General features: G+C 27.6%; 1 protein-coding gene across 2 annotated transcripts; it reads right to left on the reverse strand.

Moving 5' to 3' along the window:
- Positions 1-26,891: 26,891 nt before the first annotated feature.
- Positions 26,892-39,696, reverse strand: LOC100164783 (pollen-specific leucine-rich repeat extensin-like protein 1). 2 transcript variants are annotated; one of them, XM_001947360.3, is made up of 2 exons: positions 39,460-39,696; positions 26,892-28,566 (listed from the first exon to the last, which is right to left on the reverse strand). In XM_001947360.3, the coding sequence occupies exon 2, from the start codon at positions 28,554-28,556 to the stop codon at positions 27,414-27,416; it is 1,143 nt and encodes a 380-aa protein (XP_001947395.2). In that variant the 5' UTR covers positions 28,557-28,566; positions 39,460-39,696; the 3' UTR covers positions 26,892-27,413. The 2 variants fall into 2 exon arrangements, with proteins under 2 accessions (XP_001947395.2, XP_029346978.1); XM_029491118.1 differs by lacking the exon at positions 39,460-39,696 and adding an exon at positions 29,500-29,520.
- Positions 39,697-72,089: the final 32,393 nt, after the last annotated feature.

Below are 72,089 nucleotides of genomic sequence, written 5' to 3' on the forward strand. Positions count from 1 at the left end.
TTAAAGAAACAATATAAGAACTGATTTATGTAATACAATAATAATTGTTTGATTTGTGGTGGGTATATTATATAATATTAATTATTATGATATTGTTCTATTATAGTATTGACTATTACGGTTATTTAATATAGATTCGTCTAAGTATTATAATAATTAAATTAAATAATTAATTAAGTGTTGCACGATAACAGGTAGTAATTTCATGTGCTTCAAACTAAGTTAGTAAGTTATAAAACTATGAATTTTTTCAACGATACACGTTGTGTTAGACCGATAAAAATGAATAGAAAATATCGTTATATACAACGGATGGATCGAATGGAAATAAAATATATCTAACAACTCGGTTCAGGGTCAGTTACCTGGTTATTTGTATACGGTTAAAATGATGCACGACGATGTACCACCGCAACTATGTAATTAACGCTAACTGTAGTACCTAACTATATAAGTGTGAAACAGACGAGGGAGGAACGTGAGTTACCGTACTGGAATAATGATTTACACAATATTCCGCAGCAAATGTTCACGTTGATTGACATGACATTTTGAAACATATCACGTCATGACCCGTGCACTCAAGGAAGCCCACTATTATATAACTTGGTGGTTAAATTGATTTTCAGACGTTTCGTATTTTTTGCATAAGTTATCTTAAAATACACAAAATATAATAATAATAATATATTGAATTATAGCTACTACTCAGTATGCTTGTCATTATTGTACGTTGGATAACTACACGATATATTATTATAATCACTTCTACGAATATTTCGGTACACACAAGCTTTTTTTATAAATTATCATAATATATAAGCAATTATTATACAAACATGATAATAAATTATATTTTGAACGCCATGTATTCAAATGAGCATGTCCTGGACATCATGATGGTTATTTCATCAAGTATTATTATTATTAAAATTGTTGTAGGTACGTTGTGTTATTCGATTTATACATACGCAATTAACTTGCAGCGGGGTTATAAAAATAAAATCATAAATATTTTTTTCCCTATATATTTTCATTTTTCTCTCGCCGTGAGTGTGAATTATATCATTGCGGTGGAATGAATTGTGTGAAAATGTACAGAAAATCCCAGATGACTGTCTATATCCAGTAACTATTGGAATGACTTGAATATTTACGACGAGACATCTGTAAAATACTCCGAATTCTTACTGATGAGCCACGTGCAGCGTTGGCCTCCTGCAAACGTTTATGTCTGTTTGTTTATCGTAGTTAGTGGAGAACATTTGAACAAATCGCTAAACAATGGATAAATAACATTTTTGGCGGTAAATTAAATTATTTTAGAAATAGTTACAAAACAATCATGATATAATATAGTACCTACACAACATTTATAAAAATAAGCCACTTAAATATGTTTACAAAATTAAAATAAGGTATAATGAGTAAAATGTTTTAGGAACATATTTATTGTTTTTGTAAAATATTTATACTACCACTATAGGTTATAGGCTTATAGCCTATACTCTATAGCAGAGATGGGCTCGAGGGATTTTTGCTTTCTATGTTCTCTGGCCCGCTAGATTTTTGCACATTCGAAATTGGCCGTCTAGTAGCATCGAGTTGCCCATCCCCGCTCTATAGGTTTGACATAGTAACTCGATTATAAGGAATTAAAAAAAATCGTGTTTGAAATATAAAATATTTTATTTTACAATAAACGCAAGGTATTATCAAATAAAAAATAAAAATGTGATGTATTAATCATTAATATATTTAAATTTCAAATTATTTTTTATGTTTTAATTTTCGTCTCATTCTTCTTTTAATTGAATTCACAACAAACTATAAACGTTCCAATTTCAAGGGTAGGTGCTGCAGTCTGCATCCCATGGTAGGTAGTTAAGTAATGACGAACAGCTTTGATCTTTAAAATACTATTATAGACCTTTATTGTTTCTCAATAACTAAATTAATTATATAATCTATTGTTGTCAAAAAATAAAATAAATTTGGTTAGTAATATTATGTAATATTATATTAATTATAATACCTATATTAAAATAGGTATATATAATTCATCAATTCCACATCGAACGTTCAGATTTCCATTTAAACGTATACATATCATGTAATAAGCAATACAAATTGTTAAGGGAAGTCCGATAATTATTAAAGTTAAAATACAACTTGACAAGGATCTTTATGTGACGTATATAATGACGATAGTTCTGGGTATTTTATATATATATTTATTTTTTTTTTTTGAAAAAAAGGATACACAACATCAAATTTTAAATTTATTTTATTGATACAGTGTCTTGTTAAATAAAGTCGTGTACCTATAGACTATAATTTTATAGGTGAATTGGAATTTGGAAGTTCATTTCGAACTTTACCTTTTATATAGGTAATAGGTACTTGCCATAGAATATGACATTTTGTAACTTATTAAATCACTTTATCATTGTGTACCTATCCACCTAACCGTTACTTATAGTCTGAGATCTCTATATATTAATTAAAGCATTTTTATACTCTTATAAGTTATAGATCTGCTAGTATTGCCTTTATTAACTATAATTTTATACAATTACTACATTTAGATTATTATAAAATATCAAGTTATGCTAATGCATAGTGTTGCGATACCACACATTTTATATGACGTATATAGTGTTGGGAACTCATCATAGTTCACTTACTCAAACACTATATTATAGTATAAGCAATAAAAATTGTTTATTTAAAAAAAAAATCAAAATGGTATATTTGGCCCAAAAGTTAGAATACTTACATTTAAGCATATAGGGCATGGCTGACATTTAATTCAATGATGTTGAAGCAATAATATGGATGCCTATAATATAATAATACCCCTAATTATATTATATTATTTAATATTTACAATAAAAAATAGTATTAGCAATTTCCCTTTCTTAAAAAAATTATATAACATAATTTATTTTTAATTTAAACAGACGGCTCAAAACACATTATCGCCTACATAATTTTTTTTTTCTAAGTAAATCCTTCTAAAGATCACCGTCTTCATAATTAGTTTAATTTTCAAATTATTTAATTAACTTTAAATTTGTACAATACCAAATATATTGATACGATATTATAAATGTCGTTAAATTATATTGTATAGCCTTATATAAATTATAATACATGCTATACCTAGGTGGTACGAGCTAAAATTTGTTTTTGCTTGTACCTAACAGTTTACTTAGTTATATTTTAGTTAAAATAAAACCCGATACGATGGTAAAATATTTAAATGTTACGTATATTTATACAATTAATTTAATGCATTGTATTTTATAGCTCTTATAATTTATGATTATTTAAATTTTCTAACTATTATACTTATAGCTGATCATGTAGTACCAACATTACGGTGCTTGTAGCCTGTAGGGTCAGATAAATGTGGACAATGTGGTAAATTCAGAATTTAGAACACAGAACTAACTGATATGGCCGCATCATGTAGTGGTTGTGTATATACCTACCTATCAACATTCAACTGTCCTCAACCACTCACGACGTCACCCCCATATAACTTAATGTAGGTATACTGTACCAGTTGACAGTTTGTCTGCTACAGTTGATAAGCATAATAAAACGGAACTGAGCTGGGTTCAGCCTAGTTACGGTCACGTCCGCCATCGTGTGTTGGGCACATAACGCAATTCACACACGCCACAGTGCAGGGTTATCCTGCTTGGTCATCAACCAACTATATATCTTTTCCTTTGTTGTACAAATTACCAAAAGCTAATGTCTAATAACTATACAAAGAAATTTCCTAAACGAGCGCAATATTTTACGACGATGCAGAAACCAATAAAAACTGCACAGCCCTACCCGAATAATAAGTATTTAGCTTTATATACTTAATAAACCTTAATATATAGATTAGGTAGGCATATAAAATAATTAAGTAATATACACGCTATAGTATCATAATAATATGATATAAGCCATACGTTTGTTGCATTAGCACAATATCCCCGTAGACGAATGTATTGTTTATATGCATTTCTTCATAATTCTCAATGATTAACAGCTTGTGATAAATGCTATAATTAATAGTGTGAGTGATATGGGATGGTGTCAGCTTCAAAATTTCAAAACATTTTATATTTTATCAATATTAATAATTTTGGATTCTGAGCGGAACGATAAAGCATATTTATTTTACAATGATATGTTTTTTTTTTTTTTTTGTATACACGTTAAGTATTCAATATAACGTTTCCATTTTAAACTTTAGTAACTTTTATTTTCAAAAACATCAGAAAAAAAACAAAAAAAAAAATAAATGAAAAACGGAAACTTTTACGAAAAATTAGTTTTAAACAAAATCTTTTTAGTGGATTTTTGGTGTGGCTAAAAAATAAAAAATAACCATAGATACCTACATGAATTAATATTATATTATTATAAGTTGTTATTAAATTATTTATAAGTCAATACTATGTACAATGGAACCACTATAATACTGAAATAGGTACAAGGTATAAATAGTTTAAAATAATTATAAATTTATAAATATTTTTAAAATCTCATTGTGCGAGGAAAATAATAATAAATGGATAGAGCAAAGGTTGAAGTCTTTAAGTTTAATATTTTTCTAATGACAACATAACAACATATTTTTTTTTTGTATAAAATATAATATATAGTTTTAGACATTTGTCATAATTAAAACTCCTAATTTCTATAAAGTTATTTATTTTATAAGTATTTTTTGTTTGTGACTGAGCCACTGAGGCACTTTTTAATTAGGAAAATGCTTTGATTTTAAAATACAGATTTTTTTTTTCTATTAGGAAAACGAACCTAGTTAATACTTTGGGGAAAAATCGATCTTCATATATTGTTTGGTATATAAACGCCAGTCTATATAGAAAAGTACGTATAGAAATATAGATACTATAAAAAAATATTAAAAAAATTATCTTATATAAAAAAAAAACATTATATAAACTATACTACATTCACCCAAACTTGTAAAAATGGTAGTTGTAGTTTTAGACAGACAATAAATAATAAAATAAATATTAATAGCTAAATATGTTTGGGGTGCAAGCCAGTTCACCCTCCTCGTACTGCACACTGGGTAATTCTAAATTAACTGGGACGCATTCGGGTCATGTAAAAAATATGACATTTTTTTCTTGGGACGTTTCGGGTGATACCCTATCTCGAACGCAGTCAGGAAATTAAATAAGGGTATTTTTGGAACGCACTTGGGAAAATTCCCAAAAATTTAATACAAGGTTCCTGATAAGTTGTTGTCATCACCATTGAAAAACATAAGATACATTGGAACGTTTTTTTGGTATACACAATTTAAGTTTAAAGTTTGATAAAATTAAATACTTAAACGATGAATAATGATTATAGTTTTTTTTATAATTGAAAATATTATTTGTGGGAACTTAAATAACTTTCAACATAAGTCTTATATTTTATACAAACAATAATGACATTTTTAATTGCAATAATTTTGACAAAAATGAATTCAACTTACTATGTGACTAATAGTAAAATAAATTACTTTAATAGCAATATAAAATATATATCATAATTCATAAATAATGCTAACTCATATAGGCTGAGTCTTTTCTCATGTGCACACTCAACAACTATTTACTACTAGCTGTATATGAAATATATGTAAAGCAGAATAACTATACTTCCCCCTTTTTTTCCTAATCGTTTTAAAATATACTGAGATTTTTCTGTTTTTAAAATTATAAATTTACCAAGTAGATGGATAAAATTCGCTACTGAAAACATTCTTTAAGTTAATGATCGGAACATTTTTTCTATTAGAAAAAGTATCATTGTTCATCACACAAAAAAAAAATTCGGGAAATTGTTCAGACAACTTTACATGCATATAAGTAAGTTTAATTGAAGCGTACAAGTGTTGAACAGTTGAACATTATAATGTTATAATAATATTATATCCTACTAATTTTATAAATACTTTCTATTTGTTAAAACAAACGTGTCACACAATAAATTATTGTTATAAAAATTAACATTTATTACCTTCATAACAAGGCAATTTAATTAAGGAGACACTAGTGAACAAGAAGTTATATCACATGAACGTCGCAAGATCTGAAATGGGTGTAATCTAAAAATTTCCAGTAATGCAGTGTATATTCTTTTCACCAAATACAATCTAAACTTAGTGAGAGTAACTTTAAGTCACAAAATAAAAATAAGCATAATAATGCAACTAAAAGACTCTAAAACTGAAATGCGTAGACAGAAAAAAATGCCATTAAAAGGACAATAATAATTCTTTTGAGTTAAACAATTTTTTTTCTTGTTATACTGTTTTCATGGACAAATATTTTTTTTCTGTCCAAGATACTCAAGATCATTCAAATTTCACTTTAAACAGTTTCTGATTTTATTATTTATTAATAACAGTTAAACAGCAACACACACACACACACACACACACACACTCTCACATACACATATATTTATAAATAATTATAATTTATAATCTTTTTAATGTATTTTTCTTTTCAAATAAAAATTTGTATCATATAATTTTTTTATAGATGGATGATATATTATTTTCATCCAAAAAATTATCAAATAATAGACATGCATATAATGGCTAAATCATCTTAAAATGATATTAATAAGATATAAATCTGTAGTACCTATTATATTGTAACATTGTATTCTGATAATCTACTAAATATTAATGATATTATATTACTGGGTAAGTGAAATATGCTAAAATTGAATTAAGTATACTATCAATCCATTTCAAAAGAAAAATTAATATTATATCACTTCATATTATTTTTGATATTACAACTGAGAAACAAAGTAAACATTCTTTAAATTAAAAATCTTAACGATACGAAACAAGTTTGTACTAAATTATTAAATCAAATTTAGACCATTCAAAAAAATACAAAGGTACGTGAAATGTACATAAAAAACTTTAATTTTAAATGTCTAAGGAATATTTAATAGGGCTAATTGATTTTTACGTCATGGAAATTTTTAAAATTGAAAAGTATTGTAAATATTGTAAATATATTAATCTATACACGACTGTTGTTACAATATGTCATCATTATCTTGTATATTATGATTAACCTGGTAAGAATAAACCATTCCGTAAGTTCTGTGAGCTATATCACCTTCTTGATAATAATAGGTACTTAGAATGCGCATTATCTATTTATCTACATAATAGAAGTATAGAACTTGATGCTAGCGTATGGGCATTGGCCATAGGAGAACATTGAGAAATACAACTGTACAAAACTATTTGTGTACGAGAGTCGATACGTTATTGATAACTGACTAGTCTGTGTACTTGGTCTCTTTCTAAAGAGGATCGTTTGTTTCTAAAATAAAATGGGAAAGATTGATTATTTTATCTCAATGGTGTGTAATGTGATATCTTAATTAGATTCTTATTCATTTATTAGAAATAATTGAGTATTAGAAACTGATTGCCGATATCACACAATTTTAAATTAAACGTAATATTTTCCTTAATTTATTATTTATTTATAATAGGATTATAATAAATTTGGTTAAAAAAAAATATATTTGCATTACTGTAAAAAAATATTTTTTACCATCATACAATTATAATTGTCACATAGATATTCGTTAGATATACGTTAATTTTGATTTGTATTATGACTTATGAGAGTAAAATAATGTACATAGTTTAAGATCAAAAATTAGGATCGTTTTATTTGAATAAACGCAGATTGAAGTTGTCATAATATGTATAGATAAATGCAATAGAATATCTATCAGTATTATTATTTAATAAAAAACAAATAAAAATAACGATGATCATAAATTATAATAAAAAATATTATAAAACATTAATGACCGCGCATTAAGTGGATTCATGAAACTTAATAAACACAAACAATATGATTTAGTTATAATATTATACAGTATGATAACAGTAAAATATTTTCACTCATAATGGGACATTGGGACATCAAATTAAAAAATTGAAAGAAACAGGAACTTCCTTTTCCAAAACTTTTTTTCTGAGTAAAATACCTAATAATTATACAAACAAGGTGTAATGGTTACGATGTAAATTAGCTAAATTGTCTGCCACAATGAATATAATTTACCCGGGTACGACGTACCCATCCTTCAGCGCAGCGTATACAATTTCAACTACCACGCCTGCACTCGAGTGATAAACATTACTTATTCGTTTTTTGTTTTTTAATTGTAGCTCGGTTCTGATAAAGTAAACAAAACGTAGTAAATGTATATTCACCGTGATTAATTGTTAGGCAAAAACATAAGCGGCGTAGTGCTAAAATAAGTAGTTTCCCTCCCATTTAATGTATTGTAAATAATATTCTATGTATAAAGTAGTTATGTATATAATATGGTACATATTAATAATATTTATTATTAGGATATGCATTTTACTTTTATTCCGCCGAATAGCTGTGTTGCGAATTCCAAAATATTTCCGACCTTTGATAGTGAAGACAAGCAGTGCAGATTCAAATATAATCATATACGTGGTCATCGTGAAAGCAACACTAATAATAATTTATATCGTGGGTAGTTCATTCAGGTCATCATACCGATGTATATATATTTTACCTGAATCGCACATAGATCGCGTATTGAATTACAATATTAATTAAAATTATTACGTCCTGTATTATAATATTATACAGAGTTGCACAGGAATTGTTTTCGTACGAAATCTCATGAGAAATTAAGACCAAGATTATATTATGTATATTGTAATATACAGTGAAGTAGATTGACCTTAATTCTAGAAGAAGAAGAACATAGAAACATTTTGATCCCACACCTCTCCAAGCCCCCTTTTCTACTTTAGTTCTTAATAATCAGTTCCTACCATTTCTGTTCAAAATTCTACTTACTTTGAAAAATAACCGATCGATAAATTTGAATTTTCATTATTTTAAAACGAATCTCAACCTACGTTATAATTCAACAAGACAATCCCGCTGAACTTGGGCTTACAAAATTATGTTTCTTAGAGTTGACCATTAATACTTGAATTTTAAAATTGTATGTGAAAATATATTTTACAAAATTGTAAATTATCAAACCATATTGCTGTGAAGTGTATACGCAAGTAAACTTGGCAAAATACAAAATACTACTGTACCAAATATAAATAATTTTTTTTTTTTTTTGCGTGAATGGCAATGTCTTTACAAATTATCAACAAATTTACATGTAGTTTGAAAAATGATTGTTTTAATTTTTAAACGGTAAGTTAGCCCCGTAACCGTACGTAATATACCACACATCATTCGCAAGACATACAACAGTGACGAACAAAATGAAATGATGTACTTCGATTTTACACTATTTCTATTACGTATAAGAAATTAAATTAAATTATGCCCGAAGTTCAGATCATAATATCCAATGGAACAATAAAATAAGGGTTTCAAAAACGTTTTTATGAAGAGACATTATCTTTAATAATCAAATACATTTTGTATTTATAATATTTTGATATTTGGTTTTTACTCAACTGGTAAATGCTAGTGTCCCGTGTTTGAGAGACCGTTTATTATTTTTTATGACACATAAATTCTGAGTAGGTATATAATTTAATGTTGTAAATGGACCGTCATCAGAATGAAAAGGACAAGAATAAATTATATTTTGTACTGTGTTCAATATAATTTATGACAGTTGTAAAACCATTACTACAAAATAAGCGGAAAATTACAAACAATGGGGTTTTATTTTATAATGTGTATTGTACCTATATTATATTAATTCATAATTAATAATTTAAATTAATCTAATTATATATTTTTTTTATAAATGTGAAAATTAAATAATACATAGGTAACTATTGAAGAATAATCTGTACTGTTACAAATGGACAAAAAAATATAATACGTTTGTTTTTAATCCTGTGCTTAGGTTTAAAACACAAAAGTCCAACAACAAAATAATACCAATGAATAATGTTAATGATGGTTAAAATCCTTTTATTTCATTTTTTGTTACATATTATGTTATTCTTACAGTCTTAAGAAAACATGGCCGTTAACAATGCTATCGTTCAACTACAAATAGTTTTAAAATCACATATTATAGACTCACAATTAAAATAAAAATTTCCTATACTAATTTATTCTGAAGATATTTTTTAACAATGGAATACTTGCAAAGTAGCAATGACTGAAAATTATTTACTACACATTTTGAGTTGAATATTAATTTATAGTCGAATATAATTAGTATCAATTGGTATTATTATAGTTTTGTAATTAATGAACAATTTATAATATGAAATTATATTTCTAACAAATCTGAAATCATATATTTTATTTATGTTGAGGTAATATCAAATATCAATGAGTAAATTAGATATACGAAAGATAATAACTTGTATAAAAATATGTTAAATAATGTTTAATTTATGTATCTACCAAAAACGGTTACGACGTTATGTCCTAGCATTTATGAATTATGATCATAAGTAATAACATTTAAATCACATTAGTTTTCAAGAAATATTAAATTTATTTTAATATAATAACAAAATTGATACATGCAGACTTGTAGCAAGGATTTTTGAAGCCATGAGGGGGGTGGTTTAATTTTATATTTAAATATAATAGGTATGTAGGGAGGGGGCATTACACACTCTCATTGCAGTCATCAACCTTTATATTAATAATATCAAATATGAAATAGAATTATTATTATACAACGACAACACATATTTTTTAGAAATCTTAATTACGTATTCGCCAATCGCCATAACGTAGGTATTTATATTTTTTGCATAAATGCGGCCGATCGCCGATGGAAGATGTTCAGCGTCTAAAAAACTCCCCTTCCTCCCGGAAATACCTCTGGGTACCTGTTAAGTCTAATATCATTCACTGATAAATATGATAAACATTTGACTAGAACTTATTATAATAATATTATAAATATTACTTTTTGTGCTAAAAAAAATTGGATGAATAATTTTCAGATACCTACTGTTGATTTCAAATATTTTGTAATATAATTGTAAATTATAAGTTGGGTATTGTTATGTTTTTTTGTACTTCATTTTTATTTATTTGGTACATTATATTATAAACAGATAACAGTTACTAAAGTATTTCGTATTTTATACTTAATGCATAGTTACTTCATTTTTATTTATTTGGTATAGATTATATTATTTAAAAAAAATATGCAATTAGAACACTTCGCACATGATGAATAGCATAATTTGTGCACTTTCCAAGGCACTTATAAATTTCCACTAAATAATACAAAATTACGAACAGTGGTCGAATAATAAATTGTACCCCGAAATGTGTTTTAGACTAAGTTTTGAAAATTATTACGATTGTCTATAATAAATTGCTTAGGAGTCCACCGCTCCAATGCCACTTTGTTCGGATAAATTTTATAATATAATATGACGTATTAAATCATACCTATTAATGAAAATGAAAATTAAATTATAGACTATAGTATTTATATGTTAGGTATAAATATTATGAATTTAACTTTAAATGTAATAATGTAATTTATCATTTATAGGTAAAGTATTTTTTTAATGAAACTATTATTTTAGAGATTCAATAATTCTTATAATAGGTGTTTATTTTGAAAATATTTATAAATTCTGTCTTAATAATAAAAATTATTTTAATCAATGTTAATTATGTTTATTAGAATACAATTATACATATAGTTAATATATTATATTCTATCAGCTAAATAATGTATTATTTATTTTTATTGTAACATGTTATATCTGGCGTCATTGCGTCAATAACATAATAATACATTATATGTAGAATATACGTCGTAGCCACTTCACGAAATCTATAATTTCATAAAATCGTGTTCATTATTCATGAAGTAAAAACATCATTTTCGCACTTCATTTCACGGAACGGTCACTCCAATTTGACATCGTGCAATTTTTCACAATATTGTTTTTCACTTACTAAAATAAAACTTTTACCATAAAAAATTAATCGTATTACTTAGGTATTTATTTAGGCATGTCATATACTCATATTAAATACCATACAAGAATTTTTGCATAATATTATATACATTTAAGTGGTATTTATATAAAGATACGTTAAAACTTACACTGTAATATTTATAAATATTTATAAATAATGAAGTCAAATTAATTAATATAAAAAATGTATATACTTATTTTAAAAAAGTGAAAAATAAATACCTAGGCGTAGATAGTAAATATTTTTAAAGTTATATTGATTAATATCTAAGTAGATACTTCTTAATTCGACATTACACGTCGTAGGTACTAGGAAACGGAATTAAAATCTCCACAATACACTGATACGTACTGATTTTTATTTCTTCATACAATATAGACATATAGATTCTAGATATCATTAAGTTATTTTAAGTTTCGGACAGGCGTACAATTATCGTAGCAATAAGTTTTAAGAGTTAAAGATACTTCTTATGTAAATATAATTAATTTCGGGAAATATTTTTCCTCAAACGTTAGGCATCCGAACATGATATTGACCGAATTTATTCGATATAAATTTGCAACGTTATATAAATGGCATTTTGAAATTATTTATATAGGAGCAATTGTTACTTTATATATAAATCAAATAGTTGCATTATTAGAACGCTTAACGAGCACACAGAAGTTATCAATATAATTTATATAGTAAATAAGAATTCTGATTTCATGTATGTAATAATAATAGGAAAAATTAGCACAGAAAATTTCTGTTAGAAATAATATTAGGAACATAATATAGAGTATGACTATTTTAAATTAAATTATTACCTGTGTAAAATTACTTACAAACAAGACTTAAAAACGAGTTTGGTAAAAAAAAAAAATGCAAAAAAACGAATACACGTGGTTTAAAAACAATACATTGTATAGCTAATACATAAAAGTTATAACATTTAGTTATTGATTAGTGATTACCTACTTACTCTCAGATCAACGATCTATCTATATCGAATTCATAATTTGTTAGACATTTTGAACCTACAGCTGTGTACCTATAATAAACCTAATATACCTAGTATTATTAATTATTGTTAGGGTTAGATGTATTAAATAATAATAAATGTCTTACTAATAATTTATCATACACATACATTTCTATTAAAATTAAATCTGTGTATAAAAACAATTGTCGAACACGTGTTGTAACATGTTGTTGTATATTTTTAAACTAGATTGATATGTAGTATTGTTTTATTATTTCAGAAATATTTTAAAATATGTTTACCATAAGATTAATACTGCATAAAAAGAATTATTGATTACCTAGTCTGCATCCTTGGTCAAGGGAAAATGTCTGCTGCTCACCTTGTAATACGAAATTAATTAAATTATTTTTATTTGAAATTATATGAATATTTTTACTCACAAAATATATTTTCTTTTAGTCACATTTAAATAAACAGTGATTACACTGAGTGATTATTTGTATTTAACTGGTCACACTAAAATTAGATTTTTGTACTTGAAAAAATATGTTATATGTATTCACATATATGAAGAAAGGTTTTAATACAGTATTCGTTATTACAGAATGTATAGCAAAAAATGAGATCGCTTAGTCGAATATCAATTATATTTATATATAAGGCGATAAAATACATATAGGTACAAGGAATATTTGTAGAGCGATAAATGTAACTGTTAGAAAATGATAATATCACTGTCTAATTATTTTTATAATCATTATCTACTAACATATTATGTATGTGGTGTGTGTGTTTTGTTTTATGTACCTGTCATAAAACTATATAAACTTTTTTTTAGTTAAAGTTTTTAAATTTTAGATTCTGAGTGAAACGATGAATGTATTGATTTTACAATGATGTGTGTTTTTTTTTTTTAAATTTTTTTTTTGTGTCTGTGTACACGATGAGTAGTCGAAATAATGCTTCGATTTTCAACTTCAATATCTTGTTCGATGGAAAAGTGAATATTGTTGGTGCATTGGGGAGGTCAAAATTTAAAATTCCCAGTAATTTTCAAAAACGCCGTGAAAAACATAAGAAAAATTAAGGAAAAACGGGAGTTTTTACGCAAAATCGACTTTGGTTTTTGTGTAACTTTAAAACAAATGACCGTAGATACATGAAATTTTCACTGGTTGTTTATATTTTCATTTTCTATACATGATAAAATTTTCAAAATATTTCGATTTGTTTTGAACTGTTTAGGGACATTTTCAGTTTCCAATTTTATTAGTTTTTTTTTCTATGAATGTCAATAAAACTTTATTTGTTGAGTAAAAGTACTTGAACATTTAATACAAGGCTCCTAGCTACTATATTGTTACAATGACATTTGAAAAATATTAAAAATCCATAGTCACAGTTTTATTTTATTAGCATTTAAAGTTCAAAAATTGACAAAATATGGAAAAATCACGAAAATTAGCAAATTATTTTGAGTTAAGAATTCGTAAAATACAAGATTCCTTATAAGATTATCTACCTTTATCAACAAAAAAAAATGTATATAAGAAAGCCAAATTAAATTTTCATGAGCCTTTGAAATTCTTTTTTTTACAACATTTGATATTCGCTCGCTTTCTCATGTGACGATTTTCTTATTTTATTGTAATTAAAAAACGAATAACTGTAGATATTTGAAAATTTTACTGAATGTTTATTTTATCGATTCTTATACTTGATCAAATTTTCAAAATATTTTGACTCGTTTTGAGCTGTTTACGGACAATTTCATACTTCAATTTTTTTATTTTTTTTTCTATGAATATCAATAAAGTTTTATCTGTTGGGCCAAAAAGTGTAAACATTTAATACAAGGTTCCTGATATATTGTTACAATAGCAGTTGAAAAATATTAAAAATACATAGGGACAGTTTATTTTTATAGTCATTTTAAGTTCAAATTTGGACGAAATTACATATATTAAAAACCTAGAGTAACTATTTTAGTTATTTTGTTGTGACTGTATAATATTATTCGTGGGAACTTGGAACTTCTAAAGTATACTATTATATATCCATGATATTATCATGGTTTGTTCTTGATGTATAACGCGTTATAAGTACCTAATGGATATTGTAATATGATTAATTTGGAATTTATTATAGGTACCTATTATAGGTCAATTTTTTTTTAATACCATAGATAAGTATATAATATGTCTTATACCTAGACTGACATACCGTCTTCACTCAGAATCGTTTTACTTATACAATGATATTATATCATTGAATTCAAATTTAATACCATCCATTATACAGTGACCCACTTGTAACCTACTGTACAGCAGAGCGACATCTACTTGCCCACGATCCGCAACCAAAATTGTATTTTAATATTAATGACTAAACAAATTTTAGTATTTGATATTTTCTTTCACTATAGAAACTAGCTGAATTACACTCATTCCTAAAGCAGGGAAATTCAAAAACTTACTTACAGACTTATTAGTTTATTGCTGACCTTAAACAAACTTTTCAAGAACTTTTTTTAAACGAATTCTACCGATTCTACAAGATAAACAAATCACCTCAAACTCATGTTGGCGTTGAAAAATCATCAAATATATTCATATAAACCATCATATAATATTGCAATAATATATTAACGGATGTTGCACTATCTTTTAATTAGATATTACACGAATGATTGCTTTTCGAACTAAAAAAACTAATACCTGCTTCTATGTATCTAATTCTCAAATCATATATAGAAAATAGAACATTTATAGTAAGAAGGGAAAACGCAATCTCATCATATCATACTATTCAAGCAGAAGTATGTATCTACCCCTAAGTGGCTAAGTATAGTAGTATAGTGTACCTAGTAGGTACCTATCACCAGAACTTTATAAAATGTTAAGTACTGATATTCTTACAACTGACAACACCATCTTATAGTTACCTCTCGAGAGACAATGCTGTTAATACAGCAGCCAATTTCGGAAACTTATCCTAACCGAAACCTAGTCTAGAATATGATGATTGAAAATCAACAAAAATAAATCAGTTCAATTAATTACCTCCATTGTTTACTTAGCTCCGTTCAGTAAAACGCCTTGAAATCAAACTTAATAGTTAATATCATAAATAATCAAGTTTGAAAGGCAAAAAGAAACCAAATGTCTTGAAATAACACCAGCCAGTTTTTAAGCTGGAAACCTCATCTTAAAAACAAAAGAAAAATAGCCAACTCCACTAATCAAAACTGCATATTATTTTTTGTCCCATTCTAAAGTCTAAATTAAATTTCAGACCTAAACTATTCTGTAAAAATCTGTTACTAAACCAGTTTGGTCATACAGTATACGACTCTGGAGAACCTTATGTTATTTAAGTATTTAACAAACATAACAACAACAAAATTTAAATATCTATAAATTATGACTATTTTACTATTTTAAAATTTCACAATCCTGAATTTTAAATATAATATATGATGATTGTTTAGATACCTATTAAAACAAAACTCAATACAATAATATTATGGTGGTTTTATGATAGTTTTTAAATTATTACAATACGCCATAATATGTTTTTTTTTCGATTTCAATGGAGAAATGATTCTCCTTGTTATACAAATTTCACTATACACTATATCACATTTTTAAGTTATATACTTATATATATATTATAGATATTTTATCTTTGGTCAATACTTTTTATACTATTAATATTTGCACTGGTCGCAGTTTTAGAGTAACATAAAAGTTTGTAAAATGAACTGCCTTGATTAAATTGTTTTTCGAATTTCAACACTCACGACTGATATTATTTTTTATATAAATACTTCAAATGAATAGGATTCGTTGAAATTTTGTTTTGAATGACTGGCCATATTCCGTTTATGTTTATAGATTGATTTTGATTATAGTTTCATCAAAGACGAGTTCATTTCAATATGCTATCTGAACTTTTATTTTATTTTATAACTTGATACTAAAAATGTCCGTATCAAAGGATGAGCAAATACACTAAGTTCTATTAGCTATAGAGAGAATTAAATTAATGTATTGACGTACAATTTACGATTACATAGAAAAACTGTTTTTCGTTTCAGTCGATAAATATACGAGTTACAAAAAAAGTAAAAAGCCGAATTACTGCAATTAAAGTTGTAAGCTTTAAACCGATTATAATTTATTGAATTGGTTACGTTATAATTATCACAAAATAAGAATCCAATAACTTAATATTATTACTTTCATCAGCGTTTAAAATAAATACGATAGTGGGAAATACTCCTTTAAGAAAAATAGTACTTTATTTATTATAATAAATTAATATATAGGGTTTATATTATATATAGTTTTTAATACCTAGTACCTACCTATTTTCTATCACACACTATAACATTTAACTGCTGCTCTATATAAACTATAAAGTAACTAACTTCATGTTTGAGGCAATAATGATTATTTACAACCCAGTTACAAATAAGCATAACTCAAAGCTATACTAGATACAAAGTATCTATTTTATATTATACCTACTATTAAAATGTAAACAATATGAATTGGCAGAAAATAATATTTTAACGTTCTTGTTCTAATTTTAAAACTTCAGTAGATAAATTACCAGTAATTCAGACAATGGACTGACAGCTCAGTTATTAATTATTATATTCAGAAACATAACTGTTTATGTAGCTTTGGTTTGCAAAAAAAATTTTCAGAATAAATTATTTCTATATTTATAATTATCTCTGAGAAGATTTGTTTATATATTTTATGGTTTCTTAAATTAAAACGCATAGCCCAATAACGGTGAGGTTTTTAGAATTTAGTTGAAATTGCACAATTTTTCCACTTAAGAGTATTTTATTTGAGACATCGAATACCAAGAATTCTAAAAATAATGCCACACGTATATACACGAGGCCGTTATGACGTATTTAATATGGTCGCTCGGAACAGTAGACAACCCACTGTGATGACCCATCGTAATTAACTCATTTTTCAACGTCGAAATTTAATCTTCTTGACTTAGATCAGAACAGTGTACCTATCATTTAGCCAGCTAGTGTTTGTTTGTATAATATTATACGTAAACATAATAATGACCTTTTTTTTTTTCATTTTTTAACTAAACGGTTATATGTGCAATATGTCCGCAGATGTCACACTCATAAATAGTGTTTGAGCTTTTTCGATTAGCGAGGACAGCATAACTCAGCGAGTAGGTTTTTTTTTATATACAACATAAACGAAAAAAAATAACAAAGTGGAACACATTATGTTTACAGATCTACGTAGGTATATACTGTATTGCGTATTCGGTATATCTGCAAGCACTTAACTGACTAAACAATTACTGTATTACACAGTGTTCAACCAAATCAAATATTATTGTATTGTTGAATTGAACAATATAAAAAAAAAAAAATATAGGTGCCTCTATGGAGTTACTCGGAACACGTCATTATTTATAATATTATTATTTTATTTCATTGTTTTGTTTTGTCATGAATATATTTTGTAAGTGCCAATATGTGAGGTAAAAAAACTAAACACGCGAAACTCAACTGCAATCTGATGAAAAATAAAATATTTTAATACTAAAAACACTAATCGCTCCGCTGTGTATAACGTGTAGGTAGTGAAGGGCATTATCAAATAGGTACTTAAAACATGCAGGAATTCGAATGTTATTTTTATGTAACCGAATAGTAGTTTTTCAATAAACACTATCAAATAGTTTGATAAGCTATTAAAGAGCCTAAAAATATATTTATTAGTTCTTTTATTAAATTAAAAATATAAAAATCAAAATTAATTTTTCAAACTTAAAAATATACTTAACACAATTTTATATTTAATCTGAAAATAGCTATCTTTTCTTCAACAGATTTTATTGTAATTCATAATATATTAATATTACTATATTAGGGACTTGAAACTTGTTATGATGAAATTATTATTTTCTATACACTAAGGTACAATTTTCAAAATATTAAGAAATAAGCTATTTATACATAAATCTATTTATATCGTTCAACTGTAGACCAATTTTTAGATTTAAAAGTTTTTAATATATTAATATGATATAATAATGAGGTGGTTTTTGGAAAATATTAATTCAACTATTACTATAAGTGTAGGGCAATAAATACATAAATTATAAAATATCCTTAGAACTTAGATTGGTAGAGTCTGAGAAACTGTTTCCGTTCAGAATTTATTTATTTATTCGATGCGTTATTAAATATATTTAATTTAAATCGAATCCACCCGTTATTGAATACGATGGTCCATGAGCCATTACTAATGTCCTATAGAAACTCGATGAGACAAGTTACACCCCAATTATATTCTACAAAAGCTACTTATCTGGGTTTTTTCTCAATATAATTAATGTATCATAATAATATTATATTATAATTTATAATGTTTCCCGAGCAAAACAGGAAACTCAGCTATGCAAAATAAATAACATCTTATGCAACTAATAAATTAAACTATAGTTGTCGACTAATATTATTGGGAGAATAATTTTCAAAAATTAGGATATTCCACATCCTATTTGCTCCTATAATACCTAAATATATATTGTATTATATTAATAATAACTGAGGTGTAAAAACCGGTGGAGTACGATTGAGCGCAGTCAATGATTTTTATGACTCTTCAAAGGCGTACAACTACGAGTGCAATATTAGAATTGACGTTGCTAATTTCTTTATAACAAATTTCGATTACTTTGCAATTGTTTTTAATTTTTAAATACATATACAAAACAATATGACAAGAATGACAATATGACAAGAATGTCATATTGGCTTAAACAATTGTATTATACTTAACTGAATAAATTTCTAATCACACTATAGTAAATAGTATACAATATTTAATATAAAAAAGCGTTTACTAAAATAGGTACCACTGGGCTGAACAGTAGTTGACGAGCATATTATTGTAATGGATAAGTTATATTTGAATTCTATGATACCTAAATCATTGCATACGAATTCGATTCTGAGGAGACGTTATGTCACGCTAGGCAAGCACCCCAAATGCAAATGTTTAAAAACTATGATATTAACAAAAAATGATACATCGCGATCAACCGATTTAACTCGGAAATTTATCTTTTATCTTTTGATTACCAACCTTAAATAATAATTTGAATTGTAATAAGGTATGTTAATGTGTCCGTCCAAATGTAAATGGTCCGGTGGGGTGACAAATTATTATACATAGGTATAAATGTATAATATCATTTCTTCTGCATCACAAATAAGTGACAGAGCAGAGTTGGTGATATTGCGAAATATTATATCGAATAATAATATACGATTAATAGTAGACGATAAACGGTTTATAATATTAATAAATAATAATAATAACAATTCTGTCTTTATGATAATAATAATAATAATAATAATAATAACGAGGGGCGCCAAGGCCTGCTGTTGTTGTATGCCGGCGTAAGCAGTTTTAGCCAGCGGCAGGGCGCGGGGGTCACATTTATGCATACGATTAACAGACCACTGACAGAAATATTAATAATAATAAATTAACTGCGCATGCAAATAATAATTATTTTATTATAGTACACACGTCTATGGTTGAAAGTGTTGTTCGTAACGGACACGATAAAAACTGTTCGTCACGACTAAGGACCGCGGTTATATTCTAATGGCCACGATAACTAGCTATAGCGTCAGTTGACCGTGCAGTAGGTGCATATTACGCTGATCGCTGATATGACGGTCATGCGTCAACGACATAAGAGTGTCATGTCTTCCCGACGATCTGAACTTCTAGTGATGCATCATCGGCTAAAGAAAGACTCTTATGTCACACGTGGTTGAACCCCTAAAGGTACCATCTCTAAGTCGCTACTAACGCACTGCTATAATATGGAACAGCCTGGACGCACAAATCACGAATGCCTGACGGGCGAAGTGCATAGCCCTCGCTCACAAATAATATAATATTTGAGGGCCCACCACTGGAGACGGAAGAGAGGGCCTGAGAAGGAGTGGATCAGATACCGGACGAAGAGCGTTGACATAATTATACAATATTTTGTATAATAAAGTCGCATAGCCGGGCCACGGACGCATGTCATGACAATTGAGAATAACACATGTGGCCGATAATCACAATTTATAACGATCACTCGTGGAGGCGTGTGGCCGCTTGTCGTATGTCATCTGATCACACAAAATATGTCACATGTGGAATACAAATACCGATTGTCGATTGCCGTACCGTGAGTCACCACGCACCGTGCGCTGACTTGCATAATATAATTATATATTGTAAACCATAACAAGGTAATATTTCATTATAATTAATTGTATCATAATATAATTGTATTAATTTACTATTGTATCGGACGTTGTCGTATAAGCAAATAATACTTCATACGCAAGACATAATATATACTCATAATATTATTAAAACAATAATTCACCGGATCGAAAATGTTACTGTTTTTTGTACATAGATGCTGGCGACACCTGTTGTTATTATTATTCGCTTTTTTTATTACACATTTTATATTTTTTGATTTCTTTGATGGAAGGATTACCGAGCAAATTTCAAAAATATAGTAGACAGTTTACGGCATCGTTGAATAACATTTTTGCAAAAAAAAATTTTAAAAATGTCTATTATAACTAGGTGAGGGATTGATAAAAGTTTTTGAAACGACATCTTGTTACTAAGATTTAAAAGTAGTAAGAGCGTATTTTTATAATAAATAAATATTAAATATTTTTGATTTAGCAGTATCTACTAAAAATATCCAGCTCATGCTTGAATATTGAAAATCAATACTGAAATTTCACATGTTTGTATATTATTATTATCATCTTCCCTAGACCCCAAGCAGCTAAGCTTAACGCACACATTTTGTCATCGTAAAAATTAAGCCCGGCGACACGCGAGCCTTCCGCGCAAATATGTACCTATGTTTGTCGCAGAGTGAACCAAATCACGCACGTGCCCTTTCAAGCGTAAATTATAATAACGTCATAATCTACAACAACATTATAATATTATAATTATATTATTGTATGGTCTCAAAGCCAACCCGACCACAGACTAGTGTAGCGATACGTGGTTAGAAAATGCATATCTACCGCATCTGCAGCAGCCCGGTGAGCAGAACAGGCCCTTAAAAATATTTTTGCCCTAGGGTCTCGAAACTGTGATTGCGGCAATATGTAATGTGTGTAATATATTATAGCTCCATACATATCTTTACTGCAAACTATCATTAATATAAATCGTACAAATTATAATTGGTGACTGATAAATTGAATGACATTTATTTTCATAATACCTATACCAATTACATGTTATAACGTAGAAATTTGATTCATCTAATATTACGTACTATGACTATAGATACTAGATACTATCAGTGATTGTGATGTTTTTACATATTTTTACTGAGGCTATGCAGTAAATCATTCGGGTGAGGTTTCTCGAAGTTTAATTTTTCAACAAATATTCATACACAATTTTATTTTGCATAACAATATGCATATTTATTATTTATACGTAAGAGAATATTTTATACATAACGACATATTTTAGGAATATTTCTACATTTTGAACAATAAATAACAAACGACTTTTTAAAAAAAAATTGTTTATAGGAAATGGAATTTTTTTATAACGTTTTAATACACAGCCAGTATAGAAGTAATAGTGCGATACATTTTTTCGGTAGAAAATTGTTTAATGTAGTTTATATAAAAATGTATACTTTATTGTCATAAATTGTTCTATGTGTTGGATTGTTTATGAAATATGTTTGTGCAATTTGTTAATTAGTTATTTTTATTAGTTACAGTTTTTTTACACATTTATTTAAGTATTTAACACATTAAAAAGTTAATTTTAATTGTTCTTCTTGTAGTTTTATTATCTAAGTTTTAAACTATAGGTTACAGGTAACATTTAAATTGTAATATAACTAGTAATTATTTAAATGTTTGTAAAACCATATTTAAGGGTTAGCTAATATTAAAAGAATATTTCCCTATATTTTTACTCGATAAAAACATTTTATTTTAGGTATTTATTACTTATTGCTAAAATCCAGTTTTTAAATTATTATGACTTATGAGTCAGCTCTTATAAAATTATTTTATTTAGTCATATAGGTTTATCAATCATCAGCTATTTCCATACTATTCAAAGAAAAACAGAAGCACACTTATGTTTGTGAATAGAAAAATACTTATTTTTATTTATCTAAAGAATACATTGACAGTTGTGGCCATTAAAATACAGCTCCTTACAAAACACATTGTATATATGATTTTTTCTACAATATATATTTTTATATATATTATAGTATTATACTTTGAACTACATAGTGTTTGGAAGGAACGAGTTCCAAAAGGAACGGATTCCTGGAACGAATTCCTTTTTATAAAAAAAGAACGAGAAAATGAACTAGTTCTTTTTTTTTTGAGAAAAAATAACAAAATTGTTCGTTCTTTTCTAGTTCCAATAATTTACACAGATAAGTATGTAAAAATTGAAATTAAGATATATTTGTTTAATGCGTATAATTTATATTCCTAATTAGTGATTGTTATCGAGTATCGATGTTAAGACAATCGACATATGTTAGCCAAAACTTTAATTTTGAAGAAAATCTCAAAATATATAATAATATATTGCATAAACATATAAAATATGTACCTACTTGTAGTTATAAATTATAAATTAAAATTAAAGAAGTATGCATAATACGAAAAAAAAACATTAATGATTACCTAAATAAGATTTTTTATTTTATTTGTAACTAAAAAAGGAACGACAAAGGAACGAATTCTTTTTTATAAGGAACTTGCCAAACACTGGAACTACATTATAAATATTTAACTTCTTAAGAAACTCGAATTATTTAAGTTTCAATGGAGTCCGGGACACCTTCCAGTGCCAGTCCATTTGTTAAGATATGTTTTTTCATGTTTCCTCGTGTATACGGAATTTGGTGATTATAAGTACACTTCTATATGATTTATAAATTGAACATATTTCATACTTTTAAAATACTTTTAAAATACTCAAATATACGCTATATTGATTAAGGACAAAGTTACAAATATGAACATTGAATGGTATATAATAATATGAGTGTGTAATAATTGATTTAAACTTAAAAATTGTATTGTTCTCGTTAAGAATAATAAAATACCATTAATGTATTCCGTATGGTTTATTTAGTTTATAATAATTCAAACCTTTTGTTTGGAGAAATGTGAAAATTGTCATTAAAATGAGTCTGATTATTAATTGACGATAACTTATAGATAAACTATATGATCAAAAATGTAATTGTCAGTATAATTAAATATTATCATTAAATAACATGAGTAAATTTAATTATTAGTCCGTAGATGAGAGTATAAAATAATTAGAGTTCCAATGTTCATAAGATATAAAGTATAAATAACTTTATTAAGTAATTGTATTGTATTAAATACTATCATAATATAAATAATATTATTATATTATAAGTACCTACCTTAATCACTAAAGCAATAAAATATTTATTTTATTTTAATAATATAAATTTAAAAAATGAATATGAGTCATTGATTGCCGAGTTTTTTGGATGGGGCACTCTACAGATAGTGAAAATACTTGTAGGATTGTATAAAAACTACTTATTAAATTGTATTCAGAACAATTGCAAATGAGTTAGACTCCTGGCCGGGTGATTATTTACCGAATGTCGTATTAGGCGCGTAAGTAACTTTCCTTATGCACTTGAGTTACATGAGGAAAAAACAAACTGTCAAAACAAAAAATTAAGTTTATTTAGTAGTATTTCCTTATTGTTAGTTGTTACTATTTTAGGATTTAAAAAAATATGTGTATATAAAAATATATATGATATTATGTTAGTATGAAATTGTGTTATTTCACGAACGTGACTTATCTAGGTACTTTATACACTAATACACATTGTTCTTACAATCTCCGGTTAAGTGTCTGGAAACGCTAACTGACAGAATTTATTTTGTGTTACCGATGGAATTCTGCCGGTTAGTCTTAACCGGCACTTAACCGGACATTATAAGAATGACCCTAAGCAAATTAAAGCAGTGAACCATAACATAATTTATAATTTAACCAAATACTTTAATTTCCGTAATTTTTCAGTTATATCGTGCATATTTGAAGTCTTTGAGCTAAAATTAGATTTCCGCGGCGTGTGAACTAGTTTTTCATTTTCGTTGTTATCGGTATAAAGTGTACGGCGATTAAATTGGTTAATTGCATTTAATAATAATTAATATTAATAACAAAGATCACACATCCAGATAGCACTTAAACACTTGTTAGTAGGTACGCATCAATCTTACCACCATTTGCGTCCACAATACTATAATATTTTATTACGATATTTTAAATGGAAATTTAATTGGTTTTATTAAATATTTTTTAAAACAATAATCCGTATAGTAATTAATTAGGGAACTCAAGTGTCTACAATATAGTCAAATCTTTGTCGTAGCTAGGATAAAAAGTAGACAAATACTAACGATAAATTCTATGCAAGTTTACAAATCATTAAATAATACAATTACTAGGTAATTTAGAAATTAAAATATTTCAAGAAAATCTGCACTCAAATTTTATCTGATATATTGTATTGCCTTGAGTTTTTTTTTTTATAAAACGTATATTTTATTATATATTTGTAAAATCAAAACATTTTGACACCACTGGGCGCTCGGATTATCTGTATGTTCGAATGTTACAAAATCAAAAATTTTAGTTTTATAATGATTTATCATTTGTTGATATAACTATTTAAGAATATATTGTTTGGTGATATAGTTGGTCCAAATATTATAATAATACTAACGATGGTTTGTCTAAGAAAATACTAATTTATGACTTTATATGATATATTGCAGGTACCTAAGTTGATTTATAGGTTTAATAATACAGACATATAAAATCTATTATATCATAAACCTAAACAACAAGCATTTTTACGTCACATACCGTTGTACGCTGATTCTGTTCACAAATCAATAGGACTGCACATTTAAAGTTAAAATAAGGCGCGTTGCCCCAGGACATCTCTACAATAGGTAGTTTAAATTCTTAAACTTTCCACATCAATCTTTCTATAATTTATACTAACATTTACTAGTAATGTCAGCATTTGTACCCAACGCATATGATAAAATAAAAAAGGCATATCAATATTTTCTTTTACATAAATCTCTCAAAAAAATTAACATTGTATAATGTACCTATATTACGAATGTTTTCAATTATTTTAAATGCGTGCTTTCCATAGAAAAAATAAATCAAGCTAAAAATGTGTGATACAATATTTTTTTTAAAACTGACATATAGTATTTTGGACTATTTATTAATAAACAAAGTTTTACATAGTAACATTATAATTTATATACAGGATATTAATTTAATCACCACCATCTCTCCATCTATCATCCAACTAAATATGTACATACCTAGTCAAACAATTCTAATATAATATTTTATTATGTTCATGATCCAATTATAATTGTCAGATTCCTTCACAATCATTATGTACTATTATTGTATGTCTGTTTAACTCTGCTCTTAATGTTTTCCATGTTCCTAATGATGCAATTATCATTACATTAAAATTGTTAATACTATTTAAAACTCCACTTCCCTGCACCAAATTCTAAAGTATAGAATTAACTATCATATTTTTTTTTAACTACCATTTTTTCAATAAATGTTCTCATACTCGCTGTCTAGCTCTTACAAAATACATTTATTTAGAGTAAAAAATCCTTGAAATTTGTATTTTTATATTGTTTATATATGACGTAAGTATATCAATTTAAGAAAACTGGAAAAATAATTCAATTCACATACTTAAAAAACTTGACTAAAGTATATTTAAAAAAATGAAATTAAAGTAATGAACAAACAAAAAATGATACATTCAGTTTACGTGATCAATACATTAAAATGGTAATAAATATAAACATTTTTTTTTTTTTTTTAAATATCGAACAATATAATATAATATCAAATAGTATTGTTCTAAATTATTTTTATTATAAATCTAATGGTAACAATATAATATATTTATTTATCGATTGTCTAAATTGCGGGTGAACGCATAATTATCCTATGAAACTAAATACTAATGATTCGAATACTAATATAATTTATATAATTATGATGTATAATATAATAATCTAATATGGTGATGGTGTTACAATGCCAATTTTTTCGGTTGGCTAATACACTAAGGAGGCGTCATGTAGGCACACAAACACACACACACACATAAGTACGTGTTGTGTGTTTTTGAAGTGTGTTATAAATGTATAATATATTTTTATGATTTTTTTTTATTTCTGTTCCACACACGGAGGTTAGGATGTTCTAGACCTTGAGGATGACCAGGTCACCATCTTCGGTTCCACTGGGAGACGACTTAGGTGATTCGGACTCGAACAAGGCGGTGCCCTGTGCTGAAAACGCACCTGGATACTCGAACGACGGGCTGGCTTTGGGGTAATTGTAACCGGTTGCGGCTGACGGATACGCTAACGGCTCGCTGGGCCGGTCGTATGAATAGCCGGCGGACGCAGACGGGACGAGGGCAGGGGCCGAAACCACACCGTAGTCAGTGGATGGAACTCCTAGGGACTGGACAACAACGTTGTGGTGCTTGTGGCCACAGTCAGCTGGGTGCTTGGTATCTGGTACGATGGATATCTCGTTCTGACGAGTCTCAACCACCCCTTCGGTGCTGGGCTCGGGCTCTGGTGTCGTGGTGGTGGTTGTGGTGGTAGTTGTGGTGCTGGTCACGTGAACGTGTTTATCACAGTCCTCAGCTGGGGCTGCAGCTGGTGCCGGTGCAATGTATGGTCGGAGGAACTGTGGTGGTGGTGTGGGCACGGCAAACCTCTGGACGGCCACGGGTTTCCGTTGTTCGGAGTATATTTCGTTGTCACTGATGGATACTGATACCTGTGGCTTGGGTGGGGGGGCGAAACGTGGCACGAAGAACGTGGGCTGTGGCTGAAATGTGGGTTGTGGCTGGAACTTGGTCTGGTATGGTGGCAAGAGCCCGGTGTCCACGACGTGCACGTGTTCCGGGTGGTCGCATGCTGGTTTGGCGGGCTGTACCACTGATACCGTGTTGATGGACTCGGACGGGTAGTATGGGTTCTGTGGTGGTGGTATGTACTCTGGTGCCGCCGTGGACGGTCTCAATGTAGTAGTCGTGGTCGTGGTTGTGGTAGTTGGTGGCGGAAGATACACAGGAGCTTCGTACGACGGTGCAGGTTTGATGATGGATGGCAGGTTGTCTGAGGCTTGACCTTCCGGTGTAGCCGGGCCAACTCGCTTGCCGAACATGTAAGTTCCTTCTGGTACGTTAGGTCGTATCTTCTCACCGGGCAAATTGAACAGGTACCGGTAGAACGACAGTGAACAAGGCGTGCTGGTCTGCACTTGTCCGTAAACGTGGCTCGCTGCCACTACCAAGAGTATCAACGACATTTGGCCGAATCTGTTCATGATGTTTTACCTGGAAAACAGCGAAATATCTTTTGTTAGTGCGTCTCAGCCCTTAAATAGTTTCAATATTATTACAACAACACATTACATAATATTAAGTATATAATTAGAGGTGCGATCGAATATGGAAGAAGGAATTTAAGGGTTTAGGATAGTAGTTTACTATTCCGAGTCTATACCATTGCCACACGCATATAAAAATAATCACATAATATAATTTTGTTACCAGTGATGAATTATTTATATATTATAATAAATTATTACAAATTACTATTCATATTTTAATTATCTAGATAAGTATTAAAGGATACTTATCTGATGGTCATCTTAGATAAAATATGCCACTACCCTAGAATCTAAGCATTTTAATAACGGTTGTGTTATAAAGTATAATATGCAATAACATATTAAATACATTATAATATATTAAATCATAGATTACAATTTTTTTGGTTAACTGTTTCAATTTTTTATGTTTGATTAATTAATTAATTATAAACATATAATGCATTATACATATTATACATATTTACATATTATGTATTTACAATGTGCTCATTATAATAATATAACTTATAAGGTCTTACTAATGTTATGTAGGCATAGATACTAAGTTATATTTTTTGGGTTAATGATAACCGTGTTGTAGTGTTGTTAGTAAATTAATCTACCGATCGACCACAAAAGTACTAAAATTATCATAATAGGTTAGGTTATTGTTTTGTCGATGGCGGGATTTTGTAGTTAGGTAGCTTTAATAAGGTACCTATCGTTTAAAATTGGTTAACTACTTAGTGGAAACTAACCTATTAATTTAATAATATTATATATTAGCTATAAAAAACAAAAACACGAAATTAGTAACAGTAGAACCGTTTTACACTCACGTGCCAACTCCCCTGGGTGAGCAGGCATATACAATATGTATTTATATATGACTTACACCTATAATATTCATCACGGATGTACCGCCGACACGATGAGCTCCGACGATTGCAAGTGCATCATAATATACTGGACGACAAGCTGTGTACGCCAATACCGTGTTTAATGACAGGAGTTTTTTTTTTTTCATTATTATTATTACCTATAGCTATACCGTGGTCAGTGACGCGAGAACAGCTGGACTTTTGGACCACGTCCAGTTCCGATATATCATATAATATTATAATATTATGCCGAACGGCGTACACGGTTCTTCTTCTTTTTCTTCTTCTTCTTCTTCTTCTTATTATTATTATTATAATATTATGTTTCGTTGGGTTTCTAAGAGTATGTCCACCGATGATAAATCCCGTATGTAAATTCGTAATCAAAACCGATAACTCATTGTGGCATGTGCTTGCGCCAGCCAGCTACCTACTTTGATTGAACATATATTACATTTAACTCGAGACATGTGGTTATGTAATGTACGAACGTATTTTATTTTCAACGGTGTGCAGTTATCGAAACCACTATTGATTGTATCTGGTACTGCTTTCGAGAATTTAAACACTTTAGTGAGCGTGTCATATTGCGCATGCGTACATTATAATATCATATTACTGACTATTAGATATAATATATAGAAGTATAGAACTGTGTGGAATATGATTGACCGTAGGACTATGTAACTATTTTCGGTATAGTCTTAGATAATATTATTACCCGACAGGTAAAAAGTAAACCCGGTCATCTCGAATGGCGGTGACTTTTTTTTTTTATCGTCCCGGATTTTGAAACGGGTTATTCGAGTTTTTATTTTTGGCATAATATCGGGGAGAATAATATTGCATACGAGATCGTTTAATTGAAAAATGTGGAAACCAGTTGCAACAAACTCGAGGGAAGATTATACATTTTTTTACAAAATTATTGATTTTTTCTCTTTGACATTCCAACCACCTGCCCATTTTTTGGATTTACGCAACAATATTGTGTAACTCCCTTGGAATTTGTCGCATCCTTCCTTCGACGTAGTGATGTTATCCACGGCATGCAATTCAAGAACAACAGTCGTCTGCATTTTAAGTTGATAAGTACCAGAAGTATTAATTTTGATGGACCTTGGCCCAGTGATGATTTCTCTAAATTTATGTCACTACTGCGTTTTATAGTTTAAACTAGTTTTGGGCGATCTTCCCAATTATTGTAATTTTAAAACGAACATCGAAATATGTTAATTTGTTATTCAATACTATTTTAAATTAACAATCAGAAGTTGACCCAAAACTGTCAATATAATATATTAAACATTGTATAATAATATTTTATTGACATTTTCTAAATATCATAAATTATAATAAAGATTAGGTATATCGTATTTTAGAAATCGTATTTTAATACGATATCTAATTGTTTACTCGCATATATTGTCACTGTTTTACTCTTACAAGCGTACAACGTAGCAAATTTGAGATCAGTAGTTTAAAATATATTCGAGTAAAATGGCATATCGAAACAAATAAGTCTTTTTATATAAGGAATACCATAACACGATTTCTTATTTCGTTCTATATAGCATGGGTGTCGAAAATTATCGAAAATAAGCAAACTAAATAAAGATTTCAAACAAATGTCATTGGAAATAACGACAAATATGTTACCATTAGCAGTCTCAAAACGTATAGTTATAATATTATGAAAGACGACTTCCCATCGTGTGCTTAGTTTGCATAGAAAATAATATTTTTAACAAAACGTATCTCAATGCTAATATTGGTCTTTTCTCCCATCGATTGGTTAGGTGTGTGGAAACGGATAATTTTTTAGATTCAACCGGAGAATATTTAGGTGTGATTGAATACCTCAGTGTTCGATAAACTAAACTTCGGAAAATAGCTGGCCCTATCGATTCGTGAATATTATTAAAAATTATCGTGTCCCACGCATTAAAGTTTTTATATTGGATTTAATGACGTTAAAATATAATAAATTATACTAGTTTTTGATCGTTTCGCGACTCATCCGGTCGGATTGTCGGAACGGTCAGTGCGCGTTTTCAAAACGGAAGTAGGGTACGTTTGGATATTATAACGCTGCGTGGGGAGAAAAATTAATAAATAAACGGTAACAACTAACAAAAAATACACGTCATATTATACCAGGGTACAATACGGAATACGGTTAGGTGGATCACGTGCAGTCCGTGTCCGCAGATTTATTCGTCGCGATTTGGAGATAAACACGAGCGATGAACGCCGCCGTTTCGCACGGCATTACAGCTGTATATTAGTTGGCGTCTTGACTAAACCGAAGTAAAAAACAAATTTAATAATCACTCGCCCATGTGTCGCCGATGGCGGGCCTGTGGGGGGGGGGGGCAATCAATCATCCGTTGGCCAGGCGCGTCTCTGCACATAATCGACGACGAGTGTATTCTACACGGACGCACATAATAATATAGAAGTCACGCGGAAGTCGTCGAGTCGATTAATATTAATAACGATAATAATAATAATAATAATAATAATAATAATAATTGCGTGCCAAATGTTTTCATTTTTCGACATACATATATGCGTCCTACACGTCGAATCACCTTTCGACCAGACGCTCCCGTGACGTAACCTTCTCCTCGGTGGCCAAAACACACTTATTACACGCGGCTGCATTGCAATAATGACCACGGCGAAGTTAATAATGTTATGCGCGTTACTGTTAATAGGTACCTACACACGTTATACACGCGTGTTACGACACCCGTTCACATATTATATTATAAATTATTATCATAACAACGTTAACGTTACCGGACCAACGCACGTGCAGTCGTCGCCGTAACGCGTTTATCCTCACATCGTATTTACGTATAGGTATATTATGATCTAAGCGTTTATCCGTTTCGAGGCGCACGTTAACTAGATTGATCCGACGTTTTTCTGCTCTGACGATGTAAATCGTTTGAGAAAAGTCGTTTGGACGATGGCCATTCTCAAATCCTGTCCTTTCAGTTAAATCGAATGTTATATATAATTTACGGTTTATTCACACGCTTCACACTATAATAAACGACTTGTGAACTTTCTTAATCGAATGCATTGTGTATATGACATTATTTATAACTTATCATCTCGACTTTTGTTACCAATGTTTTGAGGCACAAAACTCAAATTACACAATAGATTTTAAAATGTTGGTAATAGATTGACTTATAGAAAAAAAAAAATTGAAAACAAAAAGCACAGATGCCATAAATATACGAATAATACAAGACTAATTTCGAATTGAAATTTATTGGTTTTGAGTATACAATACGAAATACGAATATACCATAATATACCCCATACATTAGAGGTGGGAAGAACTCAGAAATATGGTCTCGAACCGAGCATTTTAACAGTTAGTCGAATCGAACTCAAACCGAACTTTTTAATCATATGTCGATCTGAACAATTCAGTGTGATGCCGAACTTGAACAGAACGATATTATGTTAAACATCGATCCGAACCCATACCAAACATTTAGTTTAATACCGAACTGAATTCAAACCAAGCTTTTGAATAAAAATTACAAGTCAAACTTTTTAGTTTTATGTCAAACCAAAATATAAAACTGATGACGTTCCAATTTTTTTTTGGAAATTGTACCTACATTTTTTTAGATTAATTTTAGATTTTCTAACTTTTTATTCGACTTCTGTTCGTTTGGTTTTTTTAAAACAATGTTTGACTTTCGAACTTTAAACAGTTCGACCCATATCTATAATACATAATTTATTATCTATTCAAAAAACGAGAATATCATTAAAAATCCCAATATATTATATAAATCAAAAATCTTGTAATTATATTTTTATGATTTTTAACATTAATAGTTCTTAACTCAAATTTACCGAATAGCTATACTTATTATAATATAATGTTATTAAGTACTACAATACACAAGAATAATGACTACTGTCTTTGTAGTAGGACATGTAGGTAGGTCATCGATAATATAATATTAACACGTAAACTTTTAGCACATTTCGTTTACACGCTCATTACAAAAGCCAATATTTTAAGAAAACTCTTTAAGTATTAAAACTAATCCTTTATACCATGTCATCGTCTAGTCTCTAAACATCAAACAACTTCAAACGTGTTGACAACGGCAGTGGCTGGAATATAATGAATTTTTAAGCTATAGCGTAAAGCGTTAAGTACCAACTTCTTTAATGTTTACCAAATTTGTTCACAGTTAATTTCATTTCAATAAAAACTAAAATCTACAAGCCAGACAGACAAATTATTATGAAAGCCGAAGTTTTATTTTTGAATGATGTCAAAGTCATAAATATGTCAGTTGAGAAACATATTATAATATTACCTTATTGTTGCGCTATGATGTTATAGACGAATCTATACTAGCGCTGATCATGTCCATCTGTTCGATCATTTGCCATCGTACAAGTTTTTTATTTACGATCACTAATAAAAAAAAAAACTCAACTCTTCACGATAGCGATCTTACCAATAAAGCAGTAGCGTAATAATTATTATGTGTACTGTATACCGTTCCCAAATTGGTGAAGGCCCAATTATCTTATTGTAAAGTGAGTTCGTAATTTCATTTATTGTTCATTTCAATTTATTTAATTTTATTCGAATCACTTTATTTGATTTGATGCATGTTAACACTTTAAATATATCGTTTATAAATATAATGTAGGTAATAGGTACATAACAATTTATAAGACTATATTTATAACATTATTATAGTTTTAGTATTTCAACAATGTTGCGTCATAACAGTTTACAGATTTATGCTTGTTATCGTATATTTTGCTATAACTTTACTATAATTTCTCAAAACTTTAGCAAATTATGACTTTTTTAAGTTGTCTAGATTTCAATATAAAAACTGTCATGTTATATAAACTCGAGTATCTAGTAACTAGTAAATTTAATATGATTGTCTCACATAGTTAATTTGTAAAAAATACTAAATGGAAATTTCCTTCTGGAAATGGAATTAATCGATCTAATTCTAAAATTACAACATAGTTTCCGTCTCCCGAATTTGATTTATTCCTTAAAATATATATTATTTAATTTAATATATTAATTCATAAGACCTATATTAGTGAATACATAATAACAAAAAAACTAATTGGTACAGAAGTATATGCAATTAATCACAAAAAAGTTTATTAATAATGTGTATACTATTGATAAGCACTGATTGTTATCTTGAAACTAATATTTAAGTACAATTATTAATAATTTATAATTCATAGGGATATGGATTTGTCCTATTATAAGTTATAAGATATCATGAATGGATGTTATCTTTCCATAAATTTTCTTTGAATATATTATTAAAATTCAGTGATCTAAATAATACAGTGTCCTATAAAAAATACATTTTAAAATATTTTTAATAATGTTAAATTAATATTAAATTGAAAACAAAATCTTGTTCAAGCATATTTAAGGGTTTCAGTAAGAGAATATCTAATTAAAAAGGATTTAAAAAATGTATGGTTTAGTTTAAAAATAACCATTACCGGTATAATCAATCAAACGATAAGAGCGTTGATCAAAAGAAAATATTAAGCACCATAATAGTGGTGACGCAGAGAAAAGATTTTAATGAGTATTTTTTTCATCTGTGATATTTTTGACGGAGAAATGTACGAGTATAATGTGCTCTTAGTCAAATGAAGAAATTAAAAAAAAAAAAATCTTCAAAATTAATTACTGTTATAAAGGTCGTTAGTGATAGGTAGGTACTTATATAAAATATTATTTAGTTGATTTGAATAAATAAGTAGGTATTATTTCACCGGATAATTAAATTTATTGAACCTATTTGCGGTAGTTTCAACGTTTATTTATTTACGTGGTATTCGTCGATATGAAATATTTGTCTTTAAAACTCAATTGAACAAAAACATTTAATTATTCATTATAATAACTAACATGTTATATGGAATGTTGTGAGACTGACTATAAATATAAAAATAAAACATTATTAAAAATTGAGAATGCATTCAATGTAAACATCAGATAGATATATTGAAATGTGTCTATAGAGAGATAAATTATTACTCCGGGTTATTGGTTATGACTTATGATTTAGAGAGAATATGAATTATTTATTTAAATATATTGACTTCATACTATGTCTTTCATTATATGTAAACATATTATCCTGCACATTATAATAGTTTAATAAGTTAGAATAATTTATCGGTGTAAATTTTAATAAATTAAACTAAATATAAAACATTAACCTCCATATGTAAAGTATTATTTAAAAATTATTAGTAAATTCAATTATAACATAACGTGTAAGTTGAAAAAAATGAATTAATAAATTATATTAAGTTTACAATTGGTTTAATACATTAGTTCAATAAAATAATACAATTAATTTTCATGGTTGCTATTTTACATAATATTTTATACAGTGTGTACCTATTATGATATTTTGAATTACAAAGATAATATGTTATTAATTATTATTAATTATCAATGAAAATTTCATTATTTAATTTCAATATTTAATATTGATCCTAAAATAATAAAACAAATTTAAATTAAATTCTGATAAGTTTTTAAATAATGCTACGAAAAGAAGATTGATCCAGACATGCAGTAACATGTTTAAGGTCCGTGTGGGAGGAAGGTGTAAGTGTTTAGCTAGGGTACTCGTTTGATGTTTATTATTTTTTTATAATAATGAATTTATATACATTATACACATACCTATACTAAATTAGTGCGGTATTCCGTTTTTATTTGTATGTAGGAATGTGCTTTAAAAGTTTCACATAACCCCTTAAAATATTAATTTAAGACTACAACACTTTATGATGGTAATTTTTAAAAATCTACCAAATTAAAAAAAAAATAGACACCCTATCTTAAATAACACAATATTTATCCCTCCGTTTCATAATCCTGGGCATAAATAATGATTTTTTATTCTGCTGCGAAAGCCCACTTATAAACGATAATGACACCGAAAGGAAAAAAAAATGTTCGTCAATATTGACAACGCTGATGTGTATGCGATTCATAAACGATAGAAAGGTCCGATTTATTGAATTATAACCGAATTAAAAAAAAAAAAAAATACATAAAAATATTTCGGTATTGCGTAAGCTAAGGTGAAATATTTTTGAATAATTTAACGACCGGCAATAAAAAAAAAGAAGATGTATGATATATATTTTCACAGATCTTTCTTACCACGTACCTTCGAGTGATGCTGATTTTATGATTATACTCAAATTGAATTGATTATGCTTTACGAGCTAAAATTTCAAAGCATATAGTGAACTGTGAATATTGTGATTTTTAACATTATTTCCGGTGTTTAAGTTCTATTACGTACTGATACCTTACATATTTTTACGAATAAAAACAGTATCATACATTTAACGTAAGTAACTTATTAATACATTAGCTGAGTATATCTATAAGCTAAATGTTTTAAAACATACATGAGTTTTTTTTAGAATTTTCTAATACTTCAATCTAAATACATACAAATCATATAATATAATATAATATATAACTTTGGTTAGTTATTTAATTAATATGTTTAAAAATAGTCGATTTAAAAATCGAAAAAAGTCTTAAGTTAAAGGCCTTTTATTACTACCAGAGAACAGGTAGATCTGTATACTTTATTCTAAATAAAATAATGAAACCATAGCTAAATATAATCATAATAATACTATTCGATCATAATATTATAATTTATAATTATTGCGTACAGTAATATACATAGGTTTTTTACTGTGAACGAGAGAAGTCCAGACAATCGATAACAACCTTTATATTTGATAATTGACTTGTAAAAAAGAATAAAAATACAGTTTTCTGATAGTCACTGTAGGTTAAGCTAAAATGAATATATACCTAATGTAATTAAAATTATTTGACGTGTGTTATTAGATTTAACTATTCGGTATACATAATCAATCAAATCTGATAATCATAATATCTGACACTGCACTAAATGTTAAATAACATTATTATGGTACCTACTAAATGGGGTAGAGACATGGTCTATATTCAATAACTTACTAAAATTGCAAAAATAAAAATTACTGTTGTATTTCGTGCTAAATGTAATTTTATAATTTATTAACTTTATTATATCTCTAAACATCTGAAATAAACTTTTCATTAAGTACCTTACTAAATCCCATTTTTAGTTTATTTTATGTACGAATAATAGTTACAAATATACATTTTCGAAAAAAAAATGAATGAACTCGTTTATAGAAGGATAGGTTTCCAACCTATAATTGCTAAGGAATAAAAAAGTACCAGAAATATTTTTCCCCAAGAAAGCAGTAATTTTAAAAACAATTTTTATATGAGAATATAAAAATGTAGACAAATAACGTTTATGAAAATATTTATTTGTAAACTGTAAATATAAAATGTTTTTATAATGAGCAAACATTGTACATTTTTCCAAATACTGTGTGGGGTACACTAAAACAACGTCACAGGCTGTAGCGAAGGTATTAAACGTTAAAAATGATTTAGTGTAAATCGTTCTCTGCGACTGTATTAAATGCATTTTTTTGGACAGTAACACGCATGATGGCAATAAAAATAAAATAAAAACGTAGAGCATGGCGTGAGCCTTTCATGTCTTAGACGACATAAGTAAGTTGTTATCGGAATAATAAATGTACCTACACACATTAATAATAATAAAAAAAAAAAAACTGTCTAGGAATAGCATAAAACCATTCGTTGTACCTGAGGTAATTGAATATATACATTTTATTGACGTATAAATAAATAGAAATTCAGATTTTAGTTTTTTATACGAAAGTTTCTAGAGAATTGTCACACAGACACGGGCAAACGGAATTGCTGTTATGTTTGCTACCACAGTCCCGTGAGATTAGAAGTTTTTTTAAACCGATTTTCTCGTAGCTCAGTTTCCCAACCAATTTTTTCATTTCATATGCATATAAATCGTTCGAAATTCAACTAAAAATGAGAAATGTCTAACAAATGTCGATAAAATAAATAGTGGGTAAACAAAAGTACGAATTGTGTAAAAAGAGACAAAGGTAGGTATGTTTTCTAAACTGAAAACTTTTTATACAATTTATTCAAGTATAAAGATCAAAATACTTTTTGTGTACCTACGTAAACCTAAATTCTTGAACAAAATAATATAATATAGGTACCTAATATAATATCTACCTTCAATGAATTTAAGATATTCCATAGTGAAATTAGAATTAATTTGTACTTAAATTTCTAATTGATTTTCGGTTTTGAGTGAGATAAAATTGTAACATGTATTTTTAATATGACTACTAAGGTGATACAGTTCACTATTGTTCACAGTTCACTATTCACATGACTTAAGATAATAAACTTAATTTTTAAACTTAAGAATACATTTTTAATTTATTTTATTTATAGTCATACAGTATAGTCATTCATACTTAACAAACATAAATCGATCTTAGAAGACATAATTTAATGTTCAATCATACTGTTTGACTTCCTCACTATCTAGTTTAGAAACTAAATAATTTTAAATTAATTCAAATTTCTATTGGAGTATAATATACCATATCATAAAAATAAATTTTAATATTTTTTTAAAATAAATAACTGTACTTTGTAAACTAACTTAACTTATTTTTAATAAGATTTAAATGTACACGTGGGTGATTCTAATGAACTGTTTTTTTTTTAAATTTAATTACATATAATTAATTTAAAATAATTAATTAATACAATATACAAAACCGTTTTATTTTATTGATATAGTTTTAAAAATCTTTACTTTTATGAAGATAATAAGATTTGTTCTTAACTTAAAACTTTTGGAAACGTCTTATTGCATTATGTACACCATACGCAAATGTTACTTAAGGTAGGTATGTAGTAATATAGGTACGTATAATAATAATAACAATAATAACTGTATCACGGTACTTACTTGTGGTTCTTCTAGTATAAAGCAAAATATGTACGGACACACTGTCCTGTGACGAAAATGGTTTTCAGTTACACCGATAAAAATCAATGTTCTAAAGTGCCCGTAAATGACGGTGGGCAAAGTCTGACACGGTATACAATTTCTTTAGAATGAAGAGCGTATGTTGATGTATTTTCACTTAAGTCTTGTGACAAAAACGTATGCGTTGAATCGGTCGGTGGCCGCAGACCCAGGTATTTATACAGGCATTAAGAGGAGTAGGCTACGTAGGTGTAAAAGTGGTCAATGACATGCATGGAGGGAGCCGCGATGTGATGATCGGTTATAAATTTCCTACCACGGCTCGATCGCAATATGTAGGTATATACTACAATATATTATATAAATTCCTATGCGTTTTTTAAACATTTTTTTACCAATAGTTATTATTATTATTTTATTTTTTTGAGAACCAGCGGCCTTGGTTACATTATGATAACATGACCTAGTCATCGTAGTGTGTGTGTGTGTGTGTGTGTGTGTGTGTGTGTGTGTGTGTGATTCATTCTCGGGAACACTCGGGAATGATTTTACATAGTTTTCGAAAGGTCGGGGACACAAAACTCTCGGCCATCGCATCGGCGCCACGGCGGGTCGACTGTTCAAATAGCCTGTGAGGATACCTTAAAACTATTTATAATTTCCATGCAGATTCTTGTATGTATTTGTATCGGTTTCGAGATTCCGTCACATGGTGTACAGAAAATATGATTATATAACATTTAGGTATATAGACCAAAATATATGTACATTCGCTTTGATTTCACACAAATAGTTCAAACACATCTTACCGAATGCATAACTCAATGTAAAGGAATCACTATTATTTCATTTGTAGGTACTATATAGTTTTCAGTTATTGAGCAATAGAAACTCTGTATTTAAGTTATAAAAATTAAAACGTATCATTAATTTGCTATATTTGTAACTTATTGTTATTAAGTTCCCCATATCGCTAACGCCTAACACATAATCGTACCTGGGTAATATCCAGGACCAGATTATACCTATTTTGGGCCCTGAGGACAGATTTTTTGATGACCCCCTAACAAACGTTTTTTTATAGCTGTATTTTTTTTTCTGAAACAATATTTTATATTCCAACACAAATAACTTAATACAAATTAGACTAAAATTTATTTTACTAACTTTTTTAATCTAAGTTATAATGCATTATGTTATATACATATAAATTTAATATAGTAATCATATTATTATTTATTTATAAATTAACACCATTATGTTCTATGCTTAATTTATCAATTATCACAGGTATTAACTAAATTATACACAAATGAAAGTAGTCAACGTTTGGTAGGTAGCTAGAATATAGGTGAATAAAAAAATTAATAATACAACTTTGAATTTTCCAAAGTAATTTTACCAATTAAGCGACTTAATACAAGACTTGGGCTTTTTATTTGTATGACCCTGTTGCTCGTGGGCCCGTAGGCCATGGCCCTTTTTTCCCGGTGCCTTAATCCGGGTATGATATTATAACTGGAGTTATTACATAAGGTAATAAGTGATGTTTTTTTTAATAATAAAGTTTAGACATTTTAGAGTATTTATAAAAAAATATTGAATGTATTTCTCTATGGATAACGAAGAAATTCAATTTTGGTATAAATACTATTATACGATAAATTATAATTGATAATTTTAAGATATATTGTAAACTGTCTTGAATTAAAAGCCCTCCTATTTATATATCATTATATTGTGCCTCCCTTCACTTGATGAACCCCAATAATTTCATCGAAAATCCATGGCTACACTCAGGAAAAAATTTATTTACTTTACACGCAAAAATGTACACCTAACTTATAATATTATTAAGAAATTCTAAATATATTACCACAGTTATGAAAATGTATCAACATTAAATAGCTAACCAATGCTATATGCTAAAACATTTTACAATAGTTTTCAAAAAATGTAACTTTTTAAAACTACTTTTAGCAGTAAAGCTTTTAGATAATACAATGCTAATCATATTTAGTTTTAGTTTTATATTTATAATACTATCTAATATTAACAAACATGATATTGTGGTAAAAATTTCATAAAATACTTTGATTTTTTTACGCTGATATGTCTTTTTTTTGTTCTCATAGAACTGTGTTATAATAGTAAATTATGAGTATCCACTATTCTACAGTGAAAGTATTCAGAAAAATTAAATGCTTATTGCAACTGTCTCAATATACTTAAGAGTTAAGAGTATAATTCATTTGTATCTTATATTATGTATTATTACACAGAAATGTAACTAGGATAAATAATTGTTTTTAATTAAAGGAAAATGCTCATGGTTTTCTATTATTTCCCCTTTTATATGCTCTGTTTTTAATGGAATTTTGTATTTGTATGCAATATTTTCTAGACCCTAAAATAGTAAACTCTTATTTACGAAGGTCATACAATTTAAAAATGTATGATATTCTTATTATCTTTCTGACTTATAAACTTAACCCCGATCTCATTTACTAGACCACAACAAGGTAATATCTTGAGTGCCACAGGCCACACATATCAACAGTCTTAGTAAATCACTGCTCTGCACAATAACATCAATTTCATAAAGGGTATAATTATATGGGTTGGGTTCTGAACTGCACACATCTTAGATAGGAAAGCGAACAAATCTACATTCTAAAAATATATATATATATATATATATATATATATGTTAGTTAGGTAAGTCACTTGTTCTGAGGTAAATATGTATAGATCACTCAAAAGAAAATTGTTGCGAGTGTCAGGTTAAATACAACGATGTAAGATTTAAAACTTATGATTTATGTTTGCTAGTTAACATTTTTAAAAATATATGAATGAATCATTGAAATAATTATTTATTGCGTTAACAAAGCGATAAAATGTCAAATAGGTACCCATGACATTCATTTTTATACCTTTTGCTATTATTATAAAATTCTAACGTTGTTTCTAAATTTGAAGAGCCAATTAATAAAATAATTTTGTAACTCTTTAACACACAAGTGTCACAATAAAAATAGTATAACTGCAAATAAATATATTAGTGAGTATTTTTTCTAAATCCTTGATCAATGTTTTATACCTAGGCATATTGAAAGGTTCATTTTTAGTACATTTTTATTGTGCAATAATATTTCAATTTACAAGACAATCGAAATACTGATAATGTATTCAGTAAATTTAAAAAGAAAAATGGACAACGATTGATAAGTAAACTAGGTGTAAACTTGTGTGAGTCCAAGTTAATTTATATTCTAATTCTGTGCTAAAAAAACGTCTATTCTTACATGCGTATACATAAATATAAACTGCAAGGTATTTTTACTTTTATAATAAGAAGGTACAAGATGAAATTGATTTGCAAAATATTTTATTCAAATATTTATAGGACAAAGAGTTTCTGGCGATCATCGTAATTTAAATATTCAGTGTTTTTACATTTTATACCTACGTGCATAAATTGTGACAATCGGAAAGTTGATCGCATAATAACATTATGCAATACTAACATTTTTCATGTATATGGTCATTTGTGAATTTAAAAACAAATGACTTATTGAAAACGGGATTTATAAAATAAAAATTACTTTTGAACAAGATGACACACACTTCTGTTGTTTTATCATAATTGGATATAAATTTTAAATTTTTTTCATAACCATTTTGTTTTTCATATACATGAATGTCTAGGTACCTATGTAAATGTACTTTTTGCAATTATGTATTTTTTCAGAAGTTTGTTTTTTCAATGGATTCGTGTTTTTTTTACTATAATATGACATTCAACAAATGTGGAACCTTCATAGAGATGGGTAGGCTGTTTTTGGTGGGCGTGTTATTCCTATTACATTTTTAAGATATAATTTATATGCTATAAATGTATTGAAGCTGTTTGGAGCACAATTTTTTTTATTGTTATTATAATGCGTGTGTCACATAATATAGGGTTATATATTAGCAATAGGTGTAATTTTAAAATACATTTAGGTAATTTCATATTTCATTTTTTCATATAATACCTAGCTATAATATTATATTGTTACACCAATATATACCTATATTTATACAGCTGTTATTCTAAAAATATTTTATGTGTATCAAAATAAAAAAAAGCGGGGAATTGGTAGCTGCTCTCCTGTACAGTGAATGTCTATAGTGTAGCTCGATTTATAAGTAGGTAGATCACTGTAATATATTATGTGTTACATTTAAATTCAATGATAAATAATTTCAAATGAAAAACGATTCTGCGCGTCAGTCTATACTCTATATTACTAAGAGTAAATTATATTTGTAAATCCATTTTAGTTAATTATTTACTCTTAGTAATATAACAGTTGGTTGAATTAATTTTTGCCAAAAACATCTCATCGAATTATTAGAATTAACTTTTGAGCCAATACCTACCTAATTTCCATGCTTGATAATAGGGAAATACTAATCTAAATATTTTGAAAACAACATTATTTAATATTTATCCTATAGTATACTGTATAGTTATAAGTATATAATAATATAACTAAAAGTTTTAAGTCCCCACGAATAATATTTTTAAATTAGAAGAACAAAATAACTAAAATTGTTATTTTTGATTAAATATCCATTTTTGTTAAATATTGAACCCGAAAAACTATAAAAAAAAAAATTTTAAATATGTATTTTAAATTTTTGTGTATCAGTAAGAACATGTTTCCAGTTTAGCGATCGATATTTTTTTTCAAATCACAAAAAATATAAATTGGGTTAGGTTAAATCGATATTAAATATTTGAATATCCAATATATGAACTTCATATTATATAATATGAAATCAAATCGATACTAAAAATTGATTGTGACTAATTTTTTTTAATTTCCAATAAATGAGAAATTTTGTACCAAATTTTCAAACCATAAGTGATAAAGTTCAAAATTTTAGGAAATGTAAACTACAAACTAATTTGTAAATTGTCGATACTTTGGTGAATTTTATAAAAATTTAGACTTTTGAAACCTTATGAAAAAAAATCTGACTAATATATTTTCGATTTTTTTTTTTGTAAGAATAACTTACAAAAAACCTTGTATTAAATTTCCAAGGTTTTTCTTCATTACCAACAATTTAATTTTACATAAATCGAAAAATACAAAAAAGTTAAAAATTTTAAATATTTTTAAATAAGTAGGTAGTACAAAAAGAGCCAAAACTTGAAAATGATATCATATCTATTAAATACTTATATGAATATTTTGTGAAAAATGAAGTCCCTACGGTTATTTGTTTCAAATTTGATTTTGTCATAAACTGGTTTTGTATTGAAATTTCCATTTTTCCCTAATTATTTTTTTTGTTTTGTCACAAATTTTAGAAGTAGATACTGTGAATTTTACTTTTCACCTCCTGAAAGTATAACTAGATTCAATTTTTTACCAGAAACTACCCTACAAGTTGAAGATCGATGTTTTTTTCCTATTATAAAACATTTATACAGATCCAAAAAAAAAATACACACACACATAATTTTAAAACCAACACATTGATCGCTCTGCTCAGAATCTAATATATTCCAGATAGATTTTTACTATAAGTACCTTCGTGCAATTTTTTTATATAGCCTACCTTTAATTAATTGAACCGGTGGCCTGAGATCTAATAACCTACTTAAAATCATTGTTTACATTTTTAATTAGTCATTTTGAAACAAAAAACGAGAAGAATAACTATAGGTACTAAACTATATATTATTATTAAAGCAAATGAAGACCGATGGATGATCAACTCCCATTATCAATATCTTTTATTCTCGTCATACTTTACTCATTGTTGAAGTGTATTGTAATATAATTGAATTTTAAAGATAAGATATATTTTATTATGTACCTAATATAATTATAAAATAATAAAAAGTTAAGCCTGGTAGTAGGTACCACTAATGTTTTCTATTTTTATCATATTTTTAAGGCAAACATTTTTTAAATCAATACAATTTACACGATTTAAATTTATGTACTTAAATTATATGGGTGACAAGTTGAATATAAATATTAGTTTTAGTAACTGTACAATGTGACAATAATAATTTTTCTTGATTTGTTACTCATTAATTCCAGCTATAATATGTAGGTCATCCAAATGTTATGCTTATGACCCATCTTCCCAATCATAACATAATATTATAATAATACACACGCGTTTAAAAATATAAATCATGTAGGTCGAACAATTGGGGGTGGGCAGACGAGCAAAAATATTACTGTGTAAAGTAGTGTTCGGCCTTGCAGTCGTTGAGGGGAATACCCATACTTGGGAACCGGTCGCGCGTGTAATTTCCTTCGTAATTTGTTTAAAAGAAAAGAGAAGTGCAAAAAAATAAACGTGTTTTGGATTGTGTCCAGTCATTCTTATGCATTTAGGTGATGTTGTGCTAAAAATATCGAACAAAGTCAGAATAGCATCATCCTCACGAGCCCAACGATATTTATGTAATACGCATAACAAGAATGTAAATTTCTACTGTGATAATACGACTTGAGGTTAAATATTAAAAATTAAAAACAAGATATTAATCGTTTAAAATGCCGCTAGTAAAAGCTGAGTAATTTCACTGTTGAAATTCACCATGGTTATAGCATTCTGAATGAAAATTAAAAATGAAATAATAATAAGTATTAATGCTGATATTTCACTGAAGCGCATTAATTTTATCATAAAAAAATAATATTAATCTGACTCATGTAGATTTAATAGCATTAAATGTAATACAGTTTATCCTATAAGACAACAAAATGTGCGATGTACAGTCGATTAGAACAATTATTAGCTGTATGAAAATCTATTTCATGACGAAGAACGTCAATGCCCTACGTCATTGTTACGTTCATTAAAAGTGTTATTAACTTATGAATGTGAAGAATTTGTGTTAAACAGCAATCACTGACGTCTGACAGTACAAATTTAATGCGTATAAAATACTGAGACATAAATGAAAAAAATATAAGTTCCTAATTGTTTATATTTTACTGATCATTCTTCACAAACGTAGTTTGAATCATTTAAATTATGTATTTACAAAGTCTATTTTACAGAAGAATTTGATTAATTTACTTGATTTTCTTGTTTTATTTGTGGTTTGTAATTCAAACTGCTACCGTAGAGTGTTTATTTCTACATATTTAACCTTAACCGTAAAATATATTAATTTGTTTTTAAGTCTCGGCCAAAATATATAGGTAGTTCCATATTTTGATATAAGTAATGCGACATTTTTGTGTTTACATAAAATAATGCCATAATGGTAATGTATTTTCATGGACTTTAAAATACAAGGTTCGTATAATACGACGAAAGAAAACAGTTTCCAATGACTAATATACTACAAATTTTATAGAAACGATATTTCACAAATAAATGATACCGAAAAATTTGACAAGCGTATACTGTTGCTGTATATTACAGTAGGTAGTATAGCTAGGTTATGTACCTATACTGTTTAATAATTTTTAAATATATGTTTTCGACTCAATATACTCCATTATATTTTATATTTAAGTTAACCGGTTACCGGTGCTGATATCATAATTTATAATTACTGAAAACGCATTTGAACGGTAATATTAATTTTACTAGCTGCGTCCAAATAACAAAAATAAATTGTGTTTTTTTTTTTATGTAAAAGATAGCGTCAAAAGCATTTTTTTAAGTATAGGCTGTAATAATTATTTAGCAATAAACAATTTAATGTTTATTTTACTTACCTATAATTGTTTTATATGTCTTTATCTGTTATCAAACTTAAAAAAAAGTGGGCAAAAGGATGTCCCCTTAAGCATTTTAATACTACGTTTGATTGGAGATAGCTTGAAGTCTGTATGAAGAGCATCGTTTCGTACGAACCAGAAAGCATATGAAATTATCATTAATATTTTCGAATGGAATGCTCGTATCTATTTTATATATTATGTGTTTTGACAACATTACCCCAAACACTGTGGCACTGTATTAAGTAACAACGCAATAAGGGACATAACATTTGTTTATACAGTAGTAGAGAGTACTTCCGGCTTAGAGAGATTTCCCGATTAATTAATAAGGGATTGATAAAATTAATTTTAAGTCGCTGGCAAGTTTATTGTAGTTTTGAAGTAAATTGCTGGTTCCAAGTTAAATTTTAAATTGTTTGAGACTTGAGTCGATAACTCAAAGATATTTTATGCTTGTTGACCAAGATAAACTATCAACGTTAAGTTTTAATGCGGTGGAAGTCTGAAAATACTGTAGTCCTTTTCAAGGGTTTTAGAATACTTTTCCATTTTTTCGGCCAGCTATGTATTTTGTTTTTGTTTAGTTGATTTTCTGTATTTGTTGTAATAATATTAACATCTCCTTGATCCCCACAACTTGAAAAAACTTCACTATGGTTAATACATTTGGGAGTAAATTAATTAATAAGTAAAGATGGTATTTACAAACGTTGATATACTCCTTTTTTTTTTTTATTGAACAAAAATTTATTTTTACATGTAGTAAATGGGATGTGGGTTGATTAGCTGGAGGGGGAAGTCACCCAATGGTGGCACCCCGTAAAATATACTCCTATAATATATAATATATGACGTATAATATCATAGCGACACGATTTCAAAAAAAAAAAAAATTAAGGCATGTATAATTTAGAAGATTGAAAATTAGTTGCCTTATTTCCGTCAAATTACTTCCAGTAAAATTAATGTATCAAATTGATCTGTATAAAACCAGGTTACATATTTTTTCACTTTTTTTTATTTCTCAAATTCAAAATAATAAAATCTTAAACCTATTTAATGAAATATTCTATTTTTTAAATCCATAAATGTGTTATTATTCCTATATTTCTTTTTTTAAATGTAATTTTTAAAAAAAATGTTACACGAACGGAAATGTTTTGACTGCTGATATTGGCTCCATCGAAATGGGTAAACAACATTAAAACAATCGAATCCGGTGCAATTAACGTCCATTAGCAAAAATAAATATTGAAAAATAAAAAATGAAAACACTTGGTTCTATTAAAATACCAGTCTGAATCAAACCTTCATGCTTGATCGTACTGCAGCTTAAATCGAAAATATCTGTTCAAAATCACGCCGTATATGTCATAAAATAAATGAAAAATAGATCAAGTGTCTTATCCAGATTGAAACTGCCACATTTTGTAATTTTGACATATCCTATGTACCATGCATATATTTACGTGACTGATAAAGTACGTATTTTATATTAATTATTATAATGAATAAAAGTCAACACCAATTGATTTTGATTTGTATTAATTTTATTTCATAGTATTACGTAATATAAAATGATTGTGGTTTTAACATTAAATTCTAGAAAGATTATCGGTTTTGTGGCATTATTTTCATCGGAATATAAAATGAAACAAATTAAAAACAAAATTATGATTAAGACTGACACGACCCAAAATGTATACAACTTTTAAAACTTATCGGCAATTTCAATGAGTGCATTTTCATCATAATACATATTTTTGATACCTATTTTATTTAACTTAATATTATTACATTATATTATGTGAATAGAAATATATTTACTTTGAAAGTCTGTATCACATTAAAGATTAAACTACATTTTGTCAAAGAATATGTATTATAATTTATAATCTGTAGTAAATTCGTGTTATTTAGTTCAAAATTTAATACTTATCATAATAAATGAAAACAATACTCACATTTGTAATCAATAAACTGCTGGAGGATTTAGTTTTTTTTTACTGTGCAATATTTATTATTTACTGCCGAGTTGAAAAATTTATATTTATGCAAAAGATTTAATACATCTTAAGCTTTTAGAAAAATATGAATGCATTATTTTTAATTTTTTTATCTGTCATCACTATTAAATACAGTACCTATAATACAAAATTGTTAAATTTTAATGGACGTCAAATATCAATTAAATATGATTTTAGTCGAAAAAAATCTTATGAGTGTCGTTGATTCAAATAACAATCCGTCAATCTACCTCTATCTTGCTCGGAACTTCAATCAGTTTCTGTATTTTTCCAGATTTTTGACATACAAAGAGTACGTTTATTCTCTATTTAACCTAACCTTTTTGTTGTTGAAGTTGATTTAGATGCACTTGAGATTTATTATGTTAGACACATACTATTATCAACAACAATAATAAGTAACCACTCGGGACCGGTTTTACGTCAAAAACATATTATTTTACAGTTTTCGATACGATCGATTTATTACCCAACATTTTCAGGATTAAAGTAAAATGTGTTTGTCGAAATGTCATGAAAGTCGTTTACGATATAGGAAATTGTATGTTATTTAATATTAAATCAACAAGTGAATTTATCACGGCCAATTTTTTTTTACATTTAGTTTGATCATACCTATAAGACCTTTAAATATATTTATCATTATTCTAATTATTATTATACTATGTGATGTATTAAACTTGCAGTTCTAGTATACAAGGTTTAATTGTATTATATTTTTTTTTAACTAGTTCTTACGCCAATTTCAATTAGAATATGTAGCGGCGTAATACGCGACCTTACCTTCATGTATTATTTTCAATTTAATTCGCAATTACTCGTGTCCGTGCCTCGAGAGACCTTTTTTGCACATTTTTTTACGACGATTTAACTAGCCATACATTTATTAAACACACGGAATCGTTTAATTCTACACACCAATAAATCTTAGTGGGTATTTGCTTTATATTGTTTTATGACCTCAGGATGTATAGTATAAAAATAAATATATAAATTTAAAAAAAGGAACTAGTAGATGGGAACCTGGTGGGTGGTATAGTACCTAATGATAATAGTTGTTTTATTAGATAATTGTGAAGGTACAAATTTTCTCTAATGAAGATAAAAACTGGGAAAATATTTAAAAATTATAACTCAAAGTCATTGAATTTAGCAATAAAACTAAATTAATAAAATAAAATAAAATAGTTTCTTTGCCATGCAGTGTGGAAAATATAATGAAATAAAATACTTATTACGGTGTAGTCACCATTATTGGTGGCATTTAGGTGTGGTACGGTGATGCCTTTAGACATTATTTTCATCTTGAAATTTGATATCTGTTGTTTAAAATATTGAAATAAAATATGTAGAAGCATAGGTGAAAATTGGAAGGGTCATGAGTGAGCTAAGCCCTGTAATGTACAAACACAGAAATTACTCCTCACCCCTCAAACATACTGAGTGGTCATTGCCCATTGGGCTCTACTATAAATAATAAATACTATTATAGTAACTTTCAATTAATATAATATAGTTAGACCATAAATAAAAATAAGTACAATTTTACAAAAAAATCATTTGATTAATAGAGCTTTCATTTACTTATATCTTTATTATCTCAGTTATGTTCACCAATGCTAATATAATATACGTATGAATTTTATATACTCATATATATTATTTAAAAATCAACCTAAGGTAAGATGATTTTTGAAAGCGTGAAGAGTGCGTTTTTATACTATCAAGCATTTTAAACATGAGCTCCTCCCCAGACAGCAATTTTTTATTTAATAATATTATAATAACGAATAATATTAGTATAACGTTACCTATTATAATACTATTATAACATTATCATTACAAAATGCTGTCTGGGTTTAAAATGATGGACAATTATTGCCATCTATGTATGGAAGATAAAATATAGTACCTTTATATAAAACTTTTTTTTTTAATAATAGAGAATTTTAAGTATACTTAAATAATATTATATTTAATTAATAAAAACTATTATTTATTTTTTTTTCTATTGCCATGGAAATTATATATAATGTGAAGAATAAAGTTACCTATAATACACATAACTTTTAATAATAGCGAGGTATATAGTATATATCATATATGCCTACTTTTGAATTACAAAATTAATAAGTGTAGCTATTCAAAATGTGTTCAACTAGTTTTTAAAAAAAAAAAATGGACCACTTTATTTTGCATGCTGCAAAGCCACCTATATCATGGTCTGCGCACGGCTATCATGGTACTTACTTGCAATTAATATATTACTATCATATACGTTTTTATTTGTTGATATTTTGTTTTCTAACGTTTGCTCCGCCGTATATCTATTATGGTAATTTTTTAACCTCCAGATAAATATTTGTATTCCTGTGTTATTTTTTTCTGGATATTTTAAATATACCAGTGACAACTTCAATAATAATATATTGGAACAGGAATCGAATGATAAGATATACGCGCGACCGTCTCCGTCGCATTTACGCGGATGACCTTTGCCGGTTGACCGCTATTACGACGACGATGCGTCGTTGTTACAAGTTATTATTATTTTTATTATTATACCATCGTCGGCGTCTCAGGTATGCACCACCTGTTACGTCACGGCGTTATTAGTTTTTATTACACAACGATATTTTTATTCACGGCGATGTCGATTTATTTTCACCATAATATTATATCAATGCGGGATTTGTTTTGTACGCAGTCGAATCGTTTTACTCGGATCGAATATAATATACCTAGGTATGTCTAAAAAATAATAATAAATGCATTTTTCCATTTTCGAGTGGCCGCAAGTCTCGTGTCACGTCGCTTCATCGCTGCATCGTGTCAAACGGAAGCCGCCGCCAACACAATATCGTCACTTGACACTATACATTCGGACGAGTTTCAACGATTATATCCAATATATTTTTTTTCAAAAAATTCTGTCAGCTACAGCTCCCAACGCATTTCAATGTCTCTGAGGGCATTATATGTTAAAGTTATAAACTATAATATATCGTGTGCATCATTGGCCAAGCCACACTGCGGAAATAAAATGAACCGCAACAAAATAGGTATTTCCTAAAATATTATATGTTATTATAAAATTGCACCAATGATTATTTCAAGCGAATTATATCCGATTTCCAGCTATGGTATTAGTATTGTACGCATAGGATACTTACCAATTGAAAACGTGTACATGTGAGTACAACTGCAGTTATTTGTACACACGTAAATATAATATATACAAAGGCACGCGTGATCGATGAGTGTAAATAAATATAGTAAAATACTTAATGTACACATTTTTTTGCACAGTGTGAAATATGTGCTATTAGGTAGGTATATCACAAAAGCGGCGTGTATTCAACGGTGCAGTCCACGTGCTCTTTTTAATAATATTACTACATTATAATTAGTGTTGCTGGATTTTGTAACTCGAAACGACCAGTGCGTATTTTTATAAAATAATATATTATAATAATGTGTCATCCGAGTTAGTCCGGTGGCTACCGTTTCGCCATAATTTGCATAATATATAAGTATTCAACAGTGGCGGGCGCGCGTATGCCCCCTCACCGGACGTGCCGGTTGACTCCAAACAGCATGGCATCTTATAATAATAATATACACCTGGGACGTTACAACGACAATATCGTTACGGTATAGTACTATTTTATGGTGCGATCTATACGTTTTAATTTGATCCCTCATCCGGTCACAAACAGTGACCTAATAATAATAGTATATATTTTTTCCGTGGTATCGAGGACCGGAGGAGAAACTGTTGTTTGCAATACTTCTCCCCCAGCCATCCATCGTTTGTTGTTGACATCAAAACAAATGAATTAACAACAATATAGCATCACGTGGACGCGTCCTCACGACCTGGCAGACTTTCTTTATCGATTGCTAGTAAGATATATATTACCTATGTGACATTATAATATTTATAATATAGTATTGCCCTTTCATTTTACTCGGAAGTGCACACGCGATCGTCAATTTGTTCACTTGCAGAAAACCATAAAAAATCAAGAAAATAATCGTTTACGGCGGTCAGGGTTCGGCTACGCGTTGTTATTCATTATACGATGGTTATTAATTGAGATTTTTGGGTTTACATTAAGTTTACATTGTATCTATATTAAGTTACACCATTAGTTTTACAATTTGGTTTTTTTTCTTATATAGAAGATTATTCTTTTGAGAACCAATAATGGTCCGATTTATTCATACATAGAAATCATCTGTAATGTGGAATTCATTTATAGAGTCGGTGAAGTTTGGACAGTGAAAATTATGTTTTCATGTGTTTAAGTTTTGTAGTTTTGTATTCCATATTGGTCATGATGGAGGTTCCGTTTTTCCCAACATATTCATGTGTGATCTTCCTATGACCCAATTTTAAGCATATTTTACTTAGTAGTTAGTACCACTATTCTTCTTTATGGTTAAAACTTTAAGCTATTGTGTTTTGGCTAAAGTTTGACGGAGTTTTTTAATTCATGTAATTTGTTTTTTGTAATATTATTCAGACTTAATCCCATAAATTGATGCAGACAATACAGTATTTATTTTAAGTGTCAACTAGTGACGAAGAAGATATTATTGTGTTTCTTTGTTGGTATTGTTTACTCACTATACTAGCTTTAAATCACGACGTCATCCAGGAAAAAACGAATAAACATAAAATACGGCGTTATATCGATGTACTTCGGTTTTGGTATACCTCAGTTCACGGATAAATCGGCATCGATGTACCTCATAGTGTGAACTTATTTTACCGAGATGGGCTAACTGCCAGTATCACTAAACTTTCCTAATATCTCAAGAAATAATCTTTGAAATGTTTGTCAAAATCTATCGATTGGTTTTTGAGTCTATACTATAAGCTACAAGCAGACGGACTTGCCTTTCGAAAGGGTTATCGATATACATTTGAATTATAAATAATAAATTATAATATTATTTTATTTTATTTAAAAAATCCCATAGCGAAGCATTATTGTTCTGTAACCAGAAGCAATCATCCAAATAAACCAAAAAAATACTAGATTTTCGTAAACCAAAAATGTATTCACGAATGAGCCATCCTATGTAAACCTATAGGTGTTAGACAACGAAACTATGAACACTCCCCAACACCCATCTAACAAAGAATATGTGCTCAAAATGAGGTGCCAATATTGTTTCAGTAGTTTCCAAATCTATAAGTCCCATATACAAACGTGCATCTATTTGTATATATAAGTGGTTATTATTATTAGGAACTATAATATTGTATAATTATTTTCGTTTGACGATCAAAAGATAGTGTTTTCCACGCATTCAATCGCGATGATTATCGTAAGAAATGATAGCCCTTACACATCCATGTGCATTCCTATAAAATGATAATTATTATACTCATTACGAGTACCTATATACTCGCCCATACTCAGCCGGAGCTATACACGGGGTTTTCCGTCGCATTGGTTTATATCGGAGCAGCTATACACAACGGACGTAATACACGGCGGCGGAAAGCCGACCGGCGTTTAATTTAGGCTGGATATTGGTTATTTGGTTAGCCACTGTTATTTTTAATTACGATTTACGACCGCACGTGATTAAAACGTCTCATGTGTGATCTGTTTGATTGAGAAAATGTTTGAATATTTAGCACAAATCTTAAAAAAGCCTGAAATAGATAAAAAAAAAAAATCTGACATTTAAATAAGAATATATGCAAACGGACACTTTAGTTCTGAATGATCATCAAAATAAAGTAAATATTTTATTATTTGGTTTTAAACAATTAAATATATTATAAATTGTGATATTAATATACTATAATATGCCATGTTTTGTCTAGAGAAAAACCAATAATAGAACCTAGTACCTACTAAAAATGTTTAAATAAAGTTTTAAAACAATTTTATTTGTTATTTTATAAAAGAAATATGATTATAATAACCTGTTTATAATTTATTTACATAATATATGTTTTATATAATACAGCCAATACCTATGTAGGTAGCTGGTATAGTTATTATATAGTTACAATATGATATTTTATCAAAGTGCTTGTAATTTTAGAAAATCTAGCCAAGTATGTGATAAGAGGCAAGTGATAAATATCTACTTATGTGATTTACACTTTGAAATTTATTTTGTTTTTTTTTTCATATGTATCCAATAAATTTAAATATTTATTAACCATTACATGCAATAATATTAATAATACCACCATACAAGGTGATTATCTTAAAGTTAAACACTCATTTTCTCGAAATTTATTAACGTTTTCGTAACTTTTTTTACTTAATTAGAAGTCATTTAAAAACATTAAAAAAAATGTATGTTTTTAAGTTTTTACTTTCAAGATTAAAATCATTCGTTGACAATTTCATGTTCCACAACAGAATATTTTTCTTAGAATTTCAATATGTAAAAACCAAAATTTAAATGACTCAAAATACCTATAGATATTTCGTCATAAGTACCTATTTAAAGTTTAAAAAAGCGGAGAAGTGGATTAATAGTTTACGTGACACCATTGTGCTTATGCCACCCCGATCTACTCATTTTTTTTAAATTCTCAAAAAAACCTTTTCTGTTTTGGAATATGAAATTAAGTACGTGCGGTAGCATTTAAAAATAAAAATAAAAACTTAGAAAACTATGACGATAAAGAATCATCTGTAAAAAATATTTTTAATAACTTTAATGCTTATTGATAAAATGAGAATTTACCTTTAAAATAATCACCTTGTATACTTACTAGTGCAAAAAGTAATCAAAAATATTTTTTTAAAGGTTTATTACTCATAATGAAATATGTTAAATATACTTGTCGCTACTATAATAATATATTGTACATTAGTTCTATAATACACACCTGTAAAAACGAGTAGTAATATATTAAAATAAATATTATTTGTAAAATTGTATATACCTATACAAACGACCCATCTACAATTATTTTTCACTTAAAAAAAAAATAATCATACATTTTAGTTATAATTTTATATAACTAAAATAAGTACCCTTTATTTTTTAATAATGTCAATATATTTGACAAACATGATTATTGCCAAACATTTTTATGGTAGATATAGTGAACAATAATCGTAAATATACATTTGAGAAAAATGTATTTGGATTATTCACAAGACTGAATTCATGTGTTATATGTACCTTACACACGAATCGCTATAGTATAAAACATAACATTTTATATTATATAGGATTAAAAAGTTATGTTAATGTAACTGTTCCAACTTATAATAGCATATTCATATTTTTAAACTTTGTTATTTTTGCAATGTAATTCAAGTGCGATTTGTATAATTAAAATTCAGAACAACACATTTAAAGTGTAAAGAGGTAGAACTAAAGTAAAAGTATAACGTATGTATATCTTAATATATTATTCTCTTAATAAGATTAAAATTAAATATTGTGATAAAAATATTATTTAATTTATTTAATTTATATTGTTTATCAGTTATTTTATAATTTATTAGTTAAACCATAATTCCCTGGAAAAGTCCAGTAAAACACAATTTTTCACTTAGTTTGAAATCTAAATCTCCAAATCTCCTAATGTATTATAATAAATTCATCGCAATGTTTTTTTTGTCTGAACTCTTATCTATCTATAGATAATACATTTTGTACATTTTAGATTTAGATTAACTCTATAAACTATCACTCGTGTTCCATTTCCAATTATGTGATAATGTTTATCAAGTATCAACAGTATAAATAATTTGCGTTATCTTCAATTAAAAAAATAATCTTAGTTAAGATAATAATATGGTATTTTATGTAACTTTATTCTATAGACACGTTTATCTCCCTTGGAAAATAAATAATAAAAATTCGATGGCATTATAATTACTTTTCTCGGAAGCTAAAGAAGCAAATGGTGAAATGTGTCATATCAATTTAATAGCAGCGATAAAGTTGTATTATATTTGTATAAAAACCGTTAAATATTCAGCAATAAAACATATAGGTACCTACTTTAGCGCTTTATTGTATGAAAATGAAAATCTGATCACTCAATTAATGTAAATTGTTTGCTTTAAACGGCAAGCTGAGTATTTTTTAACTGCCAAAATGAATAATTTATTGCACCCGATTATAGATTATACTTGCGGGATAATAATCCCCGTGTTTGTTTTATTCTGACACGCTATAAAAATATTTTCCGGTTATAAATATTGCTCGTGAATAGCTAAGCTACTAAATGACAACACGGGCTTGTGCGTGTATTTAAAGTTCATGGTTTTCTCGATAAATTAAAATATTTATTCTCGAATGCTTTATCGAAACCGTGACACATACTTACACTGTTTGTGCGCACTGCCTCCTGCGTAGACCCGATGGTTGTTGCACAATTATGTCCATATGACAGTTATTTTCACTTTTGGCCTACTCATCAATCAGTTAACCTTTGAGTAGGTAGTCTGGTAGTGCGTTTGTTATTTCGTGATGTTTAGAAATATACGGTTTCCAAGGGGGGAAATAAAAATATTAAGTACAATATTTACTATTTAGTATTTACTATTAAATTCAAATCGGCGTAAATGTATTACTTTTCTTACTGATACTATAAGATTCATTCATTTGAGAGTATGATAAGTAGTTCAACAGTTATTGTGATGATATAATAATTACACAACTTAAATAACCTACCCAGTTTTATATTTTTAACACATTGAAAATAATGTTTATACTTTTTAATTAGGTATCTATGTAGATAACTGTATCAATAATACGTTTAATAACATTAAACTAAATAAACAAATTTTAGTTATAAACATTTTTATATGAATATGTAAAATATGTGTGAACTTGTATGAAAGGTATAATTATAACTTTCAACCAAAAAGATACAGCTGTGGTGCTTTGGGCTACCTACCCTTAATTAATTATTTTTTATGAATAAAAGACACTCGTATTAAAAAATAAATTAATCATATGGGTATTGCATCTGAAAATAGTGATTACGAGTCCACATATTATCAAACCGAATATTACCATCTTGGATTACATCAAAAATATAATAACATTATTATGTTTATATTACCTAAAAAATATTTAATATTGTACCTAGGTGTGTTCTTATAAATCATAGGTACACATCAAAAGTAGGTACTTTATCATTATAGTATCAACTATAACAAATATAATAACTATAATCAATAGTATTATGTATATCAAAACATTATTATTTATGGTCCTCATTCCATCAAAAAATGTATACGCATATTATAAGATATTGAAAAATATTATATTGTGAATTTAAAAATCCAATAATTTATATTTTATTCATGTAATAGATATAGTGAAAATGGAAGAGCACAAAATATTATAATTGATGAGTAACATTACTAAGTATTTTGTCAATATTTTATGTTAAATCCGTACTCAAATATAGCCGAACACTAGTTGACGCTTTTCAGCAGTTTCACAATAAATGTATGTCAAAATTGATAATCTTAATCATGAATTTTTTATTTTTACCAAAATATTTAGTAGATTAGTTCGTGTGTTTTTCAAATAAATGCATATTCTCTATGATGGTTATATTAGTCTATATTATTTTTCCTGGATTTATATATACTATAAAGTCTGTCACAACTTTCTTTCATTAACATAATATGTGCACCTGTGCAAGGTTTTGTTGTAATTTAATTAATTAAATCGTACACTGTTATAATATCTTATCACTTTATGAGTATTAAACATTCTCATGGAGCATCGGAGCTGTATATTTAACAGGTATTCTACTTAGGATGTGTTAACCGTTATTCTATTGCTAATTTAATGTTTGATCATAATATTATTATGTTGAATTTGATTAGGAAATTCAACTTAAACAATAATATCGGTTGTATATTACATTAATTCATAAATAACTAGAAATAACTAGGTACCCATACAATTACGTAGGTATATAAACAAGGAAGTAGAAAGCATGCACGTAGTAGAGTGTGCTTTTCTCTACTTGTTATTGCTGAAAATAAACTTGAATGTATAATCGTACAGGTACGTACCTATAGCTTTATAATTATTTACCATTTACCCATTTATGTAATGGAACGTCTTCAATTTGATGCATAGGTACGTCTTAAAGAATCAATACGTCATCAAGTTCGACGTTAGATGCATTAACACAAATGGCGTAACCCGGGGTCAAGGAGGGTTCCCAGTTCCGTACTTCCCTTGACCTATGTCATGTTTTGATTTTTGTTTACACTTGTTGTAATTACAAACAAGTTGACAAAGTGAAAATCGACGACTGAATTGTGCGTGCATAGTAATTATATTTCGTCGCGCTAGTCACGAAAACCACCAATAAAACTTGCTACTGTATTTGGGCGTATGCATATTATTATTATTTCTATAATTATTATTATTATTACACTAGCAGTGAGTGCAGTACAGTTAATAATACTACGCATGATTGCACGATCGTGACTGAATAAATGCTTTTTAATTTAATGAAAACGAATTTGGATTTAAATACTAGTCACTAGATATCGATGAAATTTACGATTTTATTCGAGACAACTGTGCAAATGTGCAATTCTCAAGTATAAAACGGTATGGTGAAATTTATTATTTTATTCTAGGCAACTGTAATATTCTCAGAGAATACGAAATATTAAAATTGACCGTTATTATTATTGGAATATTATTACAACGAGTAATATCAAAACACGCCTCTGTCCGTCGGCTATTTTCCCTGATATCGTTACAGGACCTGCAGAGTCCACGGATTCGTATTTCGTATAATGTAAATAATATCAAGATACTTGCTTTGCCTTGTCGACGATTTATGGATAATTTACCAGTCTATATATGCATAAAGCACTGAACCGACCCGTACAAAAAAAATTACTGAGTTCAAAAATTACATGATAAAAACATAAACGTCATTATACATTACAAGTTTTATACATAAATATAATAAAACATGGTGCGTGTAAAGATATATTCATATGTATGCAATAAATAAGTGTTATGTAGCTTGAATTATATGTTATAAATATATAATGTCTTAACATTTAATATATTTTATCGTAGTTTTTACCACGATGATTTATTATACATATAATAATGTTGTAAGTACTTGATAGAACTAAAATCCCAATGTCTTACAATGTACCTATGCCAAAATAGATACTTATTTTACTATTTACCTGATGTGAACCAAACATGACATATTTTACTTTGTATTATCACACAGACTTTATGTTCAAATTTTGAACACGACTTAAATTAGTATTGAACTATATACATAAATACATAATAAATTCCCGTGTTTAATCGTTTTAAGAATACATGTGGGAGAAATTTAAGTATAATATATTTTAATGTACGTGTTAATAATTTAATTAGTTTTCAAATACCAATAATATATTTAAATGTTCAGTTATTTTATATTTTCTATCATGCATATGTTGCAAGCAGAATATCCTATATAATATGAAAAAGAACACAAATGGTAAAAATTGATTTCCAATTGCATTAACTATAATTAATAAAATATTATAACAACTCAGGAAGCAACGGTCATATTTCCAGATAGTAAATAATAGGTAAATACATTTCAAAAATCGATTCACTTCGATTATGAATATTATTTTATTATTACATAATCATTCTTGGAAATGAAGATGCTCACGTTTATTATACGCATATGTCGACGTGGAATGAAAAACGATTGTGAAGCATGCAAAGAAGACCTATTTATTACAAGTTTTAGCGTAAAAGTAACACATCATAATGTAAAGAATATTCTTAATAGCCACAGACAGGTTATTATAACTCGCAACAAGTATTTAATGTGTTTATCTGAGTAAGTCTTATTTTATACCACAGATATTAAAAACTAGTTTATAGACTGCATTTATTATAAGATCGAAAATGTTAAATCAATTATAACTACTGGATAGTTTAAACCAATAAATATCAATATTTCACATACCAACCTACTCCTAGAGTACCTATTATAAATTATCAACAATATTTCATCATTATTCCACACGAATAATTAGTTGGATACTAATGGTAATTATTTTTAGTGTGTTTAAATATTTCTTTCCCCTGTTTACAAAAATATATTAAACATGAATAACTGTCTAATGGAAGATGAAATCTTAACGTATAATTTTTTTTATAAAAACTCAAATAGCCAAATTTTCTCACCCTTGCTCATGGGGGGGGGGGGATCAATTCAATTTCAAGATAATTTTTCACTAGACTATAGAATACTACTTTTTTCTCATCTGTATAATATTTGTCTGACCAATTGTTTAACTGTAGAAAACATTACCATGCCAATCAAGTTAAGTCTAACTTCATACATTTAATTTATAAGAAGACATTTTCCAAAACATGATATCTAATTTAAAATGTAAATGAAATCTAAACATGTACATTTTTGAAACTTAACTTTTAAAATAAATCAGGCACTGTATGATAGGTAAATTATAGTTAATATTTTAATATTTTAGAACAATATTTTATTTTTGGAAGACATTTATTTTTGAGAATTTCCATTTGGGAAGTGTCTTGATAAATTAAATGTCATACCAACATCACAATATCGACTCCATTCCTTAATTGTTAAGAACCATACAAATTGTCATTATATGTTACATGTCCATGCTATCATTCGTTCAAATTTAGTATTAAATATACCTACATTATAATATTTGAACAATGTCATATTATTTAAATGTAAATAATATTTTGGCTCCTTCGTGAAAATTATTTAATAATTTAATGCCATGTTAAATTAATAAATATTTACTTATTTAATTTAGGTTACTGCTTCCAACTCATTAAAAAACCATTAATTCCCTCATGTTTATTAAAAATATAAGCTACGTTATTATATACCGATATTTTCAATACACTTTACACAATTTCAATGTACTTACCTCATTAATTATATCCATTTAATATTATAATAAACCATGCTTTAAAACTACTGTAAAATGATAAATTATGTTTAATTCTTGAAACAACATAAACATGTGGTGTCAATAAATGTTATTATTTAACACTATATGAATAAATACAACAAGGTGAACATAAGTGATCAATACTAAAATGACCATCATATTTAAATTCAAATGCATATTTAAATACTCATACAGTTATATCTATATTCATACATGGAAAACAGATTAATAACATCGCTAACCGACAGCAATTCGTGTGATCTTCTGTAGCTGTAGTAGTCAATACTATTCAATTTATTTTTGAAGTATTTCGATACTGAAAACTATTATTATTAATCAATAAATTTATTATTTTATTTTAAAGAGAAAAAAATGCGTAATTGGCAAGGTTATTAGCCTGCACTATATTACTATATATATAATATATAAATATATACTAATACGTTGTTTTTACATAAGTATTTATATTAATATAAATGTACACAATTAATATTATAGGTACTCACATTAAACATTTGTACATAATATGTTTTTATTTGTCTTCAAAATTACTATTTTGAGTTTAATTTAAAGTTAAAAAGTACTATATGGGTAAATAGGTTAATAATACAATAAAATCAGAATTTTTAACAACTTGTTGGTATTATATTATACTATATTATATTATATTATGGTATTACATTAGGTATATTTTTTGATATTAAAATATTTATGAATTCTACATGAACCAGTAATGGAAAATGTCAACTGCTAAAAAAAGTCATGTTTAGCGAATACAATAAACTGACCTTGTAAATATTTTAGTACAGGCTACAGCCTTTTAACGCAGTTAAACGTAACTGTATAATTTATAATTATTTTACTAATAAAATATTTTTTTAATATTTTAATTCTAGTATTATCCTGGGTCTGTACTCTGTTGTGTTAAAATGAATAGTAATAGGTATGCAAATAATCTATCATTTATTTTAACCACATTATATACACCATAATAGTATAATTATACACCATACTTGCAATACTTATTTGCTAGTAAATTGCGATAATAGTTAAAAATAATTTATAACATATATCATAAGATATTTGCATAAAAAATAGAATTATAAGTTATATAATAATCAATTATGTGTCAGTCAAACTAATAAATTAAAGCCCACCTCTAAAATATTATATTATATTCTAAAAAAACCAGGAAAATACGATATTCTGTTTAGTAACTTTCGAGAGTACTGGTCATAGTAATGGATATTTGAATTTGCTGATAAAGCAATCAACATTTTAAATGTCAGCCTATATATTGCTAAAGATATCGTAATATATATTTATATTACTATTGGTGATTTATTTTTCTATTTAGTACCTATAGGCTATAGTAATTTCCTGAGCCCCCACAAAAGTTCTCTCATAAGCATAGGTAGTACTATTATTATTATTTTTATAAAATTATAAGATAAAAAAAATAAAAATAGTTAGTAATACTAATTTTTCCAAAAACATCGCATATTTTATATATCTAATAATTATTATACATATTATATCATTATTAATTTAATTTTTAAGTTAGTACCGAGGATCTATAGAATGGTGTAGTTAATATTGTTTTGAAATTAGTTTAAATAATTAAAATCATAAGTGTAAAAATAATTTTGAATCTAATAAACAGAATATTACAATTATAAAATAAATAGAAACAAAAACAAAAAAAAAATCAAACATTTCAAATGTCTATGATCGCACAAGATTAGCCAATGTATTTTGTTACTAGATTTCCAGTCCACCATAATTCATTTTTGAATAAATTACATCAATAAAAATTAAATAGATTTTTTTAAAACTGAAATTGGAGTAAATATTGCTGTTTTTTACGTAATTTTTTTTATAAGATTATTTTGAAAAGCACTAAGGAATTTTTAATTTTTACCCCAGTCTAACCTAAATGTTGACCCTAATCCCTCATCCCCCTTCCAAACAAAAAACGTAGCAACAAGAACTAATTTGCCACTATTAATAAACCTCATATTTTTTTGAAGTTAAAGATGGTTGCATTTTTCTGTTCCTAAAGGAGACAAAAATTTTTTTATCGTACTTTATTGTAAAATCAATAAATTAATCACACCGATCATAATCAAAAATATAAACATTTTAAATACTATGATATCCAATTGAAATTTTCATTAATTTTTCATGGAATAGTTCAGTAGTTTGAAAATTAAATATGCACTCTAAAATAACATAGGGATAAAAAAACCATAAACAGTAAATACATATTGGCTATTTTATTTTATAACTTGATATTAAATTTACTAATTAAAGTTTGATCCAGTTATCATAACGGTTCATATCATTATTCATTATTATGATATCATAAATAATTATAATAATTATACTGAACTATTAAATATTGATTTGATACTCAGTAAATTGTAATTCAATATCGTTATTTCAAAAAGTATCAACATTTTTTAAAATAAATTTACATGGTTTCTAGACGTTAAAAACCAAAAAGAATATTTTCTGAGTATTTCCATACATACAAGTCGAATTTAGGACAAGTATAGTTTTCATGAGTTGAGACAGCGAAGTTTGTATGGTGGACCAACATTTTGCGGGGTAACCACGTAATCCACCACCAAACTTCCCGTCCTAAATTCGATTTTTATGCATCGAAATAAACAGAAAAATATTTTGCTTTGGAATATTAATCTGATTAAAACTGTATGTTTTCATTAAAAAATGTAAATAGGTACTTAAAAATATATAAGGAAAAAACTTGAAACTACCTATATATAAAAAATATTTTAAGAAACGATAATACTTTTTGAAATAATGAGTGTCTTACGTTATATAGATTATAGATCACACGATAAATTATTAAATCATAAAAATATATTTACAATTTATATAGACTTTGATTTTAAATTGTACATTGTTCAAACATCTATGGTCATTAATATAGTGTTTATAATTTAATTTTTAGTTAAATAAAATTTGTATTTAGATTCTAGATGGATCAAAGAATTTATTAGCTTTTTGATCATAAAATCTACACCAATAACTTTGTGATAATAAATACCAAAATATTTTATTACATTAAACTTTAACCCCACATGTTTGTATGTATATTATATTAAAACCATTTAAACCTATACTGTCTTATGTACCTAGTTGATGAAATAGTAATTTTTATATTCTTCCATAAATTACATTTTTACAACTGCCAACTAACGCTATTTTTTTTTGTGTATTACTGTAGCCAGCTACTAGAAATGTGTAGGCGGTGTACAAAAAAAAGACTAGTTAATATTTTGTTCATTTTCGTGTGCTTGTTTACAATAATAATATAATCAGTGGTAATTACATAAGTAGTGCATTTTGCATACTGCATAATATTATAATATCTATAGATATTATAGCAACGTGAATTCCATTTTGGGCAATTTAAAAATGAAGTTACTAAGAATTACGACAATTTGAGAACAAAATAATTATGTCAGATCTTATCACTGATAAAATTAATATGATGTCAGGAGATTCCTTATAGCCATACTAAGATAAATAATATAAAATCAGCCTTTTAAGGTAACGTATAATACCGATATAATCGATACAATCATAAGCCTCACATATTCCGTTTACGAATCTAATAGGTAGGTACGTAGAACAGTTTATGTAGATAGTATAGAAAATTATCAAATTCCTGAATACAATTTAATAGCAGTACCATTTGTAAACACGAATACAACACTACTCAAAGATTGGTGATAAAATGGTATTTTAATGTATGATGAAAACAAGAATTATTTTGTAATTTGTAAGACATGTATATAATAGAGCGTATCTAACCTTTAACTAATTATATACTAATCAATAAGATATTTAAATCTTAATAATAGTTTACATTTTGCATCCCCCTTCTAATTTTATTCCAATTCAAGAACTGATTATACCTACATTGTATTATACAATTTTAAATTATGTATCTATAGTTTCAGTATAATTTATGAAACCTATCTGTTCGGTAATTTAGTAATGATTTTAAACAAAATATGTCTTTTTATCGGATTGCTTTAAAAAGTAAATTATTAGGATATAATATAAATAAATATAGGGCAAGCCATATCGAAGAGAATGAAAAAGTAGATAATCTGTAAAAATAAAAAGGTGAATAGCAACCAAATAATAAATATTAACTTAAGTCTTTAAAAACTACGAAGATATCATAATGATTATTAATTAAAAAAATAGAAAAAAATGGTTAAGCGTGTGAGAAAATAAGAAATGAAACTCAATGAAATGAAATGGAAAGCAGCTTGCAGGTGTCACCAAGCTTCATTGGTAAAAAATTAAATTAATATATTGAAATTATTCTTGTTAATAGTTGGTATGCCTCACATATAAATTTCCATGCCTAGTTTTGAAGTTCACAATTTTATTACTCTTCCATCAACTGCCAAATCAAATCAAAGTGAAAGAATCCATAGTATATTTTTCCAATACATTCCTATTAAAACTTGACTTTCTTAAAATTTTTTTTGTGAATAATGAGTTTAACATTCCAGTAAACTGGAAGCTTAGTTTTGAAACAAGCTCAAAAATCTTTTTCCTGGAGAAATCATAAAAACATAAATCTCATGGCGTAAGGTGTTGCCATCCACATCGGTAAAAAATGTAAACATTTTTGAAATTATATTCGTTAATTTTTGTTATGCTTCACACAAGAATTAAAAATAAAGTACATTTCAGTTTATTAAAACGACGAAAACATAAGAATATAAGATGATAATTCAATAGGTACATAATATGCCATAGTATAATATTTTAACTCGTTATAACATAATATAATATATATATAATGTATGTCTGTATACTATCCCTTTTATAGAGAAATTATATTCTAAACCAATTTAATCAATACCGTTCTTTAGCTAGCCATGTCAAATGCAGTGTATGTTCTAAATCAAATATTTTTTTAATCGATACCATAAGAAAAAAAAAGTAAGCAATTGCTACTAAAGCTAAGCCTTAGCTGTAAGCAATTGCTAACATAAGTTACCTACTATATATCCCACTACGAGTTTATTCTCTAGTGGAATTTATTTTTACGAAAGTCAGGCAGAATATCGAGATTTGAATCAACATTATATTTATGTATTGATTTTATTTAGGTTCCACTATAGTGTTAAATGTTATATCTTTCACTAGGTAACATGTTCAATATTGACATTGCACTCCTAGATGACATAATCTTAATGCATACTTAAAGTAATTTTCATTATTAGTAATTTATTAAACTAACACAATTAACTACTCAAAATATTTTAGTATTTAACGTTCAAAAGCCTTAAAAGTATTGCGTGTGCCGCCGTGCTGGCATTAATTATTGTTCTTCCAGTTACACACGTTTGGCTATGATTGCCGTGCATTAATAACTGGACCAAAATATCAATGAAATATATTATTATTAAAATATTATCGTTGTCGTCGTTTTATCTAACCGGATGGCTATAAAACAAACTGCAGCGTATATATAAAAGGTCGCACGAAGTTTAAGTACACGATTGTTCGTCGGTGGGTATTATACAATTATAAGTTATAACAATAAGCAATATTACATCCGACTTGTTTCACGCTTCATAGACACACGTCATTCCTGCGCCGCACAGAATGAGCGTAAAAACGTACATGGGTGCGTGTGAGGTTGTAAATGTGTCACAGATTCAAAGTAATGCAATATTTTTAGAGAAAATATTATGTTATTCATCTTAAATATTCATATGTATAATATGTTATTAATATTATTTTAATATTGTCGGTAAACTCATAAAAATAACTTTGATATGATGGAATCTAACATTTTTTAACTTATAAGTCGTAACAATTGTTTTTCGTGTAATATTTTCTATCTAATAAAAACTAATTACATTGAAATTTTTTAGGTGTAATTCAAAAACGAATAACCATATTAAACTGTAATCCGTACATACTGATTTGTAATATCCAAGTTATCCAAAGAGCCTAACTACCGATAATTGGTATGATAGCAATAAGTACCTACTTTGCTTAGATCTCTTATAAAAAACACCACTTCGTTCGGCGTACGTAGAATATTTTGTTAGTACAACCAACGGACTCAACAGCAATATCGGACTTAATGTCTTCCATATACATAATATATTCTTATCATTAGATATTTGTTGGTATTATTATAACACAAACGTGTTTGTGGGAAACGAAGACGCCACGGAATTCCGGCGTGGCGGCGCCCTCGCTTCGTCGACATCGGAGGCTGTGTGCCATATATATATATTATATATGTTATAATATTGTATAATATAGAAAAAAAAATGAAACGAAAACAAGGTCGCATGTTATTTGTTGTCGTGCGCAAAACCTGCTGCCGTCTATAAGGTGTCGTCGCCGCCTGTTGGGTGGCGTTATATTTTTGTCGCATATTTATGAAATATACGAAATACACGCATATTATATGTGTGTGTGGGTACGATATTATATTATTATGCACCATCTTATAAACGTATGTAATAATAATAATAATAATAATAATAGTAGTAGTGTCATCCCGACGAAGTTTTGAAATCCGTTGACACACGCGCTTTTCGCCAGGACGGTGACGCGCGGCCGACGGACTGAAAATGTTTAGAAAAAAACACGCCGAAACGAGTTATCGCAGCGATTACACGACGACTTTGACAGTGATCAATACGTACGTGTGCGTTTTGGTATTTGATGGTATTTGTTCATAATAATATCGTTATCGACTCCTCCAATCGTCGTAACGCGTCGTAACGCCGTTTGGCGCCAAACTCGGCACGACCATGTTAAATTATTTGCCTATACCTACTATTGTTTTGTGCCTATACCGCGTACCGGATACCGGACATGCGAGTAGCCGGTAGAAAACGGTTACTGTAGTAAGGACGTAGGTATACGCGTTTACCCGGCATGCCATTAATTATTATTATTGACTATTACCTATACAGTTGTAATATCGTAAAGTGATCGTATCAAATTTCTTCGTTTGGACGCACGTGTATCAGAAATCTTTCTCTTTCCACTTTTTTTCTGATGTTACTAAATAAATTAATTGTATTTAATAAAACAGGAAAAACGTGGATTTGTAAGCAGATTCACTGTTTTATTATCACATGATAATAAACATTCAATCGAAACGTCACCGATCTATACGATAATCCGGGCCGATAACAATCTTATAGTTTTATACAGAGTGATCCATTTAACGTAAGACCCTTATTATACGAAAAGTAGATGGTTAAACGATAAAGTGTCTTGCGTTAAATAGATCACCCTGTATAAATATAACACACTTATTTGATGTCAAGAGCTCTACACCAGAATTTACCACTAAGTACATACCTAATATTATACAATTTTAATTTTCCATATTTTTCCATAATTTTAAGTTAAGATGAAATATATCATAATTTCTATGATTTTTAATATAATATTTAAAGACCATGTATTTACATAATATACAATTTAAATACTTAAATATAATATAAACTAATCTGAAATAATATAGTATTAAGTATTTAGCGTTTGCTAATTTTATGAACATATTATATTTTGTTTAGTACAAATTAAATTAGGTTAGATAATTACAATAATTTGAAGTGTCATTAGTTGAAGATTTTATATTCATTTATTTGGTTCAAAATAAATAATAACATCAAACGGTAAAATATAATGAATTTATGAAACTTTACAGTCGTATAATTATATATATTATTATATTTAATATTTTTACATTTTTAAATATTAATGTTTTTTTATTATGCAATATTAAGATATGTAATAAGCAACAATCATAATTTTAGAATATTTGTATTTATTGTATTACTTTTGTTACAAAATATTTTCCGATGAAAATAAGCACAAAACATTATTGAGAAATAAAAACGGCTTTCAAATATAATATGTATTATAATACGTTGAAATATAAATAAATTTAAAAATGTAATGATTGTATTAATAATATATTGTTTGAGTCAGTTAAATTCAAACTTATTTACATAATAGGTATTGCATGTGACATGTGTACATAAACATATTATATTATATAGGCATTAATATTTAAGGCTAATCAATTATAGGTTAACTAATATAGTATATTTTATTTAATTGAAATAATTATAAAAATCTACACAATGAGCATAACATTAAAGAATATGGGATAAATGATAATAATACTTAATAATTATAATAAGCACTTCGATGAAATGTAGTACTGCTTAAACTAATAAATACGCACAAATAATATATGTAGTGGCGCATAGTGATCCAATGTTCAATGTTACCTGTATACATCTTACACATATCAAATCGTATAACTGATTATATTAAAATAAAATATGTGTCCTCATTTAGGTTAGGTACCTATGAATACACCTACACGGTTTCGCGTTGAAGCGTAGAGGACATTTTGTCTAAAATACAACCAACCATGTCCCAAATGGAAAATACTGTTATTTTTCAACGATAAATACATTGTTTGTGACATATACCTATTCAAACTTTAATTGTTATTTTTCATCGATGTGATATATTGTCAACCAAGTGTTATGTAATTTTCTAGTTGGTGAGTGTTAACATAAAAGCGTTATTGATATTTACGGTTCCCACCGTCCAAAAATATATAAGGTCCTTTTAGGATGCTCCAAGGTCCGTCGAGACTGTTAATTTATTATGAATATTTTGTCCAATGAATCCATCCATTTATATTACAAAAAAGAAAACGTAAAGTTTATAGCATGCACAATTGAAGAAAAAAAATAACATGGATAATATGAAATAATATTATATTACTATACTATTCTCTTATTATTCAGATAATAAATTTAAATAATGAATATTTCTATTCTCAAAGTGCCAACCTGTTTAGGTAATATTCGTCTTACCTTAAACTAAACTAGGTACAACTGTTTTAATCATAGTTTACGCAATGGTTACAATTTAAAATAATGTTGACAGAAAAATTATATAAAAATAAATAACCAATTACACCTAAATGTCTTTCACCTCATTAATCTAAGAAATTCATATTTGATTTAGAATTATCATTAAATATAATTTATGCAATAGCATCATTTTAAGATGCAAGTATTACCTTTCTTCTCAATTGTTAGTACAAAAATCGTCCATTCCTACACAAAAACTAATAGATATCTGTGGACAATGGATGTAATTCAACACGTTAAGTGGATTATTGACAACTATGACTTATGAACTATCGTAAAAATATTTTATGTTTTAAATTATTTAATTAGTGAATTAGTTTACATGGTTAAACAGAGAAAAAATGTAAAATACATGGTTGAGTTTAGTACTAACTATGTCTTTACGATAATTTTATAAATCAATGCACTAAAAATCCTATACTCTAGGTAAGTGGGGCTAAATTTATCTAATAATGATTGTATTGAAAACGAGTGCTTGCTCACATTTTTCATGGACTTAATTGCTGGTTTTGCGATTTGTTTTGAATATATGCTTAAAAGTTCAAAAATACCATCATTGTTCAGTTTTGTAAAATAAAAAAAAAGCACACATCATCTTAAAACAAAAAGCACCCGTGTACCAATTAAAATTGATTGGTTGAAAATATGTTTAAAACATCAAATCTATAACTAGTATTATAACAATTGTGTAAAATTAAGAAATCTGATCGTTTTTCAATTAGTATATAATATATAAGTTAACTGAGCTTGATTAACTAAGTTGGATTCAATATTAATAATATGAACAGTCGCTTAGAAACCTAATATATATGTTATAATTATTATTATATTGGCTAGTATATTATGTAAACTTAAAACTAATTTGAT

The sequence above is a fragment of the Acyrthosiphon pisum genome, chromosome A3 (genome assembly GCF_005508785.2).
Source record: "Acyrthosiphon pisum isolate AL4f chromosome A3, pea_aphid_22Mar2018_4r6ur, whole genome shotgun sequence".
Classification (NCBI taxonomy): domain Eukaryota; kingdom Metazoa; phylum Arthropoda; class Insecta; order Hemiptera; family Aphididae; genus Acyrthosiphon; species Acyrthosiphon pisum.

Bases quoted from the DNA above. Each gene is read 5' to 3' on its own strand.
- LOC100164783 (XM_001947360.3), bottom strand. From the start codon at position 28,556: ATGAACAGATTCGGCCAAATGTCGTTGATACTCTTGGTAGTGGCAGCG.